This window comes from Piliocolobus tephrosceles, chromosome 9, assembly GCF_002776525.5.
Source record: "Piliocolobus tephrosceles isolate RC106 chromosome 9, ASM277652v3, whole genome shotgun sequence".
Classification (NCBI taxonomy): Eukaryota; Metazoa; Chordata; class Mammalia; order Primates; family Cercopithecidae; genus Piliocolobus; species Piliocolobus tephrosceles.
Window position 1 is genome coordinate 91,085,553 of NC_045442.1, and position 57,761 is coordinate 91,143,313.

At 40.9% G+C, this 57,761-nt stretch overlaps 1 protein-coding gene and 1 non-coding gene across 6 annotated transcripts; one reads left to right on the forward strand and one right to left on the reverse strand.

Moving 5' to 3' along the window:
- Positions 1–19,231: 19,231 nt before the first annotated feature.
- Positions 19,232–55,261, forward strand: LOC111523522 (zinc finger protein 33B-like). Of its 5 annotated transcripts, XM_026446760.1 has the most exons (6): positions 19,232–19,392; positions 20,880–20,932; positions 25,496–25,640; positions 25,916–26,011; positions 41,408–41,488; positions 41,853–41,886. In XM_026446760.1, the coding sequence occupies exons 2-6, from the start codon at positions 20,924–20,926 to the stop codon at positions 41,870–41,872; spliced, it is 351 nt and encodes a 116-aa protein (XP_026302545.1). In that variant the 5' UTR covers positions 19,232–19,392; positions 20,880–20,923; the 3' UTR covers positions 41,873–41,886. The 5 variants fall into 5 exon arrangements, with proteins under 5 accessions (XP_026302545.1, XP_026302547.1, XP_026302548.1 ...); XM_026446762.2 differs by lacking the exons at positions 41,408–41,488; positions 41,853–41,886 and adding an exon at positions 54,679–55,261; XM_026446763.2 differs by lacking the exons at positions 41,408–41,488; positions 41,853–41,886 and adding an exon at positions 54,682–55,260.
- Positions 50,182–50,287, reverse strand: LOC111523532. The gene has a single exon (XR_002725558.1). It is a non-coding gene; the product is annotated as a U6 spliceosomal RNA (small nuclear RNA).
- Positions 55,262–57,761: the final 2,500 nt, after the last annotated feature.

Consider the following 57,761-nt stretch of genomic DNA (forward strand, 5'->3'; position numbering starts at 1 on the left):
CTTTGGCTCCATGAGCCTCCAGTCTGTCTCTGCTGGTTCCAAAGGACGCTTTGAAGCCAGGCAGAGATCCACTTCCATTTCCATTGTGTCCATTGTGTAAGTAAAGAGGAAACAAACGGGAAACCCCCCAGTCCAAATTTCCAAAGAGCACCCCCTTAGGGTGCCTCCTAGCCAATTTAAAAACCTTATAGCTTGAACAAGAACTTAGGAGGAAGCGGTTAATGTTCCTTTCCACTGGGGCGTGATCGACCTCAGCAATTTCTGCCAGCGGCTAGGCAAGTGGTCCGAAATTTACATACAAGGCTTTTGGGCCTTAGGCTCTCGTCCCTATACTCCTTCTCTCCCTGCTCTCCCCACCCCCTCCCTTCCTGCCCAGACTCCTCCTCCTCCCCCCATCCTGACTCCTCCTTCCTCCTCCTTATCTACTAGTAATCCACTCGGTCCCATGCCTCCTTCGGGGCCCCCAACTGGCTGTCTTGAGTCCCCTATCTCTGCCCACACCCTCCTACAGTGTTAGCACCTTTGCGAGAGGTGGCTGGGGCGGAGGGGGTAGTCAGAGTACATGTCCCTTTTTCATTGGCCGATCTTTCCAAAATTGAGAAGCGTTTAGGTGATTTCTCAGCTAATCCTACCATATACATAAAGGAATTTAGATACCTTTGTCAGGCCTATGACTTAACTTGGCATGACCTCCAGGTTATCCTAACCTCTACCCTAAACTGACTGAGGTTCTAACCCAGTATACCCGGTTAGATCCGGCCTCCCCCACAGGGGCCATCATTTTGGCGTCTTATTTCTCAATCAGCTCCTGACATTCATAAAAAACTTCAAAAGGTAGAGGATGGTCCTGAGACACCAATACAAGACCTAGTTAAATTAGCCCTTAAGGTCTATAACTCCAGAGAGGAGACGGCAGGCTCGCCTTGAACAGAAGGCACAGCTCCTAGCAGCAGCTTTACAGCCCAGTCGTAACCCCAGACCAGAGAGCACATACCCCGCAGACTCCAAGGCTACAAAAGGAGCCTGCCTGCTATAAGTGCGGCAAGACAGGACACTATGCCAACAGGTGTCCGCAAGGTCCCCGAGCCCCAACGCAGCCTTGCTATAAGTGCAAGGCATCAGGACATTGGGCCAGTGAATGTCCTAACCCTCGTCCACCAGCAACCCCCTGCCCTGCTTGCCAGCAGGGAGGAAACTGGAAGTCTGATTGCCCCACCCTGAGAACAGGTGCCGCGCCTCCATGTGACCCCCTTTCCCAGGATCCTGGGAGCTCCTTCCAGCTCCTACATCTGGACAACGACAACTGAAGGTGCCAAGACTCAGGGACCCCCATCACCCTTGCCGAGCCGCGGGTAACTCTCCTGGTAGCCGGTAAGACAATTAATTTTTTAAACAACTGCGAGGCTACCTATTCTGTTTTGCCGTCCTTCTCTGGACCTAGCCTTCCATCCAATATCTCTGTAGTAGGAGTAAGTGGAAAGCCATCCACTCCACGAAAAACTCCAATCCTTAATTGCTGCCTGGCCAACAAGTACTTTGCGCACTCATTCCTCATTCCCAACTAAAAAGGGCCCCTACCGAAAGCAATCAGTGGAAATCAGTTTTTCCTTCCCCCACTTGCCTCAAACTTACTAAATTTTCTTAACTATCTCATACTCCCCAACCTTGCCAGGACCTTCCTTCTGGGTTTTGCCCATATTCCAACAAATGCTTCCATTCCTCATTCCTATACTAATACTGTGCCTTATTTTATTTTTCATCCGTGCGTCCAAATACCAACCATGGGCCCCGACTTTAATGACGCCCCTTAACAGCAGGAAGTAGCCAGACAGACCACGGCGCCCCTTTATCACTATTATCAATAAAAGGTTGGACTGTTTGGATGAACGGAGGCAAGATGGTGCACTTCCGGGTTCTTCATCCCCCCTCTCCCAACTTTTCCTGCGCCCGCGAAAATGCAGCCGGCGACCCGGGAAGGTGCAGACCAACTGGGCATGCACCAGGTGACGTCAATCCGAAGAGACCAAGATTTACCTGGTCGCACCTGCGGAACGCCCCGGACACACCCGTGCCCCGCCTATTGCCCTCCCACTCCTAGAAAAGCCGCTCTTGGCCATTGAGCCACGCGGCCTTCTCACAGCCCCACTCCTGTCGGGATGTCGGGACTGTGGGAAGTCCGTCCGAGAGCCCCACCGGGGGACTCTGCCGGCCTCTTTTGCCGGAGGCTGACAGACTTCTCCCCCACACCTTAGGTGACCAAAATAAATGTTCAGTTTTGCTCCTACACTTGCCTACTCGCTGGTTCTTTTGTGCCCTCTCTGGTGGTCTTAGAAAAAACAAATCAGTCTCTATCTCCTGACCTCGTGATCCGCCCACCTTGGCCTCCCAAAGTGCTGGGATTACAGGTGTGAGCCACCGCGCCCGGCTCAGCATTATTTTTTAACATTTAATATCATTCTAATTTTTTTTTTTTGAGATGGAGTTTTGCTCTTGTTGCCTAGGCTGGAGTACAATGGTGCAATCTCGGCTCATCGCAACCTCTGTCTCCCAGGTTCAAGTGACTCTCCTACCTCAGTCTCCCAAGTAACTATTAGCCACATATGGCTAATTTTGTATTTTTAGTAGGGATGGGGTTTCTCCATGTTGTTCAGGCTGGTCTCAAACTCCTGACCTAAGGTGATTCACTCTCATCGGCCTCCCAAAGTGCTGGGATTACAGGTGTGAGCCACCATGCCCAGCCTAATTTTTTTTTTTTTTTTTTGAAGCAGAGTTTTGTTGTGTTGCCCAGGTTAGATTGCAGTGGTGTGATTTCTGTTCACTGCACCCTCTGCCTCCCAGGTTCAAGCAATTCTCCCACCTCAGCTGCCTGAGTAGCTGGGATTCGAGGCACCTGCCACTACGCCTGGTTAATTTTTGTATTTTTAGTAGAGATGGGGTTTCACCAGGCTTGTCTTGAACACCTGACCCCAAGTGAGCTTCCCACCTCGACCTCCCACAGTGTTGAGAGTACAGGTGTGAGCCACCACACCTGGCCTAATTTTTAAATTTTATAATGATAACTGTAGGAAGGATAACAGATTAAGGACTTTCCTCCTTGCTGTTCGCAGTATGCTCTTGTTAATCTCATCCCAGGAACAGCCCTTTATCCATTAGTTCTAGTCCCCAGCTTCTTCTTTTAATAAAGTATTTGGGCCGGGCGCAGGGGCTCATGCCTGTAATCCCAGCACTTTGGGAGGCCAAGGTGGGTGGATCATAAGATCAGGAGATTGAGGCCATCCTGGCTAACATGGTGAAACCCCTTCTCTACTAAAAATACAAAAATTTGCTGGGTGCGGCAGTGCGTGTCTGTAATCCCTGCTACTCGGGAGGCTGAGGCAGGAGAATCACTTGAACCCGGGAGGTGGTGTTGCGGGACAATCAGAGATAGCAGAGACTAAAAAAATTCAAGAAAGCCTTTATTAAGTACGACTACTGTTAAGGAAAGTCTGAGCCCCAGACAAAGAAAGCAGCCACCTTTTAAGCAATCAGTGGCCGGGAGCTACGTGATGTAGGAAGTTTACTTACAGAAGTGAGAACAAAGGCAGTTGATCAGTCTTTTACATTTGTCTATACTACATTTTCCACATTCTTGGGAAACTACGTTTCTGTAACATGTGCTAATCAACCTTGTAACTTTGCAGCTGCGCTATGGAGGTGAAGCAGGAACTCACAGGAGGAATGTGAAACTGGTGAGTACAGATAAGGCTCGCCTAGCACAGAAGGAAAAACAGGCATTAGTATTCTTCTCTAACTTAGACTACGGTGGTGCGGGGGCTACATTACACTTACCTTTTGAAGTAAAAAGTAAAAATTTCTTGGTGGTCTTTGATTATACTTGTAAAATTCATGAATTCCTTCTTCATACCCCACCTTTGGTGCTCACCATAAATACAGATGATTAAAGAGCACCACAATCATTTATCTCTTCCTGTGTAGGCTCATATTCTTCCAGGGGGACTGGTTGATATTTTTGTAATGTCATTATTTTGGTGGTAGTTGTTCGGTCCACTATTGCTTCAATAGTAGACTGGATGCTTCTGATAAAGAGAGGTAAAAGACAAGGCGGTATTAGACATCCTCCTACTATAGCTTTAAAACTAATTATCAAGGTTTTAAAGCCCCCAAACCATGAGAACCATCTTCTAAAAAGTGAGTTTGAGCTCTACCCGGACCAAGTCTGGACTGGGACATGGGCTAACTATCACATTCTAGCAGTAATTTCCATACAGCTCTTCCATTATCATCGATTTGTAAGCAACAGTTGGTCAAATTAAACCTGCCACAAACTCTTCCTTCTGAGGCTAGGAGATAGTCTAATGCTAGCCTATTTTAGCATATAGCAGTCATTTGAGGGGCCTGTATGGCTAACAGATCCAAGGCTCAGGCTGTTTCATTGACTATGATTTCTAGTACTGCTTGCAATCTTATAAATCAGTTTAACATGTAAATAGGGGTGTGGTAGCCCCATGATCCATCTTGGGCCCATGTAGCTGGCCCACAGTATTTGATAATTCTTTCAGGAGGCCATTCTTTATCTTTCCAGCTACCTATCTCAATGTACTTCTTGTTTATCTTTTCTACATTACTTATCTGAGTAAAGACATTTCTTCTGGTCTTTTTTCTTTCTTCATTATAGACAGGGTAACTAAAATCTTCCCCTTGTTTCAGTGGGAGCAAGAAGAAGGATGGCCTTATTGTCCCTAAAACACAGGCTCCGGTACACTTCTTGGGCAATAGTTAACAGGCTTTTGTCCCGCAGATCCAATATAGTCCTGCTGGTGCTTTCCAAACATTTGGAGCATCTAGTTGATACCATGACTGATTTAACACTGGAAACTGAGAGAGAGGGTTAAAATATGATACAGAGGAATTGTCTATAAAGCTTCTCCACTGTGTCTTGTTCTTAGACTCTTCAAAATATTACTGACCTAAACAAGTCATATCTCCTACTTGAGTTTGAAAATCTTTCCCCCATTGTGCTATGTAGTATCTTCCAATGATAGGGGTTTTTAATAGCCAGACACCTGGTTTGAATTGAACCTTGTAACAAATTCCGGTATGGTAAAGTCATCTTTCCTTCTTGGCTGGTTAGCAGAGGTACTCTCCCTGCATAAAGGCATTGGCTGAACTCATGTGTGGTCCATTGAATGTTACACTCAGGACATTCTTCTTCTGGTTTTCCTGTAATGATCTTAGCAGCCTTGGTGCTGACTCTTTCTTGTCCGAAGTTCTTGCAGACTACACCTAGATTGTTTAGGTTGCTGAGGTGTGCAGCCTGACAGGCATCAAAATATATAGAAACAAATCATTTATGTGAATAAGGGAATACCTGTGTTTTGCTTATGAGTTTCCCAGTTCTAACATCTTTAGGATTGGCATATCATGGTAATAAAGGTTTCCCTATTTGAATTTCAAACTAGAAGTCATAGGGTAGGAGACCTGGGTGATAATATACTTGAGGTTGCCTATTTCCTGGGTTACAGACAGAGTAACTGGTTTGATTATAAACACATGTCCCCAGGGGAGTTCCTGTACACTTATAATAAGTTTGATATAACAGGGTTTTAGTTATACCTTTACCAGACCAACTTGCTACCATACAATGATGACAATTATTTTGGTTTCCTCCCATGCCTGTTAACATTATTGTCATTAGTGCAATTAAGTTTATACTATGCACGGGCATGCTCCTGGGCAACAAGTTTGATAGCAATTGCAAAGATACAATGACAACAAGACAATCAGTATAAGCAATGGTATAGCTACACTTGCAAATTCAGTCTACATTTACTTATCTAGTGCTGGCTTCCTCAGGCGTTGGCCGTGCATAAACTAGTCAGCTTCTGGTTGTGTGACTAGAGCAGGGCTTGACTTTTCCTTAAGCTTCAGCCATGTGTAGACTAGTCACCTTCCAGTTGTGTGACTAGAGCAGGGCTTGACTTTTCCTTAAGCTTCAGCCATGCATTGACAGACCAGCCTCTGGTGTGGTTGGAGCAGGGTGGTCATCTTTTCCTGCTGTGCCTTGGTTTCTCTGCAAGATCAGTTGAGTTCGATGATCTGGATCTTGCTGACTTGTCCACTGGTCTTGAATTGAGGCTGCAGGTTTCAGTCAGCTGTGATGGCTCCAAGGTGTAATACCTGCAACTTTAACAGCAGTAGGGGTAGACTTGATCACAATATGGGGGCCATCCCATAAGTGCCCGAGGGTGGTAGGATTCCAGTGTTCAACCCATTCAGAGTCCCCAGGTTGAAAGGGATGTATTGCATCTGTAAGGCCGACAGGGTATTCTTTGTCTTACCCACCCTTGTACTTCTTGCATTCACCTAATGCCTGCATTTGTCTTCTTAGGGTCAGTTCTCCAATTTCCCTTAAATCTCCTTTTATTTGAGATGTAAGTGGGGGTGGTGGACCATACACTATCTCATAGGGTGAATACCCAGTTAATTTAGTAGGGGTACACCTGACTCAGAGAAGGACCATGAACAATACCTGGTCCCCGCTTAAATGAGTCTCTTGGCTAAACTTCTTCAACAGTTGTTTCAGTTTCCGGTTCATCCTTTCAAACTTTGCAGAGCTTTGTAGGTGATAGCTACATGCAGTTTGCATTTAATTTTTAACATCTAAGTTAGTTGCTGTATTACTTCTGCCACAAAAGCTGGTCCATTGTCCCAGACTAAGGTTAGAGGAAGTCCAAATCTAGGAATAATGTCTTTTATCCTGGTTACTTCTCACGCCTTTTCTGTCCTGGTGGGGAATGCCTTGACCCACCCTGAAAAGGTGCAGATAAACACTAACATGTACTGATAGCCTCCAGCCTGAGGCAGTTCAGTAAAGTCTACAAGTAGGTTTTCACATGGCATCGCTCCTGTTTCCTGAATTCCTGGAAGCCAAATAGGTCCTTGCCATGGGTTATTCTGGGTGCAAGTAACACGCTGCTCGCAGACGGCTCGAGTGATGGCAGTTAAGCATGGCACATAGACATACTGCCCTATGAGAATCTCTAAAGCTGTCTTCCCCATGTGTGTTCCTTGGTGAAACTGCTTTATAAATCAGGGGGCAATGGATTCTGGAATGGCAAGCCTGCTGTCTGAAAACTTCCACCAGCCTCCTTTCTGATAACTCCCATTTTCCTGCGCAAACCGCGCCTTCTTGTTGGACGAGTAGTTAGGAGTGTCTACAAGGGAAGGCTCTAATAAGGGCATGGCATAATTCTCTTCTTTCTTTGTGTTTTCTATTATTGTAGCCCTTTTTGCTTCCTTGTCTGCTTTCCTGTTTCCTGTAGCCTTATCACTTCCTCCTGTTTGATGTCCTTTACAGTGGATGACTACTACCTCCGTTGGAGCCCACAAAGCCTCTAGGAGCTGCTCTATTTCCTTTGTGTTCTTTATTTCTTTTCCTTCAGCAGTTAACAGTCCTCTTTCATTGTAAATGGCTCCATGAGCGCGCAAGGTTGCAAAAGCATATCTTGAGTCAGTATAGATATTCACTGACTTTCCCTTCCCTAGAAATAGTGCTCTGGCGAGAGCTATTAGTTCTGCCTTCTGCGCTGAGGTTCCTACCAGTAGGGGGCAGGCTTCTGTCACTGAGCTTAATGTGATGACAGCATATCCGGCCTTTCTGATACCCTCAGATATGAAGCTGCTTCCATCAGTAAAATAGTCAACATCTGGGTTTTTTAAGGGTTGATCCTTTAAGTCTTTTCAGCTTGAAAAAACTTTATCTACTGTTTCTACACAGCAGTGGTACCCTGGGGCACATAACAGGGTCTTTCCATGTTCTGCACATTCTATTGGTAACAGTGTGGCCAGATTTAGGGTATTCACAGTCTCTAAGGTGATGTATGGATTCTTGCATGGGAGTCCTTGGTATCTTAGCATGCTAGGGTTAGAAAGCCAATGAAGTTTCTCTGTTCCGTCAAGGTGACAACTGTGTGGGGCACCTGAATTATCAGCTTCTGCCCAAATGTGAGCTTGTTAGCATCTTTGGCTAACAAGGCAGTGGCAGCCAGCACCTTGAAACAGGGTGGCCATCCCATAGCCACCAAGTCTAGTTGCTTGGACAAATATGCTACAGGCTGCTACTACGACCCTAGCATTGGCACTTAGACTCCTGTAGCCATTCCTTTTCTTTCATGAACATACAGGTAAAAGAGCTTTGTCATGTCTGGCAGTCCTAGTGCTGAGGCCTGGATTAAAGCTTTCTTGATTTCCTTGAAAGCCATGTCCTGTTCTTTTCCCCAAAGGAGGGGCTCCTTTTCCCCTCCGTTGGTTGCCTCATATAAAGGCTTTGCTAGGAGCGAGTAGTCAGGAATTCATATGTGGCAAAAACCAGCTGCCCCTAGGAATTCCTGCACTTGCTGCCTTGTGTCTGGCCAAGGAATGCTACAGACAGTCTCTTTTCACTCCTGCCCAACCTCACGCTGCCCTTGGGAGATGTAAAAGCCAGGATACCAAACTCCTTGGCCACAGATCTGTGCCTTTTCTTTAGACACTTTATAGCTAGCTTCCCACAGCACTCGAAGGAGACTCTCTGTTTCTTGGATATATTCTTTTCTTGTGAGTGTGGCTAACAGTAGATCATCTATATATTGCAGTAAGACACAGAGGTCGCTTAGTGGTGTGAAAGCCTCTAAGTGTGAGGCTAGTGCTTCTCCAAAGATGGTTGGGGAGTTTTTAAATCCTTGGGGAAGTCTAGTCCAGGTATACTGAGATGGGCCCTACTCAAAGGCAAAAATGTCTCGACTGACAGGGGTTAATCGGATGCAGAAGAATGCATCTTTAATGTCCAAGCATATGAACCAAGCAGCAATAGCAGGTATTTGTCCAAGCATAGTGTGCGAGTTAGGCACAATAGCATGCAGTGTAGCAGCTACCTTGTTGACTGCCCTTAAATCTTGTACAGGCTGGTAGTCACTGGAAGGTTTTAACACTGGCAATAGAGGAGTATTCCACGAGAAGACATATCTCTCTATTATTCCAAACTCAAGGAGCCATTTTAAGTGTTTTGCAATCCCTTGGTTAGCCTCTATGAGAATGGCATACTGATGGATCAACACTGCGTAGGTTCCTTGTACTATGACAGGTGCTTTATTTACTGCTAACCCTGGGGGATTGTGCTCAGCCCAGACTCCTGGTAACTTAAGGAGTAAGTCTGTGAACAGTTTTTCTTTCTCAGCTGTGCTGTACTCCTTTCCACACTCCTGGAAACTACTTTCACAAAGTCTTCACTCCTCTGCCTTGGGTACCGCAAGAGTTAGTATCATAGCCTTCTTTTGCCCTAGACTCAAGGTCATATCTCCACTCAGTGTGAAGGAAATTTGAGCCTGCAGCTTCTGCAACAAGTCTCTCCCCCACAAGGGCACTGGGCGGTTTGGCAAGTATAAGAACTTGTGTTGGACTTCTCAGTTTCCAATCATACATCTCTTTTATTTGAAAAAGGGTTTTTTTTTTCTGTGATACCTGTGGCCCTGATAATATTAGTATAGAGTTTTGATAACAGCCCAATTGTTTGAGTTACAACCGAGTGTTCAGCACCTGTATCTACCATAAAGTCTATTTTTTGGCCCCCTACTACCATCCCTACTGCCATTGAGACTGTGGGCTCCTCGGGGCCTAGTGAGATGAAGCCAGGCCTGTCTCAGTCTTCAAGGTGGTCACTGACTCCTTCCAGCCCAATTAGATCCACATCAGATCCCACTATGCCTTGCCCAGCAGTGGAAGGAGGCCTTGTTCAGCCATTCTGTCCCTGGTTGTTGCCTTTATCCTTTTCTTTCTCTGGACATTCATCTTTCCAGTGCCCTCTTTTCTTGCATCTCACACACTGATTTCTCTGTAGTCTAGACTAACCTTCCTGACCTGTCCTGGTCTCCTGACTTGGCCTAGCTTGTCCTTTACTGTGACTGCATCCATGACCACGTCCACATCCTCTTGTAAATCAAGCCTCTCTTTCAACCAGGGCTGCGGCCAAGAACTCTGCCTTTTCCTTCACTCTACACTTGGCCTCCCACTTTACTTCTTCATCTCGATTTACAAACACTTTGGTTGCCAACTGGATAAGCTGGGAAATGTTCATACCTTCAAATCCCTCCAGCTTCTGCAACTTTCACTTAACGTCATTTTGTGCCTCACGAATGCCAAATTAACCATGCACTGATTCCGTGCCACTTCTGGGTCAAAAGTTGTGTAGAGTCGGTAAGCCTCACAAAGTTTCTCATAGAACTCACTGGGGCTTTCATATGGTTTCTGATGGACTTCTGAAACCTTTCCAGTGTTTGTTTCCTTTTTCCCTTCAGCCTTTATTCCTTGTATCAGAGCCTCTTGGTATCTCAGCAAGTTCAGAAGCCCTTGGGCCTGATTTGGGTCCCAGCCTGGGTCAGTTTCTATTGGCAAAGCCTACTGAACATACTGTCTGACATCTCCTGTGCCTACTGGAGCATTGCTTTCTAGCCACTCTGTGGCATTCTTCTGTATTGAACAGTGACAGAAGGAGCTGCTTGCAGTCAGCCCAGGTTGGGTTGTGAGAAGATGGACTGCATCAGGTCGATAAGAGCCCGGGGTTTTTCCGTATAGGAGGGAGTATGCTGTTTCCAGTTGAAAATGTCTGTAGTAGAAAAGAGCTGATAAACATAAAGCTGTTCTCCTCCTTAAACCTCATTTTGTGCATCTAAATAGATCTGTACCCTAGTTTCTCTGAGGGGTATCTGCATGGCTCAGGTATGTCCTGACTGGAGATGGCCAACCTCATCCTGGAGTTCCTCCTTTGATTTATCAGGCAGTGGCCCTGGTTCTTCCCTATGTGGTGAAATTTGGGGGGGTACTATCCTCTGAGTCTGACCCTCCAGAGGCAGCTGCTGTAGTGACTTCCTGCCTAAGCTTTGCCCGAAGCTGGTAAATTGGAACATAAGGGGGTGGATTCTCTAGCTCTTCTGGCAGGGCCTGTAGGTTTTTCCTGTTTTCCTTGCTGCTTTTTCTCCTGGACCTACACTTTGTGGTCTTTTCTGTGCTTCGTTGTTTTGTACAAGCCACTAGAGTCTTAAAATAATTTTCAAAACAGGTCTGTAGCCATTTTGGATGGGTTTGAATCACATTCAGCTAGGAGTCTATGTATGGGAACTGATCAGGGTGCCCAGACTGTTCTCTGACCCCAGTGATCACCCGAGACACTTGGCTAATTATTTTCCTATCTGTGGTTCCCTCGGGTGGCACCCTACATTAAAGGAGGGGCAGTCAATTTCACAAAGTGTTCTTAGACTTTGCAGTGTTAACTTCATTCCATAATCACCATCAAAGCCTTTCTTAAAATTCTTCAACATACATTCTAATGGAGTTGGCTTCAAGACTTTTCCTCCTCTTTCCTCTCTCATGGCGCACTTTCACTCTCACTTTCGCTCTCAGATTCACCAGACGGGGTCCTATTACGGGAGGTTTGGATGCTGCTTGACCAGGTCACAGCCAACTACTGCTGTGAAGCTATGAAGTGAAGCTTGTCGGTTTTATGCAGTGACCTAGGTCTGGCTTGTCCCACACTCACCTTGGAGGACACAGTCTGCACTAAGATATCTGTACCTCCCCACTTCACTCCCTGTGTTGGCCTCTTCTGAGACCATCTCTTTCACACACTTTCACACACCTCCCCTGCCCCAGGACTCCTCATCAGATGAAATGAGCCTCTTTTGTGTCCTGGGTAAGCCTAGTTAGGCTTCCAAATTCACACACATGCACATACCACTCCTACCCCAAGACTCCTCATCAGATGAAAATAGCCTTTCTCATGTCCCAGGTAGGTTCACACACACCCACTCACTCCCAGTTTCTGTCTCCAGATCCAGTGAACTACTTTCACTTGTTAGTGGGGACACAAGGTTCATCCAAATTGGCCGGCCACTCCTGCCCCGCCAGCCACTCTGGGTTGGATAAGTAGTCGTGATCAAGCTCCCCTTCCGTCCTTACGGGATGGGCTTTTCCAGGGCCCAACCTTACTGAGGTTCAGCAGTCTGCCTGCACGTTGCTCCTGTGACTGTCCTGCAACTCCCGAGTCGGTTCCGTTTGCGCTGTCAGGGGAAGCTCCAATACACCGGAGAGCCGTTCTCCTTCTAGGCTAAGTCTTACCTAGTGGCACCAAGGGTCCCAAATCTCCTGCGTCCTGTGTCTCTAGCCCACAGGCAAAGGAGACAGAAACCTGCCATCTCCAATCCCAGAGAGGCCCCCAGATATGTTATGGGACAATCAGAGATGGGAGAGACCGAATAGAATTCAGGAAAGCCTTTATTAAGGTGATCACCTGGCTCAGTAGGACTAGCGTCCAGGAAAATCTGAGCCCAGACAAAGAATGCAGCCACCTTTTAAGCAGTCAGTGGCCGGGAGCTATGAGATGTGGGAAGTATACTTACAGAAGTGAGAACAAAGGCAGTTGACCAGTCTTTTACATTTATCTATACTACATTTTCCACATTCTTGGGAAACTATGTTTCTGTAACATGTGCTTACCAAGCTTGAAACTTTGCAGCTGCGCTAGGGAGGTGACGCAGGAACTCGCTGAGCCTCAAGGAATGTAAAACTGGTAAGTACAGATAAGGCTTGCTGAGCACAGAAGGAAAAACCAGGCAGTTAGTATTCTTCTCTAACTTAGACTACGGGGGTGGGTGCTACACTACACTTAACTTTTGAAGGAAAAAGTAAAAATTTCTTGGTGGTCTTTATACTTGTAAAATTCATGAATTCCTTCTTCAGTGGAGGTTGCAGGGAGTCAAGATCATGACACTGTGCTTCAGCCTAGTGACAGAGTTAGACTCCGTCTCAAAAAAAAAGTATTTGTAAAATTGGGATACAATTTACATACAAAATTTACTCTCTTAAAAGTGTGTAATTCAATAATAATTATAGTCACAAAGTTGCACAACCATCACCACTATCTAATTCCAGGACATTTTGATCAGCTTCTTTTAGCTCTCCCAGAACTTTCCACATTGATCCCACTCTGGCTACCAGCACCAGCTGGACAGTAAGGACTCTCAGAGGTCCTTAACGTGCCTCAACATGCCTTTCTAAAAGTCCAGGTAGGAACTGGACAGCACCCTTCTGAAGGTCTGAATTCCAGTTCTGCAAAACTCTTCTCTGAATACCTGAGGTACCAGTGTGATCCTGGCACTGCCCCTGCCTCCACTGTCTGTCTAATTCTAGCTCTCTAGGACCACTCTTGTGAGTTTCTGGGTTCTGAGGACCTTAATCTTTTCCATTGTTTCCCAGCCCTAGACAGGTAGCTGCTACCCGATATTGTTATCCTGTATTAGCTCAGTGTTCATTTTTACCATTAAAACACCTGCTTTAAATAATCTTCATCAAATTCTCTCAGTTGTAATACTTGAATGATCTCTCTTTTACCATTTGAACCTTGATTGATGTAAACATACTTGCACATATATCAACAATAATTTACTTTATTATTATAAAGTCATATAGGTGGAATTACAATATTATAAGTCCTTTAAAGTTTAATTAAAATAGGTTCTTGCCAAGAACATACATTGTGTAAAAGCCCCCCTGTTCAATAAATTGTGCTGGGAAAACTGGATATCCATTTGCAGAAAAACAAAACTTGATCCCTACCTGTCACCATATACAAAAATCAACTCAAAATGGATTAAAGACTTAAACATAAGACCAAAACTGTAAACATACTAGAAGAAAATCTAGAGAAAACTCTTCAGGGCATTGGTCTAGGCAAAAATTTTATGACTAAGACTCAAAAAGCACAGACAGGCTGGGCGCGGTGGCTCATGCCTGTAATCCCAGCACTTTGGGAGGCCAAGACGGGTGGATCACGAGGTCAAGAGATCGAGACCATCCTGGTTAACATGGTGAAACCCTGTCTCTACTAAAAATACAAAAAAATTAGCCAGGCGTAGTGGTGGGCACCTGTAGTCCCAGCTACTCAGGAGGGTGAAGCAGGAGAATGGAGTGAACCCAGGAGGCGCAGCTTGCAGTGAGCTGAGATTGGGCCTCTGCACTCCAGCCTGGGCGACTGAGCGAGGCTCCATTCTGACCCCACCCCCCCAAAGAAAAAGCACAGACAGGGCCAGGTGTGGTGACTCACTCCCAGCCCTTTGGGAGACCGAGGTGGGTGGATCATGAGGTCAGGAGATTCAGGCCAACATGGTGAAACCCTGTCTCTACTAAAAATACACACACACACACACACACAAATTAGCTGTGTGTGGTGGTGCATACCTGTAATCCCAGCTACTAGGGAGGCTGAGGCAGGAGAATTGATTGAACCTTGGAGGTGGAGATTGCAGTGAGCCGAGTTCGTGCCAATCCACTCCGACCTGGCAACAGAGCAAGATTCCATCTAAAAAAAAAAAAAAAAAAAAAAAAAAGCACAGACAGGCCAGGCACAGTGGCACACACTTGTAATCCTAGCACTTTGGGAGGATGAGGTGGGCAGATTGTTGAGTATAGCAGTTCGAGACAAGCCTGGGCAACATGGTGAAACCCCATTACTACTAAAGATATAAAATTTAGCCAGGCATGGTGGTGGGCGTCTGTAATCCCAGCTGCTTGGGAGGCTGAGGCAGAAGGATCACTTGAGCCCAGGAGGTAGAGGTTGCAGTGAGCTATAATCACACCACTGCACTCCAGCCTGTGCAGCAGGGTGAGACCCTATCTCAAAATAAATAAATGAATAAAATAAATAAATAAATAAATAAAAGCACAGACAACAACAACAAAAAGAAATGGGACTGTATTAAACTAAAAAGCTGCACAGCAAAGGAAACAATTATGAGAGTGAAGAGACAACCTGTAGAACGGTAGAGAATACTTGCAAACTATTTATCCAAAAGGGACTAATATCCAGAATATACAAATAACTCAAACAACTCGACAGCAAAAACAAAAATGAAAACAAATAATCTGATTAAAATGTGGGCAAAGGATCTGAATAGATATTTCTTAGAAGAATATATACAAATGGCTAACAAATGTATGAACAATGTCCAGCATCACTAATCATCAGGGAAACACCAATTAAAATCACAATGAGGCATTATCTTACCCTAGTTAGAAGGTCTATTATAAAAAATACAAAAAATAAGTGCTGGTAAGGATGCATAGAAAAGAGAACTCTTAGACATTGTTGGTGGGAATGAAAATTAGTACAACTATTATAGAAAACAATGTGGAGGTTTCTCAAAAAATAAAATAGAACTACCATACAATCCAGCAATCACACTGCTGAGCACATATCCAAAGGAAGGGAAATCCATATTTCAAAGGGATATCTGCACTCCTGCATTTATAGCAGCACTATTCACTATAGCCAAGATATAATATCAACCTAAACGTCTACCAACAGATGAACGGAAAAAGAAAATCTGGTATATAAACACAGTGGAATATTATTCTGCTATAAAGATGAAATCCTGTCATTTGCAACAACATGGATGGGCCTGGATGTCATTAAGTGAAATAAGTCAGACACAGAAAGATAATTACTGCACATTTTCATTTATACTTTGGAGCTAAAAAAATTGGGGCTCACAGAAGTAGTGAGTAGAATTATGGGCATTACAGGGTAAGGGGGTAGTGAGGAGGGAAGGATAGGGAAAAAGGTACAAAAACAGAAGAAGAAAGGAGAGGCAAAAAATCAGAGTTAATCAAATTCACAATAAAAATGAATAGCTGTGGCCAGGTGTGGTGACTTATGCCTGTAATCCCAGCACTTTGGCAAGCCGAGGCTGGTGGGTCATCTGAGGTGGGGAGTTCAAGACCAGCCTGAACAACATGGATAAACCCCATCTCTAGTAAAAATACAAAAAATTAGCCGGGCATGGTGGCACATGCCTGTAACCCCAGCTACTCAGGAGGTGGAGGCAGGAAACTCACTTGAACCCGGGAGGCAGAGGTTGCAGTGAGCCAAGATCATGACACTGCACTCCAGCCCAGGCAACAAGAGTGAAACTCTGTCTCAAAAAAAAAAAAAAATAAATAAATAAATTAAAGAAAAGAAAAGAAAAGAAAAAAAAAGAATAGCTGTGATGGTAAACTTGACTTGGTCATAGGGTGTCCAGATCAAACATTACTTATGGGTGCATCTATGAGGGTGTTTACAGATTAGATTAGCATTTGAATCAGTGGACTCAGTAAAGCAGATTGCTGTCCTCATGTGTATGGACATCATTCAATCCACTGAGGGCCTGGATAGAACACAAGGCAGAGGAAGGAGGAATTAACCCATATTTTCTGCCTCATTATTGAGTTGAGACATTTCATTTCATCCTCTCCTGTCCTTGGACTGGAATTTACACCATTGGCTTCCCTGGTTCTCAGGCCTTTGGACTCATACAAGAATTACACCACCAGCGTTCCTGGATGTCCAGCTTGCAAATGACAGATTGTGAGACTTCTTAGCCTCCATAATCATGTTAACCAATTTCTCATCATCAATGTGTCTTTCCCCCTTACTCCCTGATACTGGTTCTGTTTCTCTGGAGAATCCTAATACACTGGGAATAAACATTTCCCCAAGCCCATACTATAGATGTATATTAGTGTTTTTTTTTTCAATCTTTTCAAATCTTAAACTTAAAAACATTTTATTTATTTACGATTTCCCCCAATTGGAAACAACTTGCATATCCCTGGGCTGGGGAATGGATAAGGAAACTGGTAAATCCATACCAAGAAATAGGAGTCAGCAATGTCAGAGGTGATACACTCCTCTTCAAAAAGTTTTAGTTCCCTGTTCTTTGTTGCTTAAGACCAACTTCCTTGTACTTCCTTGTCTCCTAGCTACCTGTTCTGTAAACAACCTTCCTGCCTTTGCCGTGCCCAGACAAGTCCAGATATGCCTTCCTGCCTAGTAATGGACAGTCCTCCTTCCTTCCTGCCTAATAGACCCTATTCAATTTTAAACCTTAGCCAATCGAGTTAGCTTAGATTGTGAGGTCCAACCCCAGCCAATGGAGAAGGGACACAGAAGTGCTAGGAACTGTATCAGGGATAACATCCCCTGCCCTAGCCCTCTCGGTGTACTCTTGTGATCGTGACTGGCACAAGCTGCACCATTCTGCAGAAGTAAATTTGCCCTGCTGAGGAATTTTCTGCCTATGCACTGGTTTTCTCTGTGGTACCAGGCACTTGTTTCTAATAGCAGGAAAATCAAACAGAGGTATTGGTACACAAAACAACACAGAAGGATTTCAATTGCATTGTATTAAGAGATACCAGATTCAAAGACTACATAGTGTATGATTCCATTTATATAATATTCTAAACAAGGCAAACATATAGGCCCAAAGAATAGTGGTTGCAAGAGGCTAAGAGTGGTGAGGGAATCTGACTTAAAAAGGTAGTATGGAGGAATTTTATTGACAGATGAAACAATTTTGTATCTTGCGTGTGGTGGTGGTTACACAAATCTATGCATTTTCAAAACTCATAAAATTATGCACCAAATAAAGAACTTTTCAGTATATAAAGCATAAATTTAAAAATGTAAATTTCAATAAATGTTTCACATACTTTTACTCAAATATTTGCACTTTTTTTTTTTTTTTTTGAGATGCAGTCTCATTCTGTCACCATGCTGGAGTGCAGTAGTGCGATTTTGGCTCACTGCAACCTCCACCTCCCAGGTTCAAGCAATTCTCCTGCCTCAGCCTCCCGAGTAGCTGGGACTACAGGTGCATACCACCACGCCTTACCTAATTTTTGTATTTTTAGTACAGAAGGGGTTTCACCATGTTGCACAGGATAGTCTCGATCTTTTGACCTCATGATCTGCCCGCCTCAGCCTCCCAAAGTGCTGGGATTACAAGTGTGAGCCACCACGTCCAGCCACATTTGCGTTTCTTTCAATTCTCATAATAGACTTAAAAAGTTTTGCTGGAATGGAGTTGCTCATTTTTCTGTGTTATAAAAGATAACGGATATTAAATTTATAGTTTCTGTCTTTGGCATCACATCCCTTTTTGTTTTTTTTTGGGACAAGGTCTCACTTTGACACCCAGGCTGTAGCACAGTGGTGCCATGATGGCTTACTGCAGCCCAGGGCTCAAGTGATCATCCAACTTCAGCTTCTTGAATAGCTGGGATCACAGGCGCCTGCCTACATGCCCGGCTGTTATTTTTAATTTTTTGTAGAGATAGGGGTCCCACTATAGTGCCCAGGCTGGTCTTGAACTCCAAGGATCAAGTGGTCCTCTTGCCTCTGCTTCCCAAATTGCTGGGATTACAGGTGTGGGCCACTGTGCCTGGCCCACTTGTCAATTTTCAAAAATTTATATTCGTTTAGTGGTTTAAATGTTTAAGTATTGTATACATGTGAGAGTTTATTATGTGTGATCTATGTATACCTCTATATTCCAAATTGCTCGGAATGACATGCTCTTTGGAATACTCCATTCTTTCTCTCATTGTTTTGAGATGCTGTATTTACTACACATTAAAGCACACTCTTAATCATGGTGTCTTATTTCCACGGAGCAGGTGCCAAACTACGTTGAATAGAGCAATATTATATAGACAGATATAGATATTTCTTAGCCATTTTTTCCTGCTTTTTAAAACGTATACTGGGTGTTATTTAGGTTTTTACTTATTCCAGATAAAGTTGAGAATGCTTTTGTAAAGTACACAATACACTAAAGATCAAAGAGAAAAAATACACTCAAAAATTTGTTGATATTCTTTTAGGGATTTTGTCTTCCTAAGAAAGGTACAGATGGACTAAATGTATTTCCATTTAGTCAAGCAATTTTAATGTCACAGAGGAAATAATATGTGACATTTATTTTCTTCTTTCGGATTATTGTAGCTCAGTCAGAAAATCGTTACTGCTTTAACGATTTTGATGAAGTAGCTTTCCTGTGGCACCTCCCCTTTTTCCCGCTCCCAAAGAATCGCAGTGTCCAAGTCTTTTTGTATCGATGAGATCTACTTCCTAAAATTTAAAGTGCAACTGACACGCAGCTGAACTTTTCTTGACGCCTCTGTGTCTAAACTGCACACACGCTGCACACAGACGTCCCCTGCAGTGCACTCCTTTGGGGAGCCCTGGGAGCCAGGGCTGCAGGAAGCTCCTGCACCAACACCAACCGCATCTGCCCACTGCCTAGGGGGGCACCTATCAGCCAATCCCGAAGGGCTGCTCGCTGGGCCTCACGGGAAAGATAGTTTTCAGGTTGGGCGCCAACACCGTCAGGCTTTGCGCGCGAGCTGCGCGCATGCCTTGTCCACGGTCTACCTGTGCGTTTCCGCCTTTCCTTTTGTTTTTCTCAGGTTTTGCGTGGGAGGCGGTCGCGCGATTTCAAGGGTCTACCAGCTCTTCTACGGCGAATGCAACCGGATGAGAGAGTGAGATAAGCCTGGGCGGGTTGGGCAGGGAGGGGGAGGGGGCCCTGCGCGACTCCGCGGGCGGGCGGCAGGGGGCCGGTGCCAGGTGACGGGGAGGAGCCCCAGGGACCTCACAGGGGAAGCCGGGGACGGCAGGGCTGCAGCACGTCTGTCAGGACGCTAGGCCTGTTCCTTAAAGGCGCAGTCTCTGTCCAGAGCGGGCTACACCGCGTGTGTCGCCCCCGTTTGTAGGGGCTGCAGAGGAGGGCATGTGCGCTTGCGTGGTCAGTGCGCTGAGCGTTGCGGGAGGGGCAGTTCTTTGGTCAAGCGGGTGTGGGTGTGCTAGGGTGCGACCGTACCTGAGCGGGGCAGGGCGAGTGCAGTGGCCCGCCCCACCGACCGACTCCGTTCCACGTTCTGCATTCATCCTCTTTAGATTCCGAACTGCCCTCCAGTCAGGTCTGTCACTGCATCTTGGTATTTGCTGTTCCTCTGTCCTGACTTGGTCTTGCACTCAGGAAAGATCTTCAAGAATTACCTAATTTTGGCTTGGCGCTGTGGCTCTCGCCTGTAATCCCAGCACTTTGGGAGGCCGAGGCGGGTGGATGACCTGAGGTCAGAAATTCGAGACCATCCTGACCAACATGGTGAAAGCCTGTCTCTACGAAAAATACAAAAAGTAGTGGTGCGTGGTAACGCATACCTGTAATCCCAGCTAGTGAGGCGGAGAATTGCTTGAACCCGGAGGCGGAGATTGCAGGTAGCCGAGAACGCACCATTGCACTCCAGACTGGGCACCAAGAGCGAAACGCTGTCTTGGAAAAAAAAAACAAACAAAACCTAATTTTGCCTCATTTGTTAGAAGAAAAATAATTTTTTTTTGTTTTTTTTTTTTTTGTTTGTCAAGGTTATTGACTTGTTCAGGATCACAGTTAGTAGGGAAGACTAAGTCACATCTGACCCCTAAGCCAGTAGTCTACTTTTCCATACACGTCAAAGCAAGTTTAAAATATCCCTTTGAGAAATAGCAACAAAGTTAGATGAAGAAATTAAAATTTTTTCTTTGAAGCACTGCTGCTTATGGCTTTCTGTGGAGTCACTCACCAGAGGTTAACATTACTGGGAAAATCAATAGCTTAGTCCTATTTTTTTACAATGGTTTTAGTGTTAATGTTCCTTCATTAAATATATTGTTAACTTGTTTGGCCAATATTATCATTATACATTTTTTGTGAACACCGAGGGAGATTGAAATCCTTAGGAAGCAAATATTTACTTTCACCCAGTGAAAAATCTTGTGCCCAAGAGCTGAATAATTATGTTGGAGTTATATTAGGGTGATCTTTCACCATTTCTACCGCCTATTCCAGAGTGTCAGAGGACACTGATATTCTCCCAGAGGGAGCATTTTACCTAGTGGGTGTGTATGGCTTCTTAGGGCAGAAGAATCAGGGGGTTGCCAGGCGGGCCAAATCTTTCATGATCCCATTCCTCTTTTTCTGACTTAGCTGTATCTTCAGAGTTGTCTCCGTCTTTCCAAGAACAGAACAAAATGAACAAGGTAAGTTGTTTATTTAATTCCCTACTTTATTTTGCAGTGGACTTTGTGAAATTTGTAAGAGTCAATATGGTGATTTTTTTTGTTTTTTTTGTTTTTTTTTTTTGTGTGAGATGGAGTCTCGCTCTGTTACCCAGGGTGGAGTACAGTGTCTCCATCTAGATTCACTGCAACCTCTGCCTCCTGCGTTCAAGCAATTCTCCTGCCTCAGCCTCCCGAATAGTTGGAGCTGCCGGCTCATGCCGCCACAGGTGGCTAATTTTTGCACTTTAATAGAGACGGGGTTTCACCATGTTGTCCAGGCTGGTCGCGAACTCCTGAGCTCAGTCAGTCTGCCCGCCTTGGCCTCCCAAAGTGCTGGGATTACAAGCGTGAGCCACTGTGCCTGGCCAAGAGTCAGTATGTTAAGATGAGAAATTAGTAATAGATAAAAATTAAAGAAAATGTGGCACATATACACCATGGAATACTATGCAGCCATAAAAAAGGATGAGTTTGCGTCCTTTGTAGGGACATGGATGCAGCTGGAAACCATCATTCTTAGCAAATTATCACAAGAAGAGAAAACCAAACACCGCATGTTCTCACTCATAGGTGGGAACTGAACAATGAGCTCACTTGGACTCGGGAAGGGGAACATCACACACTGGGGCCTATCATGGGGAGGGGGGAGGGGGGAGGGATTGCATTGGGGAGTTATACCTGATATAAATGATGAATTGATGGGTGCTGACGAGTTGATGGGTGCAGCACACCAACATGGCACATGTATACATATGTAACCTGCACGTTATGCACATGTACCCTAGAACTTAAAGTATAATAAAAAAAAAAAAAAAAAAAACAAAAACAAAAAAAAAAATTAAACTTCCCAGAAAATATAAAGTAACAGATCAATAGCAGGGCCAAGTTCGAGTCAATAAGTTGAGCTTCATATGTTTCTTATGTTTTCAACAACCATGGCAGAAAGGAAGACACTGGATACAGACAGACTGACTCCTCTAAAGACACAAAGACTTCCTGGCAGATACCTTTTTTTGGTTATAACATAGGAACCTATAGTGAATAACCTTCCAGTGATAACCCTGAAATGAGTGCAGCCTATTGAGTCAAACTGTTTTCTTAATTTTTATTTTACACAGGTTCCAATTTTCTTTTCGATGTAGTTCAATTTTTTTGATCAATAAATTAAAATGTATTTTAATTTTTATTTATTTATTTATTTATGTTTTTGAGACAGAGTCTCACTCTATTGCCAGGCTAGAGTACAGTGGTGCAATCTTGACTCACTGGAACTTCTGCCTCCAGGTTCAAGCGATTCTCTTGCCTCAGCTTCCCGAGTAGCTGGGATTATAGGCACGCGCCACCATGCCCAGCTAATTTTTGTATTTTTAGTAGAGACGGGGTTTCACCGTGTTGGCCAGGCTGGTCTCAGTCTGCTGACCTCGTGATCCACCCACCTCGGCCTCCCAAAGTGCTAGGATTACGTATTTTAATTTTTAATGAATCTTATTTCTACATGTGTAGCAGATAGATAGAAAACCCCTTAAATTTTAAATATAGAACTTAATAAATTATTACAAATCCATGGTGCAAATAATGAATACATAGGTCAAAACAAACATTGCCAGCACTCCTGAAGCTGCCGTCTTGTCCCCCTCACAATCCCGACACCTCCCTGCTCATTCACTCATTTGCATTTAATCTGTGGCTTCAGTGGGAGAGTTGAGTAGTTGTGACAGGAACCTTTTGGCCTGCAAAGCCCCAAATTTAATGATGTCTGATTTTTTTTTTTTGGAGAGAATCTCACTCTGTCACCCAGGCTAGAGTGCAGTGATGTGATCTTGGCTCACTGTAGCCTCTGCCTTCAGGGCCCAAGGGATTCTCCTGGCTAAGTCTCCCAAGTAGCTGAAATTACAGGCACGTGCCATCACACCTGGCTAATTTTGTATGTTAGTAGAAACGGGGTTTCACTTCGCCAGGCTGGTCTTGAACTCCTGTCCTCGTGATCCACCTGCCTTGGCCTCGCAAAGTGCTGGGATTACAGGTGTGAGCCACGGTGACTGGCCAAATATTTAATGTCTGAGTTTTTACAGAAGAAGTTTACCAATCTCTAGATTAGTTTATTAAGTTTATTTGTTGGTGTTGTGTACTATTTCAGATGACTTTTCCTGCTTTGAGGTCATGAAGATAATCTCTTTTGTTATCTTTTAAAATATTTATTGTTTTGGCATTCACATTTACGTCTCTTTCATTGGAATGAGTGTCTACTTTTGTATGAGATAGATGTCAGATTCCTTTTTTCATACGGTTAATGTAGAATTATTTTTGAAAACACCATCCTTTCCCCACCGTTTTACATTGTGATATTTGTCATCAATTATGTGTTCATATATGTCTGTGTGTTTTTTGGACTATGTTCTGTTGGTTGGTTGTGCCAGTACCACACTTGGTGAAATATCTTAGCGTCTACTAGCAGGTTTAACACATTTTTTTCTTCAGCAATATCCTGGCTCTTCCTAGTTCCTTGCATTTCCATACAAATGTTGTTAGTATTCATAAAATAACTTGCTGAGACATTCTTTGGGGTTGAATTGAACCTATATATAAATTTGGGAAGAATTACTCACCTTTTTTTTTGAGACAGTGTCGCCCAGGCTGGAGTGCAGTGGTGTGATCTCAACTCACTGCAACCTCCACCTCCTGGGTTCAAGTGATTCTCCTGCCTTAGCCTCCCGAGGAACTGAGATTACAGGCACCCACCACCACGCCTGGCTAGTGTTTTTGTATTTTTAGTAGCGACGGGGTTTCACCATGTTGGCCAGGCTGGTTTTGAACTCCTGACCTCAAGTGAGCCGCCTGCCTTGACGTACTAGAATTACAGATGCGAGCCACCGTGCCTGGCCTCCAGTTCCATTCTTGATTATTTTCTTTCTTCAGTTTTCTGAAAACCATCTGATTTTCTATTGATGTCTTTGAACACCATATTATAAATGTCTCTGTAGTCCTTGTTTCATTCTTGATTTTCATATTATGCTTCATTATTTTTTTTGAGTTGGAGTTTTGCTCTTGTTACCCAGGCTAGAGTGCAATGGCGCCGACCTTAGCTCACTGCAACATCTGCCTCCCAGGTTAAAGGGTTTCTCCTGTCTCAGCCTTCTAAGTAGCTGGGATTACAGGTGCCGGCCACCACACCTGGTTAATGTTTTGTGTTTTTAGTAGAGATGGGGACTCCTGACCTCAGGTGATCCACCTGCCTCAGCCTCCCAAAGTGCGGAGATTATAGGCGTGGGCCACGGCACTAAGCCTATGCTTCAAATTTAATATATTTAGGACATTTCTTGCTAGAGTACTGTGTCCCACTTATTTTTCCCTAACTTTTCCTGGTTTACATGGTGGCCCTAGTATCTGGGCAGCTGTTCATGGGGATAGGCAGAGGAAACATTTTTTTTCTTAATGAATTGGTGACCACATTTTGTTGCTTTGTCTCCTATTATCTGTGCCCTATTTGCATCCTGGTTTCTTCTACAGTAGTTTATGTAAATGTTGTTTTATCCTTTGCCGTTCTCAATAGAATTGGTTCTGTAAACAAAACCTGGTCACGTAATTTCAGTATATGCTCACTTCTCATCTTTGGCTCTCCCTTTTTCACAGCAGTGATCCCTAAAAGATGCACCCTAGAGGATATCCAGAACAATCCTATTGGATGTCTTCTCCTATGTACTCCACAGATGTTTCAAGTATAATACTTCCAAAATCTTTCCATTTTCTCTACATCCTTATTATTGTCTCTGAATTAAAGGATTAGAACCCAGAATGTGTATTGTGATGAAGAAAATGTCAGGCTCTTTTTCTACATTTTTAAATCCAAAGGAGAATTAAATTGGAATTCATAATAAATGTACTGACAGTTTATTTCTGTGATTTGTAAATATAAATCTGTAGTTCTCAGTAATATTCTTGAAAATGGTAAATGATCAAATACTTTGGAGACCATTGGTCTAAAATTACTCTATAACCCATTTCCTTGACTTTTTTTCTCAAGATAGCACCAGGCCATCTCCTGTGCTGTCTGCCCTTTTGTTGATGTCTGCATTGTGTTGGAGGCCCTCACCTTTGCTTGTATCATGGCCCCATGCTTATGAAGAACGTAACAGAGTGTTCTTCATAATTTAACCAAGAGCTGTGCTTCCTCAGTTAAGCTCAAAACAGAGCTAACTTTGCTCCTAATATTAGTCTATTGTATTTGTACTTTCACCTTAGTACTTGTAACATGTTACCACATATATTTTCTTATCACTCTGTGTGTGCGTTGAACACAGGAAGATTTTTATTAATCTTAGTATTTCCAGCAGTGATGATAGTTCCAGGTACATTGTAGGAACTTGATGTTTCTTTTGCATGAATTAATATCTTAATGCATTAATGGCAGAATATTTCTGTTACGATTTCTTTTTTTTTTTTTCCCTAAAAGTACAAAGCAAAACAAATATTCTGTGAATAATAATCATGGTAAGGATTAGCCCATACTTCTTTTTTCATGCCACCTAATTCTGAACATTTCAGGTAGAACAGAAGTTCCAGGGGTCAGTATCATTTAAAGATGTGACTGTGGGCTTCACCCAGGAGGAGTGGCAGCACCTGAACCCTAGTCAGAGGGCTCTGTATAGAGATGTGATGCTGGAGAACTACAGCAACCTTGTCTCAGTGGGTAAGGTCTGTTCACTGTATCATTCTAAATAGCATTTGTTTATTCTTTTGATTATGAAGCATATGGGCAGTCTGTATAGTTTAGTGATATTTAAGGTTAGGCTTCAGGAGTCAAAGTTGATTGATCACCTTTGAGCACCAGAAGATACTTGTGTTCACCTCTCCAGTGAAAATGTTCCCCTGGTAACTTGAAGCAGCCCCAGAAGCTTCTTCCTGCTTCAAAGGCCTGAGGTCTAGACTGCTTGGTCCAAATCCTAAATTATTTCCTGTTAACAGGGTATTGTGTTCACAAACCAGAGGTGACCTTCAGGCTGGAACAAGGAGAAGAGCCATGGAGACTGGAGGAAGAATTCCCAAGCCAGAGGTTTCCAGGTGAGTTAATATGTACTGCACAGATTCACATCAGGGGATTTGTTGTTTCCAAGTAGTTTCCAATTCAGGGATTGGCAACTTTGGGACATTTTTCAAGAACATCTCCATAGGGGTCCTAACCTGTGGAAGTGATGGAGAATACCTAAATCAAACCTCCAGACACTACTCACAAAATTCCTCCTTTTTGAATCATTTTTTTGAATGTTTACTATTCTTACACCTGTCAATAGTTGAGTCTTTGCCCACCTCAACTTTACTGTTGTTTTTCTTGGTTATCATTTTTCTTAAAGCACTTTCAGTGTCCCACCTTACCTCCATTGTTTTGTGTTTATTCTGTTGTCAGAATTTTTTATACACTCACTTTTAAACTCAACAAATAATTTTTGAGTACTTGCTGTGTGCTGAGAATATAATGATGAAAAACATTAGGCTGGGCGTGGTAGTTCACACCTGTAATCCCAGCGCAGGTCAAGGCAGGCAGATCACTTGAGGTCAGGAGTTCGAGAACAGCCTGGCCAACACGGAGAAACCCTGTCTCTACTAAAAATACACAATTAGCTGGACGTGATGGCAGGTGCCTGTAATCCCAGCTACTTGGGAGGCTGAGGCAGGAGAATCACTTGAACCCGGGAGGCAGAGGTTGCAGTGAGCTGATATTGCGCCACTGCACTCCAGCCTGGGAGACAGAGCGAGACTGTCTCTCAAAAATAAGTACATAAATATAAAAAAAAATAAAATATTATGTCTCTAAGTATATTATGTATACTTATATGTATATGTATATTAAATGTTCTGTGGTTTTGAAGACACTGATAGAAATTAAAGGAAGTTAGATTGGCTGAATGTGGTACTTTAAGAAACAGTCAGGGGAAGCCTTAATGAGGTCAACATTAGAGCAGAAACTTGAATGAAATGGCTATGTGAGACATGAGGATTCTGCCGCTTTTCAGCAGGGGTAGTTGCAGCTTCTAGCCTTGGACACGAATGTGCTTGGTGGTTTTCAGGAATAACTAAAAAGTCACAGTGGCTGAAGGGAGGGGTTGATTGGAGGCAGCTGGAGTCCAAAGGTGAGCCTATCATAAGCCTTACTCAGTTAATTTTATTTTTAATTTAGTGGTGGATTTTCAGCAGATGAGCAACATCTGATTTATATTTCTATAAGATCTTTCTCACCTCCTTAGAGGAAATATTGGGCATGGCATAGGGCATAGAGAGCGCATTAAAGGCCTGTGGTAATTTTTCTTATGAATGATTGTGGTAGCTTAGACAAAGCCAGAAGGCAGGAGGGAATGGGATGAGGTTTGATTCTCAGTATTTGGAAAGTGGGGCAATAACAAAAGAACTAACATTTGCAACATCAGAAGGAAGGGAAAGAGGTGTTTAAAGTATTTGAAGAAGTAATGGCTGGACCTTCTCAAATTTAGCAAAAGATATAAAACTACACATTCCCGAGTCTGAAGTAACATCAAATAAGTTAAGTCCATGGCAAAATCACACTGTAATTAAATTTTTGAAAACTAAAGACAAAAATTTTCAAAGTAACCAGAGAGAAACAGCACATTCTCTACAGGGAATGACGGTGGGTTTCTCTTCTGAAACTGTGATGGCTGGAAGGAAGTAGTATATTTTCTCAAGTACTGAGAGGAAAGCACTATCAAATAAAAAATCTGTATCTTTTGAAACTATATTCATGAATAAAGGGGAACTAGAGGCATCATTAGATAGCGAAGCTAAGAGAAAATGTTGCTAGCAAACCTACCTTTAAAAATTGACTAGCAGTTCTCTAAATAGAACAGAAATAACACAAGAAGGCTTGGAATGCAGGAAAGAAAGAAGATTGGAGGTTGGCAAAAATAGGGATAAATATATTTTTCTTATGAGTTTCTAGAATCATTTTTGATGGTTGCAGCAAAATGCTCTGTATGTAGGGGAAACACTTAAGACAATTACATTTTACAAGTGGGGAGGGTAAAGGGGCCTAAGTAGAATGAAACTTGATATATTTAACTTGAAGTGGTAAAATGCCTGATAGAGTGTGATAAGTTACATATGTACATTTTTATACCTAGAACAACTACTGAGAAAACTATAAAATGTGGTACACTTAGAAATACTGTAAATAAACCAACATGGAATCTAAAGGAATATTTAGATAACTAATAGGAAAATAAGGAAAAAGGAACAGATGAATGGAAAACAGAAAACAAATAGCAGCCTAGCAGAGCAATATTTACCTTAAATGTAAATGAGCAAAGTACACTAATTAAAATATAAATTGGCAGAGTGGAAAAAACATAAAACATGATTCTAAAATTTTTAATTTTTGTGAGTACATAGTAGGTGTATATATTTTTGGAGTATAGGAGATGTTTTGATACAAGCACTCAATGTCTGGTAATCACATTAGGGTAAATTGGGTGTCTATTCCCACGAGTATTTATCTTCTGTGTTCTAAACAATCCAGTTATACTCTTTTAGTCATTTTAAAATGTACAATTAAATTTGACTATAGTCACCCTGTTGTGCTAGCAAATATTAGGTCTTATTCATTCTTTCTAACTTTTTTTGTATCCTTTAACCATCCTCACCTTACCCCCACCCTACCCCACTACCTTTCCCAGCCTCTGGTAACTGTCCTTTTACTTTCTACCTCACTTCCACGAGTTCAGTTGTGTTGATTTTTAGCTTTTACAAATAAATGAGGTCATACAGAATTAACATTCTGTGCCTCCATTTCCATCTACTTTGTTGCATATGACAGGATCTCTCATTCTTTTTTATGGCTTAATGGTACTCCATTGTGTATATGTACCACATTTTCTTTATCTGTTTATCTGTGAATGGACACTTAGCTGCTGTGGACACTTAGCAGATCTTAGCTGTTGTGAACAGTGCTGCAGTAAACATAGGAGCGGAGATATCTCATTGATGTACTGATTTCTTTTCTTTTGGGTATATACCTAGGAGTGGGATTGCTGGATCATATGATAGCTCTATTTTTAGTTTTTTCAGGAACTTCCAAACTGTTCTGTTTCAGCCATATGAAGTGAAAACCATACTCTGTAAGTGCTCACGTGACTCTTCCTGTGAAACTGCTTCTTTTGTGTAGACAGTTGTCAATTTTAGTCTTCCTGCAGGGGAGTGGGTATGATTGGTGGTGCTCTCTATTCCACCATCTTGTTCCACCCATCGTAAAAATGTTTTCTTAGGAAACTCATAACATAGTGAACAACATAGGTTGATAAAGTATATAAAAAGATAAACTGTATGAACATTAATCAAAACAAAGAGTGACACTATTAATATCAAATACAGTAGACTCCAGAACAAAGAAAATTATTAGACAGAAAGAACATTATGTAATGATAAAAGGATCAATCCAACAAAAATGTAACGATCCTAAATGTGTCTCTAGCAAACCTCAAAGTACACAAAACAAAACTGAGCTGAAAAGAGAAAAGCACAGTTTAAATTGTAGTTGGAAAATTCATTCTTAGCAATTGGTAGAATTACTAGCCATGATTACTGGCAGATACAGAAGAACAGGACAGCAACATCAGCCAACAGGACTGAAGCAACATTGTAGAATAGTGCTCAGCAAGGCCTGGTGCGGTGGCCCACACCTGTAATCCCAGCACTTTGGGAAGCTGAGGTGGGTGGATTGCTTGAGGTCAGGAGTTCAAGAGTAGTCTGGATAACATGGTGAAACCCTGTCTCTACTAAAAATACAAAAATTAGCCAGGCATAGTGGCGCATGCCTGTAGTCCCAGCTACTTAGGAAGCCAAGGCAGGAGAATTGCTTGAACCGGGAGGCGAAGGTTGCAGTGAGCCAAGATTGTGTTACAAAGCTTAGGTTACAGAATGAGAATATGTCTCAAAAAAAAAAAAAAAAAAAAAATATTGCCCAACAACAGCAAAATACAATTTTTTTTCTCAAGTGTCCATGGAATATTCAGAAAGATAGACCAATCCTGGGCCATAGATAAGCCTTGGCAGATTTAAAAGAATTGAAATCATTCTGAGTATGTATGTTTTCTGGCCATAATGAAACCAAACTACAAATCAGTAATAGAATGACAATAGGAAAATATTTAATCATTTAGAAATTAAACATCAGAGTTTAAATAAATAAAGTCTGGAGTGAAGAAGAGGCCTCAAATTCAATAGTAGAAGCGCATAGACTTAATGAAAATGAGACCATACCATATCAATATTTGTGGGAGGTAGCTAAAGCAGTGCTGGTAGAGAAATGTATAGCACTAAATGCTGACATTAAAGAGAATAGGTCGCAAACCCATAATTGACTTTCTATGTTAAGGAACTAGCAAAAAGCAAAATAAAACCTCTGTTCAGTAGAAGAAAGAAAATAATACTGGAAGCAGAAATCAGTAAAATTGAAAATATGAAAAAGTAGAGAAAACTAATGAAACTTAGGGTTTTTTTTGGAAAAAATCAATAAAATTGATAAACGTCTAGCAATATTGATTAAAAATATAAAATGAGATGACAAATCATCAATATCTGGAATGAAGCAGGGAATATCAATCCGCCATCCATTTAACAGTATAATAAAGGAATCTTGTCAACAACTTTATGCTCATAAATATGACAACATAGGCCAGGTGTGGTGGCTCATGCCTGTTACCCAGCACTTGGGGAGGCCAAGGCGGGTGGATCACCTGAGGTCAAGAGTTCGCGACCACCCTGGCCAACGTGGTGAAACTCTGTCTCTACTAAAAATACAAAAATTAGCCTGGTGTGGTGGTGCATGCATGTAGTCCCAGCTACTCAGGAGGCTGAGGTAGGAGAATGGCTTGAACCCAGGGAGTGGGAGGTGGCAGTGAGCTGAGATTGTGCCATTGCACTCTAGCCTGGGCAGCAGAGCAAAACTCTGCCGCTGTGCCCCCCCAAAAAAATGACAACATAGAAGAAATGTACCAGTTCTTCAGAAACTACAAACTATTACAACTCAATCAGGGTGATACAGATAATTTGAATGACCCATAGGTTTTCATAAAAGTTGACATAATTTGAATCAAAGAATTTAAATTTTAAATAAAAACCTCCAAAAAACCAATTTCCGAATACAAGAGAGTTGTAGTCCTTACTAGAGAATTCTACCCAACATTTACACAAGAATTAATGGTGATTTTACACAATATTCTCAGAAAATAGAAGCGGGAATATTTATTTATTTACTTACTTGAGATGGAGTCTTGCTCAGTCACCCAGGCTAGAGTACAGTGGTGTAATCTCGGCTCACTGCAACCTCTGGCTCCCGGGTTCAAGTGATTCTCCTGCCTTAGCCTCCTGAGTAGCTGGGACTACAGGCACATGCCACCATGCTCGGCTAATTTTTGTATTTTTACTAGAGACGGGGTTTCACCGTATTGGCCAGGCTCAAACTCCTGACCTCGTGATTCACCCACCTCGGCCTCCCAAAGTGCTGGGATTACAGGTGTGAGCCACCGCGCCCAGCCAAGAGGGAACACTTCTTAATACATTTAAAAAATTATTTTGATGCCAAAACCATACAGACAGTACAAAAATTATAAAACTACAGACCTATGCCTCCCATAAATTTTGTAGCAAAAATCTTTAACAAAATACTAGCAAATAGAAAAGAGTCATGTAAAAAGTATACACCATAACCAAGTGAGATTTACTTGAGTTATGCAAGCAAGGCTGGTTTGACATTCAGAAATCAATCAGTGTGATTAACCCACCATAGGCTAAAGAAGAAAAATTATGTAACATCAGTTAATATAGAGAAAGCATTTGACAAAATGCAATATCCATCCATGATAAAAACTCTCCATACTAGACATTGAGAGGATCTTCCTCAATTTGATAAATGAACATGCACAAAATATCTATAGCAAATATATTTGCTGGTAAGATGAATGCTTTCCCTGTAAAACTGGGAACAAGGCAAGGATGTTTGCTCTTGCCACTCTTACTCATTATAGTACTGTAACTTCTATCAAGCACAATGAAGCAGGAAAATGAAATAGAAGTCATACACATAGAGAAGAAATAAAACTGTTTATATTTACATATGACATGATTGTATATGTAGAATATAAGGAATCTTAGAAAATAAAAACTTCAGGCCAGGCACAGTGGGTCATGCCAGTAATCCCAGCACTTTGGGAGGCCGAGGTGGGTGGATCATCTGAGGTCAGGAGTTGAAGAGCAGCCTGACCAATATGAAGAAACCTTGTCTCTGTTAAAAATACAAAATTAGCTGGGTGTGGTGGTGCATACCTGTAATCCCAGCTACTCAAGAGGCAGGAGAATCGCTTGAACCTGGGAGGCGGAGGTTGCGGTGAGCTGAGATCATGCCATTGCACGCCAGCCTGGGCAACAGGAGCGAAACTCTGTCTCAAAAACAACAACAACAACAAAAAATGAAAACCTCCCAGAATGAATGAATGATTTCCAAAAAGTTTCAGGGTCCAAGATGAACACATATAATCAATTTCTCTCCACTAACAACGAACATATGGAAATCTAAATTAAAAACATAATACCACTTATTCCATAGGAAATTAAATACTTTGGTATAAATTGAACAAAATATGTGTAGGACTTTTGTGTCGAAAATTACAAAATGCTGATGAAAGAAATGAAAGAAATGGAGACACATAGTCTCTTGATAGGTTGGAAAACTCAACTTAGTAAGTATGCCATTTCTTTCCAAATTGATCTGTAGGTTTAATGGCATTCCTGTCAAGATTCCAGTAAGGTTTTTCTCAGCTTTAAATAAACTTATTCCAAAATTTTTATAAACAGTCAAAGTCATAAACAGTTGAAACAATTTTGAGAAAATTTTTCTCAAAAGTTTTGAGAAAAAGAATAGTAGGAATTACTGTATCCAGTGTTAAGGCTTATTACATTAGTCTCCCCTTTTCTGTGGTTTTCCTTTCTGCAGTTTCAGTTACCTGAGGCCAACTGTGGTTCAAAAATATTAAATAGGAAACTTCAGAAATAAATAATTCCTAAGTTTAAATTGCATACTACTGTGAGTAGCATGATGAAATTTTGCACTGTCCTGTCCCAGGACATGAGTCAACCCTGTGTCCAGCATACTCAGGCTGTATATGCTACCCATGAGTTAATTACTTAGTAACTGTCTTGATTATTTACTGTCACGATATGTGTTCAGGTAACCCTTATTTTACTTAATAATGGCCCTAAAGAGCAAGACTAGTGATGCTAGCATATTGTTACAACTTTCCTCTTTTATGATGTTGTTAATTTCTCCCTGTCCCTAATTTGTAAGTTAAACTTTATCATAGGTTGGTATATTTAGGAAAAAACACACAGTATTTATAGGGCTCAATACTATCTGAGGTTTCAGGCTTCCACTGGGTGTCTTGGAATGTATCCCCCTTGGATAAGGAGTGACTACTGTATGTATATATTAATGGCTATAATAATAAAGAGGACAGGATGTTGGTAGAATATACACATTAGTAGAACATACACATAAAACAATGGAAAATAATAGAAAACCTCAATATTGATTATGCTGTTATAGCCTACATGTTCACATCTCCCCAAAATTCATATGTTGGAGCCCTCACCCCCAGTGTGGTGGTGTTTGGAGATATGGAGCCCTTGGGAGGTAATTAGGGTTACAGTAGGTCATGAGGGTGGGGCCCTCAAGATGAGGTTAGTGCCTTATAGGAAGAGTAAGTGAGCTTGCTCACTCTCCATGTGCGTAGAGGAAAGGCGATGTGAACATACTGTGGCCATCTGTAAGCTGGGAAGAGGCCCTCACCAGGCCCTGGCCATACTGGCATCCTGATCTCAGACTTCCAGCATTCGGAACCGCGAGGAAATAAACTTCTGTTGTTTAAGCCACACAGTCTGTGGTATTTTGTTATGGCAGCCAAAGCTAAGACATTTGACAAACTGTTGACACAAATGCAAAAGAAATTCAGTCAGTTATTCAGCAAATGATGCTGGAGCATTTTAACATTATCTTGTTTTGTGTGTGGCAAAATATATGTAACATGAAATTTTCCATTTTAACAGGTTTTAAGTGGCATTGCGCTCACAATGTTGTATAGCCATTACCACAATTTCTAAAACATTTTCATTATTTCAAACAGAAACTCTATTGCCATTAAGCAGTAACTACTCATTCCCCCCTCCCACCAGTCTATGGTAACCTCTTATCTAGTTTGTCTCTGTGAGTTTTGACTGTTGTAAATATTTCATGTCAGTAGTGTGACAACATTTGGCCTTACATGTCTGCCTTATTTCACTTAGCATGATGCTTTCAGCTTTCATCTGTATTGTCTGTATTGTAACAAGTATCAAGACTTTCTTTTCTGGCTGTTTAATCCATTCATCTGTTGATGTACACTTGGGTCGTATACCTTTTGGCTGTTGTGAATAATGCTTCCGTGAACACTGGCATATCATCTGCTCAAGTTCCTGTTTTCAGTTCTTTTGGATATAAACCTAGGAGTAGAATTGTTTTATCGAAGTGTATTTCTTTTAGCATTTTGGGGTACCACTGAATTATTTTTAATGTGTGTGTATGTATATAGATAGATAGATAGATAGATAGATAGATAGATAGATATTTGTTTTTGAGACAGTCTTACCCTGTTGCCCAGGCTGGAGTGCAGTGGCGCGATCTCAGCTCACCACAACCTCCGCCTCTTGGGTTCAAGTGATTCTCCTGCCTCAGCTTCCCGAGTAGCTGGGACTACAGGCTCGTGCTGCGGTGTCTGGCTAATTTTTGTGGTTTTAGTAGAGATGGGGTTTCACCATGTTGGCCAGGCATGTCTTGAACACCTGACCTCAGGTGATCCACCCGCCTTGACCTCCCAAAGTGCTGGGATTACAGGCCTGAACCACTGCACCCGGCCTTACTTACTTTTTCTTTTGTTGTTCATGCATTTTATGTCATAGGTGAGAATCCATCAACAAAACCAAAGTTTTCCTTTAAACATTTTATTGTTTTAGCTCTTATATTCAGTTCATTTTTGTATATAGTCAAAGTAGGGATCTAACTTTATTTTCTAAGTTTATTTTCATGTGGAAATCCAGTTGACCCAGCATCATTTTTTGGTCATTTGTCATCATTCCAAGCAGAAACTCTATCGCCATTAAGCAGTAACTACTCATTCCCTCTTCCCACCAGTCTGTGGCAACCTCTAATCTGTTTTGTCTCTGTGCATATGACTGTTGTGAATATTTCATGTCGGTAACGTGACAATATTTGGCCTGCACCAACTGAAAGAAAAGGCTTTTCTTTCTCCCAGTGAATAGAATTGACACCCTTGTCAAAAATCAGTTGGCCACAGGTAGTGTATTTTTGGGCTGTCACTTGTATTCCATTTGTCTGTATGTCTATACCTATGCCATGACCACACTGTTTGGATTACTGTAGCTTTCTAATAAGTTGTGAAATTGGACATTTTGAGTCCTCTGACATTGTTCTTGTTTTTAAAAATCGTTTTGGCTATTCAGGGCCCTTGTAATTCCATGTTACTTTAAGGATCAGCTGTTTATTTTGGTAAAAATGCTGATGGAATTTTGATAGGGATTGTGTTAAATCTGTAGATCATTTTGAATGGTATTATCCTTTTAACAATACGACATCTCTCAAACTATGACCATGAGATACTGTTTCCTTTATTTATGCCCTCTTTAATATTTTTCATCAGTATTTCGTAGTTTTCAGTGTACAAGTCTTGCACTTTCTTGGTTAACTTTGTTTCTAGATAGTATTTTATTCTTTTAGATGGTGCTATAGATAGAATTGTTTTCTTAATTTTCTTTTCAGATTGTTCTTTGCATGTGTGTAGCAACACAACTGATTTTTGTGTGTTGATGTATCCTGCAGCTTTACAGAATTCATTCATTAGCTATAGTGTCTTTCTTGTAGATAGTAATCTATCTTTAGGATAATGTCACCTGTGAGTAGACATAGTTTTATATCTTCCTTTGCAGTGGATGCCTTTCTTTTTCTTGCTTGGCTGGAACTTCTACTGCAGTGTTAAATAATACTGGCAAAAGTGGGTATTTTTGTCTTCTTCCTGATGTTAAGAGGAAAGCTTTCTTTCATCAGTGAATATGATGTAAAGCTGTGAATTTTCCATAAATGTGCTTTACCATGTTGAAGAAGTTCTATTCTGTTTTGTGTTTTCTGAATGTATTTATCCTGAAAGGGGGTTGGATTTTGTCATCTGCCTTTCCTGCATCAACTGACATAATCATGTCCTTTTTTTACTTACTTTATTAACGAAGTGTATTACATTGATTTCCTTCCTTCCTTCCTTCCTTCCTTCCTTCCTTCCTTCCTTCCTTCCTTCCTTCCTTTCTTTCTTTTTTTTCATTGATTTTATTATGTTGAACCACACAAACATTTCCAGGATAAGTCCCCCTTGGTCACTTGGTCATGGTATATAATCTTCTTAATATACCATTAAATATATTTTACTGGTATGTGTGTGTGTGTGTGTGTAGCTTTGTATCTGTATTCATATGCATCATTCATTCATTCATTTATTCATTTGCATTTTTTTTTTTTTTATTTTTTTAAGAGACAGAGCCTCACTCTTGCCCGGGCTATAGTGCAGTGGCACAAGTATGGCTCACTGCAGCCTTAAACTCCCAGGCTCAAGTGATCCTCCCCATTTAGCCTCCTGAGGGTACTACAGCTGTATACCACCATGCCCACTATGCCCAGCTTTTTTTTTTTTTTTTTTTTTTTGTGGAAACAGGGTCTCACTATGTTGCTCATGCTGGTCTTGGACTCCTGGCATCAAGTGATCCACCTTGGCCTACCAAACCCCTGGGATTACAGGTACTATCCACCATGCCCAGCCTCAGTCTAAAACTATTAACTGTAAGAAGTGTCAGTTTCTCCCTTGCATTCTGTCAGTGTTTGCTTTACATGTTTCAGGATGCTGCTTGGTACATATATAGTTATAATTTTTATAGTTTACTGATGGAACGACCCTTTATTCATATATAGTATCTTTCTTTTTTTTTTTTTATTATACTTTAAGTTCTAGGGTACATGTGCATAACGTGCAGGTTTGTTACATATGTATACATGTGCCATGTTGGTGTGCTGCACCCATCAACTCGTCATAGTATCCTTCTTTATCTCTTGTAACAGCTTATGTCTTAATCTATTTTGGGTGAAATTAGTATAGCCACTCCAGTTCTCTTTTGGTGGCTGTTTTCATGGAATATCTTTTATCAGCCTTTCAGTTTTAATTTATTTGTGTCTTTGGATCTAAAGTCAGTTTGTTTTGGACAATGTGTAGTTAGATCATGTTTTTAAAAAATCTATTCTGAAGCTGGGTGGTTCACACCTGTAATCCCAGCAGTTTGGGAGGATCTCTTGAGCCCAGGAGTTGGAGACCAGCCTGGTCTACAAAGTGAGACTCCATTTCTACAAAAAAATAAAAATAAAAATAGTTGGGTGTGGTGGTATGCGCTTGTGGTTCCAGCTACTTGGGAGGCTGAGGCAGGAGGATCCCTTGAGCCCAGGAAGTCAAGGCTGCAGTGAGTCATGTTTGTGCCACTGCACTCCAGCCTAGGTGACAGAGCAAGACCCTGTCTAAAATAAATAAATAAATAAATACATACATACATACATACATAAATAAAATAAAAAATAAAATCCATCCCGCCAGCCTCTGCCTTCTGATTGATGAGTTCAGTCCATTTTCAATTAACGTAATCACCGACAATACTGCATTTTGTTTTCTGTATGTTGTATACCTTCTTTGGTCCCATATTCCCTTTATTACTGTCTTCTTTGTTTTTTGTTGATTTTTTTTTTTTTTTTCCCGAGACGAAAGTCTTGCTCTGTTGCCCAGGCCAGAGTGCAGTGACACGATCTTGGCTCACTGCAACCTCCTCCTCCTGGGTTCAAGTGATTCTCATGCCTCAGCCTCCCAAGTAGCTGGGACTACAGGTACATGCCACCACACCCACCTGATTTTTGTGTCTTTAGTGGAGATGGAGTTTTGCCATGTTGGCCAGGCTGGTCTTGAATTGCTGACCTCAAGTGATTCACCCGTCTCGGCCTTCCAAAGCACTGAGATTACAGGCCTGAGCCCACTGTTCCCGGCCTGATTTTTATAGTGAATCATTTTTATTCCCTTCTCATTTCCTTCTGTGTATACTTGGTAGTTAACCATGGGGATTACTTTCACATTCTAAATTCATGACAAACTAGTTTAAATTGATTCCCTTGTAACTTCCATAACATGTGAAAACTTTGCTTCTACCTAGCACCTTACTCATCCCCTTTATGTTGTTGTCACAGGTTACGTCTTTATACATTGTATGCTCATAATGTAAATTGATGTTTAGTTCTTATCCATTTATCTTTTAAGTCCCGCAGAAAGTAAAAAAATGGAGTTACAAAGCAAACATGCAATGACCCTGGCTTTTATATTTGTCTATATAGTTACCTTAATTGGAAATCTTTTTTTTTTCCTCCAGATTTGAGTCTAGTTTCTTTTTATTTCATCTTGAGAGACACCCTTTAGTGCCTGCTGTATAGCAAGCCTGGTAGTAACAAACTCAGCATTTGTTTTTCTGAGATTATCTTCATTTCTCTTTCATTTTGAAGGTCAGTTTTACCAGCTAGAGAATTCTCAGATGATAGTTTTTTCTTTCAGGAATTTATATGTGTCATCCGTCTGTCTTCAGGCCTTCAATTGATTTCTAAGGAGATATCAACTCCTAATATTAATGAGGATCTCTTGTAAAAATGCCACAAAACTTTCCCACCATTTGAAGTTGCCTTTTTCCTAATTTAGCATTTACTTGGTTACTGTAAACCTTTCATTGTTTTCCAGAGTTCAACAAGTTTGATTTTTATAGTTCTTGTTTTTTGGTGTTTCTGTGGGGAGACAATTTGGAGCTGTGTACTCCACCATTTGGTTATGTCACTCAACACTGTTAACTGAATGGACCTGTTGTCAGTTAATGAGAGCAGACAGAATGACAGCAACATGAGATATGCAAAGAAACAGGAACAATGTGATCCATGCACAGGACTAACAACAGGCAACACAGTAATATGGTTTCTGCCATTTAAGTTGGCAGAAAATGGGTTGTCTGGTGCAGATCAATGTATATTGTGTAATTTGAGGAAGAGCCAGTAAAATAATGAAAAATGAACAAAACCTTGGGAAACGGATATCATTAGTTGCACCAGCATATACAAATGGGAGTATCAATATGAGAGAACAGAAAGGGAAAGAAAAATTTTTTTAGGAATTCACAGAAACACCCACAATTGGTTGAAGAACACTAATATATTCATCCAAGAAGCTCAACAAACTCATAGGAGGATAAATGCAGAGAGACTTATACCCAGACGTGTCATAATGAAAGATGCTTTTATCATGCTCTTATTTAACCTGCCTTATAAAAGTGATAATACAAGTGCAGGTGAGGATTTAGAGGAACTGAATTGTTCATACATTTTTGATGGCATGTGAAATGCTCCAGTCATTCTAGAAAATAGTTTGTCAGTTCGATTTAAAACTAAAAACAGCATACATCTGTGGGGGCGTGCCCAAGATGGCCAAATAGGAACAGCTCCAGCCTCCAGCTCCCAGCGTGAGCGACACAGAAGATGGGCGATTTCTGCATTTTCAACTGAGGTACTGGGTTCATCTCACTGGGGCATGTTGGACTGTTGGCGCTGGTCCACGGGTGCAGCCCGACCAGTGAGAGCTGAAGCAGGGCGAGGCATCACCTCACCTAGGAAGCGCAAGGGGGAAGCAAATTCCTTTTCCTAGCCAAAGGAAATTGAAACACACAACACCTGGAAAATCAGGTAACTCCCACCCTAATACTGCGCTTTACTAAGGGTCTTAGCAAACGACACACCAGGAGATTATATCCCACACCTGGCCCAGCAAGTCCCACGCCCACGGAGCCTCCCTCATTGCTAGCACAGCAGTCTGAGATCTAACTGCAAGGTGGCAGCGAGGGTGGGGGAGGGACGCCCGCCTTTGCTGAGGCTTAAGTGGGTAAACAAAGCCACTGGGAAGCTCGAATTGGGTGGAGCCCACCACAACTCAAGGAGGCTGGCCTGCCTCTGTAGACTCCTTCTCTGGGGACAGGGCATAGCTAAACATAAAGCAGCAGAAACCTCGGCAGAGGTAAATGTCCCTGTCTGATAGGTTTGAAGAGATCAGTGGCTCTCCCAGCATGGAGTTTGAGATCTGAGAATGGACAGACTGCCTGCTCAAGTGGGTCCCTGACCCCTGAGTAGCCTAACTGGGAGACATCCCCCACTAGGTGCAGACTGACACCTCACACTTCACATGGCAGGGTACACCCCTGAGACGAAGCTTCCAGAGCAAGAATCAGACAGCAGCCTGAGGTGTCACAAAACATCTTCTTTTTTTTTCTTTCTGAGATGGAGTTTCGCTCTGTCACCCAGGCTGGAGTGCAGTGGTGCAATCTCAGCTCACTGCACCCTCTGCCTCATGGGTTCAAGCAGTTCTCTGCTTCAGCCTCCCGAGTACCTGGGATTACAGGTGCCCACCACCACGCCCAGCTAATTTTTGTATTTTTGGTAGAGACGGGGTTTCACCATCTTGGCCAGGCTGGACTTGAACTCCTGACCTCATGATCCACCCGCCTCGGCCTCCTGAAATGCTGGAAGTACAGGCGTGAGCCACTGCTCACGGCCTGATGTTGAACATCTTTTTATGCATTCATTGGCTATTTACGTGTCTCCTTTGTCGATTTCAAGCATTCACTTTATTTCATGACTTATAGAAAAATCGGGTAGATAGTAGAATTACCCAGTTCCTGCTCTTGTTGACATATTAGGATGGTACATTTGCAACAGCTGTTGAATCAACATGGATACATGATTATTGACTAAAGTCCATATTTTTATTTAGGGTCTGCTGATTTTTACTTAATGTCCTTCTTTGTTCCAGGATCCCTTCCAGGGCACCATATTTCATTTTAGTTGTCATGTCTCTTTAGACTCCTTTGGCTATGGTGGTTCCCAGACTTTCCTTGTTTTGGATGACCATGACAGTTTAGAGGAGTCCTGGTGAGGTATATATAAATCCTGTTTATTGGAATGTGTCTGATGTTTTTCTCAAGATGAGACTGGGATTATAGGTTTTGGGGAAAAAGGCCACAGTGGTAAAGTACCTTTTTTGTCACATTATATCAAGCATGCATACTGTCACCATGTTTTACAACTTTTGATGTTGGCCTTAAATGTCTTGGCAAACATAATGAGTTTGTCCACTATAAAGTTACATCTTTTTCCTATTTTTCATATTATACACATTGGAACAATGTTACTCTGCACAACTCACGTGTCAGAAGTGAAGATTTATGAATTTTGTTGCTGTTGTTTTTTAGAGCACTTTCTTTCTGTCACTACAAGATGGTCCAGTCTCATCTTGTGTATTTCCTTTCTGAAACCAGCCATCATTTCTTCAGGTAATCCTGGTTCCTTTTATTTGAGAATGATATTAGAAACCAAGATAGGGGCTAAGGGTGTGCTTGCAGCAGTAGGGTGTGGCCATCTCAGCTGACAGAACAGGGAAATATACATGTGTATAAACCATGTAATATACTTGTAAATAGTTCTACATGTAACCATCTGTATCTCTCTTAAGCTAAACATGTGTTTATACTTATACCTTCAACTCTTCATTACCATATGGATCATTCTAGCTTTCTTCCATTGCTTCCCTGTAAATTACCATACCCAACAGTAAGAAATCTGGCTCTAACCATCCATCATCCGTTTACTTTCTTGTTTTTTTTTTTTTCTGAGACGGAGTCTTGCTCTGTCACCCAGGTTGCAGTGCAGTGGCGTGATCTCAGCTCATGGCAACCTCCGCCTCCTGGATTCAAGTATTTCTCCTGCTTCTGCTTCCCAAGTAGCTGGGGCTACAGGTGCGTACCATAACGCTCAGCCAATTTTTGTGTTTTTAGAAGAGATGGAGTTTCGCCATGTTGGACAGGCTGGTCTTGAACTCCTGATCTTAGGTGATCCACCTGCCTCGGCCTCCCAAAGTGCTAGGATTAAAGGTGTGAGCCACTGCGCCTGGCCTTCCATTTACTTTCATTATTCTTTTCCTGTATACATGCATGGCACTGTCAGAATTATTAACCATGCCCATGTGGAAAATAGTTTTATAATGTTATCAACTAAAATACAGTACTTATGTGCAGATTTTCCTTTAGTCTCACAGACTTCTGTCTCTTTCCAAAGTAATTAAGGTTAGGATTTCCTCCTGCATTGAAGGGGGTCCTTCATTGATGCTGTTTTTTGCATTTGTAATGCAACTAGATGGTTTTGGTACAGGATGGCTTTATTACTGGCTCCTCCTGAACCCATGACTTCGGTGAAATGGGTAATTCCTTGAAATTCAGAGATTACCAAGAGTTACACAGAAGAAATAAGCCATTCAAACAGATCAATATCAGTTAAAGAAATAGAATCCATAAAGCTTTCCTAAAAGAAAAGAAAAAGAAAGAAAGAAAGAAAATAAATTATCAGACTTTCTTGGTTTCATTGGTGATTTCTGTGCAACATTTAAGGAAGAAATATACCAGTTCTCTACAGTGTCTTTCAGAAAAGAGATGCAAAGGGAACCTTCCTAACACTTTTTTAAAAGGCTGTTTTTTCTCTAATCCTAAAAACATATGAAGACCTTGCAAAGAAGAAAAACTCACACTAATATTCCTCATGAATATAGATGCAAAAATCCAAATAGAATCCAACATTGCATGAAAATAATTAGATGCCATGACCACTCAAGGCTGGTCAGAGTTTGAAAAGCAATTAATGTGGCCGGGTGTGTGTGTTGGCTTATGCCTGTAATCCCAGCACTTTGGGATGCTGATGCAGATGGATCACCTGAGGTCAGGAGTTCGAGACCAGCCTGGCCAATGTGGTAAAACCCTGTCTCTACTAAAAATACTAAATAAGCTGGGTGTGGTGGAGCGTGCCTGTAATCCCAGCTCCTGAAGGCTGAGGCAGGAGAATCGCTTACAACCTGGAATGCGGAGGTTGCAGTGAGCTGAGATTGCGCCATTGCACTTCAGCCTGGGTGACAGAGCAAGACTCTGTCTCAGAAAGAAAAAAAAAAAAAAATCAATGTCTGTAACCCGCCACATCAACAGGCTACAGAAGAATACTATATCATGTCAATTGATGGACAAAAAGCATTTAATAAAATCCAACACCCATTCATGATAAAACTGAACAAACTAAGAATAGAGAGGAACTTCCTCAACTTGATTACAAAAATCTACAAGAAGCCTACTGCTAAGATCATACTGAGTGGTGAGACACTGGATACTTTCTCCCTCAGATAAGGAAACAGGATGTCCTGTCTCTTCACTCTTACTCTGCATCTCATTGGAAATTGTGGGTAATGCCATAAGACAACAAAATAAGAGGCATACAGATGGGAAAAGAAGAAATAAAACTTTCTTTGTTCATACAGGCATGATTGCCTAAGGAGAAAATTCTAAAGAACTCCCAAAACTATTAAGTATTTGTAGCAAAGTTGGAGGATAGAAGCTTAAATAGAATAATGAATTCGTTTTTTCATTATGTAGTTGTGTTATTTGTCCTTTTATTGTTGAGTTGTAAGAGTTTTTTACATATTCTGTGTAGCAGTCCCTAATTACGTGTATTATTAGCCAATATTTTTCTCCCATTTGTGGGTTGTCATTTTATTGTCTTTACTTTGTACTTGGTAGCAAAAGAGTTTTTCATTCTATGAAGTCTAATTTGTTTTTTCTTTTGTTGCTGGTATTTTTGGTACTTTATCTAAAAGGGCTTTGTCTATCTCCAGGGCATGAAGATCCACTCTTGTATTTTCTTTAAGTAATGGCTTTTAAATGTAGACCTGTGATCCATTTTCAATTAGTTTTTGTATATGGTGTGAGGAAAGGAATAATTTTGATTGCTTTGCATACAGATATTCAGTTGTCTCAGCATCGTTTCTTGAAAAGGTGATTTTTCTTTTTTCTTTTCTTTTTTTTTAAGAGGGAGTCTCACTCTGTCACCCAGGCTGGAGGGCAGTAGTGCGATCTTGGCTCACTGCAACCTCTGCCCCCTGGGTTCAAGCTAGTCTCCTGCCTAAGCCTCCCAAGTAGCTGGGATTACAGGCATGCACCACCACACTCAGCTACCTTTTTTGTATTTTTAATAGAGACGAGGTTTCATCATATTGGCCAGGCTGGTCTTGAACTCCTGACCTTGTGATCTGCCTGCCTCAACCTCCCAAAGTGCTAGGATTACAGGCGTGAGCTACTGCACCCAGCTGAAAAGGTGGTTTTTCAACATTAAATTGTCTTGGCATCATTGTTGAAAATTAACTGAACATAATATATAGTAGTGTTTATTTGTGAACTCTCAATTTTATTTCATATGTTTACCTCTATGCCAGTATCATACCATCTTGATTATTACAATTTTGTAGCACATTTTCAAATTGAGACATGTATGTCTTCTAACTTTCTACTTCTTTTTTTAAGATTGTTTTGATTATATTCAGTTCCCTAAATTTCCACATGAAATTTTAGACCAGCTTATTAGTTTCTTCAAAAAGGCAGATGGGATTTTGGTAGGGATTGTGTTGAATTTAGATATTAATTTGGCAGTTATTGCCATCTTAACCGTATGAATGCTATTCAGTGCCTTTCCATTTATTTAGGCTGTCTTTAATTTCTTCCATCATTGTTTTGTGGTTTTCAGACTATAAGCTCTGTATTTCCTGAAAGTTATAAGTATTTTGTTCTTTTTGATGCTATTGTAAATGGAATTTATTTGTTTATTTGAGACACAGTTTTGCTCTTAACTGCCCAGGGTGGAGTGCAATGGTGCGATCTTGGCTCACTGCAACCTCTGCTTCTGGGATTCAAGTGATACTGCTCTCTCATCCTCTCAAGTAGCTGGGACTATAGGCACATGCCACCACGACTGGCTAACTTTTTTGTATTTTTAGTAGAGACTGGGTTTCACCATGTTGTCCAGGCTGATCTCAACCTCCTGACATCAGGTGATCCACCCACCTCGGCATCCCAAAGTGCTGGGATTACAAGTTTGAGCCATTGTGCCTGGTTGGAATTCTTTTTAAATTTTCATTTATGATTGTTTGTTGTTAGTGAACTTGCACCCTGCAACATTGTTGAACTCTTTTATTAGTTTTAATAGTGTTTTAGCAGATTCTTTAAGATTTTCTATATGCATGAGCAGTCAACTGCAAATATAGTTTCACTTTTTTTTTTAATGTGAATTCCCCTTCCCCTTGCTTTTCTTGTCTAGAATCTCCTGTGTGATGTGTAACCAGCAAGAGGACATTCTTGTCTTCTTTTTGTTCTTAGAGTAAAATCATTGTACCTTTCTTTATTTAGTGTGATGTTAGTGGTGGACTTTTTTAGATGCCTTTAATCAGGCTGAAGAAGTTTAACTCTTTTCCTGGTTTGCTGATTGTTTTTATAGAGAAGATGGGCATTGGATTGTGTTAAATACTTTTTCTTTATATACTTATAGAGATGATCACGTGGTTATTTCTTTTCTACTTAACGTGGTGTATTAATTGATTTTCAAATGATAAACCAAACTTGGATTACTAGGATAAATCCCACTTGATCATTGTATGTAATCCTTTGTATATACTACTGGATGAAATTTGCTAGTATTTTGTTGAGGATTTGTAGGTCGTGACTCATGGATCTGTAGTTTTTTTCATGTCTGATTTTGGTACCAGGGTAGTATTGGGATCAAAGAATGAACTGGCAAGTGTTTCTTATTTTTCTGGAGTTTTTGAGTCATTGATAATTCTTTTTAAATGTTTGATAAAATTCTCCAGTGAACACATACGGACCTGGGTCTTGTTTTTGTTTTTGTAATGGGAAGTTTTCTTGTCTGTTTTTTGTCTTTTTTGAGACAGGGCCTCACTATATTTCCCAGGCTGGAGTGCAGTGGTGCCTCACTGTATTGCCCAGGCTGGAGTGCAGTGGTGCAGTCATGGCTCACTGCAGCCTAACTTTCCAGGCTCAGGCAATTTTCCCACCTCAGCCTCCCAAGTAGCTGGGAATACAGGCGTATGCCACCACACCCAGCTAATTTTTTGTATTTTTTTTTTTGTAGAGATGGGGTTTCACCATGTTGTCTGGGCTGGTCTCAAACTCCTGAGTTGAAGTGATCTGCCTGCCTTGGCCTCCCAAAGTGGTAGGATTACATGCATGAGCCACTGCATCCCACCTGTAATGGGGAGTTTTAAATTTACAACTTCAATCTTTTTACTTGTATAGGTCTTTTCAGATTTTTCTTTTTCTTGTTGAGTTGGTTTTAGTTGTTTTTGTTTTATGGATTTTTCCATTTTGTTGAAGTTAAATAATTTGTTGGCATACATTGTTCATGACATTCTTTGTAATTATTTTTTTATTTCTGTAAGAGTACTAGTAATACATCTTTAATCTCTACATTTGGTAATTTGAATATTCTCTTTTTTTTTTTTTCAATGTCAATCTAGTTAGAGGTTTGTATATTTTGTTGATATTTTCCAGGAATGAGCTATTGTTTTTCTGTTCTCTAGTTCATTAATTTTTCTCTATAATCTTTCTGCTTTCCTGCCTTCTGCTTGCTTTGGGTTTATATTGCTGCTCCTGTCCAAGTGTTTTAAAGTGGAAAATTAGTTTATTGATTTGAGATCTTTTTTAATATGGTTATTACAACTACAAATGTCTCTCTAAGGATTGCTTTATCTGTGTTCCATAAGTTTGAGTATGTCTTCATTTTTATCTCAAAGCATTTTTTTCTGATTTCCCTTCTTATTGCTTCTTTGCCTTTTTTTTTTTTTTTTAACTTTGGAATGTGTTATATCATTTGTGCATTCTCAAAATTCCTTTGTCTTACTGATTTGTAATTTCCACTGTGGTCAGAGAATCGTTTTAAATTTATTCTGGGGAATGTTTCATGTGTACTTTTGAAGAATACCTATTCCACTGTTTTCGAGTGGAATGTTTTCACTGTTTTCAAGTGGAATGTTCTGTCCATATCTCTTAGATCTGGTTGCTTTAGAATGTCATCTATATCTTCTGTTTCCATGTTTACATTGTGCCCAGTTGTCCTAACCATTATTGAAAATGGGATATTACAGTTTGCAGTAAGTATTGTAAACTTGTATATTTTTTATTTTAATTCTGTCAGTTTTTGCTAGACATACTTTGAGGCTCTGTTAGTAGTACATATGCTTAGAATTGTTATATCTTCCTTATTGATTGACCCTTTTATTGTTATATTAATAAAATTCCTGTGTTTATCCTTGGTAAAATTTTTGTATTAAAGTGTATTTTATGTGATATTGCTATAGCTACTCCAGCCTTAAGCTGTCATGTGCCGGATCTGTCTTTTTCTGTTTTCAAATTTTCAACCTGTTTGTATCTATCTCTTATAGACAACAGATGTTTGGATTTTCACACTTTCGACAACCTGAGAATTGTTACTTTTTGACTGGATTTTCAAATCATTCCCTTTTTCCTGTTGTTATTGCTATACAGATGGTTCCTGACTTACAGTGGTTTGACTTATGATTTTTTTAATGTTTCAAGTTGAAAAATTTAACTTTTTTTTATTGGGTTTATTGGGTTGAAACCCCTTTGTATGTTCAGGATTTATAAAGGTTCAACTGACTATTTTTTCTGACTTTACTGGAATGTATTCCCATTTTAAGTGGAAAAACAGTATTTTCAACTAATTTGACTATTATCAGGATGTAACTTGATCTTAAGTCAAGAAGCATCTGTGGTTGGATTTACCTCTGCCATTTTTGTTTTTGGTCTCCTGCTTTTTTGGTGCTCTATTCCTTTTACTTCTGCTTTCTTTTACATGACATGAATGTATTTTATTTTATTATTTTTATAGGTTTTGAGGGTAGAATTGTGGTTTTGTTACCCAGACGTAGTGCATAGAGGTGAAGTCTGGGCTTTTAGTGTGGCCATCAGCAGAATAATATACATTGTACCCATCAAGTAATTTCTTATCCTTCACCCTCCTCCTCACCCCTCCAAGTCTCCATTGTCTCTCATTCTACTATGTTATGTGTGCCCAATATGAAATGAATATGTTTTAGTATAACATTTTTTTAAAATTACTATGTCCCTTTGAAAATTTATTTACTTAGTGGTTGCTCTAGAACTTACCTAATAAGTCTTACCTTATCAAAATCTACTTCAGATTTCTACTCCTTAACTCTAGCAAAATACAGAAACATTACTTGTATATAGCTCTATTTCCTCTTCTCCATTTGTTATTTTTATATGTATTACATATATATTTAAAACCTAACAATACATTGTTATACAGGCTGAGCATCCCAAATCCGAAAATCTCAAATGCTCCAAAATCTGAAACTGAGTGCCAACATGCTCAAAATGCTCAAAGGAAATGCTTGTTGGAGTAATTCAGGTTTTAGATTTCTGGATTTGGGAAGCTCAACCAGTAAGTATAATGTAAACATTCCAAAATTTGGAAAAAATCTGAAGTCAGAAACACTTTTGATGACAAACATTTCAGGTAAGGGATACTCAATCTGTAATTGTTACTATATGTCATTTGATGTCTTTTTTTTTTTTTTTTTTTAAAGTTCTGTGATACATGTGCAGAAAGTGGGGGTTTGTTATATAGGTATATGTGTGCCATGGTGGTTGATCCATCCTAAGTTTCCTCCCCTCGCCCCCAACCCCTCAACAGGCCCTAGTGTGTGTTGTTCTCTTCCCTGTGTTCATGTGTTGATGCCTTTTAAAGAAGCTGAAAGATAGGAAGTATCTATTCATAGAGTTTGTTATACTAACCTTCTTATTCATCATTTCTGCTTCAATTTATTTGTTCGTGTGGATTCAGAGTTACTATCTAGTGTAATTTACTTACTCCAGCACAGATTTGTTCCTCTGTCTTTTTTTTTGCCCCCGAGATGGAGTCTCACTTTGTTGTCCAGGCTGGAGTGCAGTGGCACGATCTGGGCTCAGTGTAACCTCCAGCCTCCTAGGTTCAAGCAATTCTCCTGTCTCAGCCTCCCGAGTAGCTGGGATTACAGGCATACACCACCACACCCAGATAATTTTTGTGTTTTTAGTAGAGACGGGGTTTTGCCATGTTAGCCAGGCTGGTCTCAAACTGCTGACCACAGGTAATCTGCCTACCTTGGCCTCCCAAAGTGCTGGGATTACAGGCGTGAGCCACCACACCCAGCCACTCTATTTTTTTGCTTTATTCTTTTTTTTTTTTTTTTTTTTTGCTTTATTATTTGTTTACTTGTTTATCAGTATATTTATTTTTTTGAAACAGGGTCTCTGAGTCATTGAGGCTGGAGTGCAGTGGTAGGATCGCACCTCATTGCAGCCTCAACCTCCTGGACTCAAACAATACTCCCACCTCAGCCTCCTGAGTAGCTGAGACTATAGGTGTACACCACTATGCCCAGCTGCTTAAACAAAATTTTTTTTTAGAGATGGGGTCTCAGTGTGTTGCCTAAGCTGATCTTGAACTCCTAGGCTTAAGTGATTCTCCTGCTTCAGCCTCCCAAAGTGTTGGTATTACTGGCGTGAGCCACCGTGCCTGGCCTGCCTTATTTGTTAAATATATTGCTTTTCTATATGTTATAGGTTCAACAATACAGTTATAAACATTGACTTATACATATTTGCATATTAAATTGGGTAGGAAAAGAAAGGAGAGAAAATGTGCCTTTTTTACTCTCTCGTATCACTGCCTTTTCCCACAATAATTGTGGATTTGAACTAGTGTTTGGAATCTCTTGTTTTCACCCTAAAGAACTTCTTTTCTTTCTTTTATGGTTAGTCTACTGGCAATGGATTCTCAAGTTTTTTTGGTTTCTATTTGTTTTTTAATTTGAGGATTTTTAATTTTCACCCTCTGTTTTGCAAATAGTTCTGCTATTTTAGGTGACCGGTGATTTAAAAAATTTTTTTTTCAGTACGCTGAATATGTCACCCTGCCTCCTCCTCGCCTCTACTGTCTCTGATGAGAAGCCATATGTTAATCTTAGGACATTCCCTTGCATGTGAGGAATTATATTTCTCTTGATGCTTTTAAGATTTTCTCTTCATCAACAGATTTGCAAGTTTTTAGCCTCTTTTTTTTTTTTTTAATGGAACACTTCATGAACTTGCATGTCATTCTTGTGTAGCTACTGTGCTAATCTTCTTGGTATTGTCCCAGTTTTAGTATATGTGTTGCAAAGTGAGCATAGCCATTCATTTGTTTGAATATTTTTTCTGCTGCTTGATATTTCTCCACTTGTTCTGGTACTTCTGTTATGAATATATTGGTGTAGTTAATGGTGTTCCTCATTTTTTTGAGGGTTTCTTCATTTTTCATCACTCTTATTTCTCTCTGTTCTTTACTCATTATTTTGCCAGCTACAACCTTTCTTTTCTTTTCTTTTTTTTTTTTTTTTTAGATGGAGTTTCGCTCTTGTTGCCCAGGCTGGAGTGCAATGGCACTATCTCGGCTCACTGCAACCTCTGCCTCCCGGGTTCAAGTGATTCTCTTGCCTCAGCCTCCAGAGTAGCTGGGATTACAGATGCGTGCACTACCACGCTCAGCTAATTTTTTTGTATTTTTAGTAGAGACGGGGTTTCACCGTGTTGGTCATGCTGGTCTTGAACTCCTGACCTTAGGTGATTCGCCTCCCTTGGCCTCCCAAAGTGCTGGGATTTCGGGCATGAGCCACCCTACCCAGCCCAATCTTTTGTTGAGTCATTCAAGTGAGTTTTCCATTGCATTTATAATTTTTGAATCCAGAATTTTCATTGTATTCTTTTCTGTCTTCTTACTGATATTTTTCTGTTTGATGAGGTGTCATCATACTTCCCTTTTCTAAGTAGTGTTTCCTTATGAACGTATTTATTTTTATTTTTTATTTTGATACAGTCTCACTCTGTCACCCAGGCTGGAGTTCAGAGGCATGATCTCAGTTCACTGCAACCTCCGCCTCCCAAGTTCAAGCCATTCTCTTGCTTCAACTTCCAGAGTAGCTGGGATTACAAGTGCCTGCCATCATGCTCAGCTAATTTTTGTGTTTTCAGTAGAGACGGGGCTTCACCATGCTGGCCAGGTTGGTCTTGAACTCCTGACCTCAGGTGATCCATCTGCCTCGACATCCCAAAGTACTGGGATTACGGGTGTGAGCCACCGTGCCCAGTATGAACATATTTATAATATCTGCTTTGAGGTCAGCTAAGTCTGATATCTGGATCTTCCCAAGGGCAGTTGCTGTAGCCTGCTGTTTTTCCTGTATATAGGTGACAGTCTCCTGTTTCTTTGTATGTCTTATAATTTTTTAATTGAAGAGTAGACATTTTAGAGAATACTTTGTGCTTTCTTTAGATACTGGTTCCTCTGTTCTCTCTAGGCTTGTTGTTTCTTATTTAGGTGACTTGACTGTACTATTTGAGAGAAGCTTTTTCACTCCCATTGAGTTCTCACTGATGTTGCTTGTCAGGGGGCTCCGCCTTGGAAATGCACACTGTCTTTAGGATGGCAGTGGTGTTAATAGTGCTGTCTTTGAATGTCTCTTTCTGTGATTGCTGTGTTAGCCTGTCTGCCTCTGTTGGTGTTACACTTTGCTGATAGCCACTACTGATTGTTGATGTGTTGCTCTATTGTTTTCAACACTGTCCTGGACCATATGTTGCTCTTAGATTGCTCTTGTTAAATTTGGGTTCCTTCTAGAGGGTTGCCTTTGAGGCTTTGAGTTTCCTTTTTATGTTGCCATTCTGAAAGTCACCTCCTAGAAAATATAAATTTAAAAATCATTACTATAGAAAACCTGTGTATGTATTTGTATGAGCGTTTCTGGTAGACAAGAACACATCTAATTGCCCTGGATGTCTCTTCTTAGCCATCTCTTTCCCTTGCTCTCTCCAGTAAACTTTCATTTGGTCTGTGGTTTAGCTTGTTGCTGTCATAGAACTAACACCCTCTTCTTAATTGGTTATCATTGAATTTCCATTCTTTTTGAGGGTGACCTCAGGCTTGCACTCACCCACACTCTGTTCTGAACAAAGTGAGTTTTCTGGAGGAGAGTTTTGGAACTCTCTGTCCTTATAGCTGGCCCTAGGTGAGAGTCCTGCTCCATTATTCTGGATCTGGAGGCTACAGCAGTGTTTTGCATTTCTTTGGGTGGGTGATACTGTGCTTTATGATCAAAGATCTGGGTTGGGGCAGTAGTCTCTGGTCTTCTTGGTTTATTTTGGAATCTGTTCTCAATGAGCTAGGTGGGCATTGTACTCTACTATTCTCAGACTGCCATGACTGGGCTGGATATTTTAATTGGGGTGGTAGAGGAAGCTGGCTTAAGGCCTTTTGGCAATTCTTTCCTAGAACTTGAAGCTAAGGGGGTTGAGGAGTGCTGGTGGCTTGCAGAAGATAGATGCACACACAGAGAGGTCTGGAGATCTGTAAAGGGGCCTCCATGAATGTTCAGCAAAGTATTAATCAGCTCATGTATGTGAGGAAATGAGTGAAATAAGTTTTGAAAAGAATCAAAGTACATAGTACTCACATAGGGCCTGGAAAAAGACTGATCCTGCCAGCCAGAGTGGAAAAATTTGTAATTCAGGGTACTGGGTAGAGTGTTTAGAAAGGTCTTTTCTCTGTGGTGAGGAGTAATGTGCCCCAACCTGAGCATTCCTCCAGATTTGCCTAACAAACAATAAAAGCAAGACCTGAAAGTATCACATTGTTTCCAAGTGACTTAGTGTATCCTAGAACAAAGCACAAAAATACTTATAGGAAGTCAAAAGTACCCAGCATCCAACCAAGTAAAACTCTCAGTCTCCCATCCATTGAAATATTACCAGACTTACAGACATATGGGAAAACATGAGCTTTCTCAAAGAGACTAACCAGAAAATTGAAGTGGACTCAGAATTGCCATAGATAGTAGAATTAACTGACAAGTTCTTTGAAAACAGTATTAAAATTGGGTTCTATATGTTCTAAAACTTAAGTAGAGACACGAAAGATTAAAAAAAAAGAAAAAAACCCACACCAAAATTCAGTATAATAGAAAAGATAGAAATCAGATTTCTTTTTTTTTTTTTTTTTGAGACGGAGTCTCGCTCTGTCACCCAGGCTGGAGGGCAGTGGCCGGATCTCAGCTCACTGCAAGCTCCGCCTCCCGGGCTTACGCCATTCTCCTGCCTCAGCCTCCCGAGTAGCTGGGACTACAGGCGCCCGCCACGTCGCCCGGCTAGTTTTTTGTATTTTTTAGTAGAGACAGGGTTTCACTGTGTTAGCCAGGATGGTCTCGATCTCCTGACCTCATGATCCACCCGTCTCGGCCTCCCAAAGTGCTGGGATTACAGGCTTGAGCCACCGCGCCCGGCCAGAAATCAGATTTCTAGAAATGAAAACTGTAATGCTTGAGATGAAAAATACATGGCCAGCCATTGGTGTCTCACATCTGTGATCCCTGCACTTTGGGAGGCCAAGGTAGGTGGATCTCCTGAGCTCAGGAGTTTGAGACCAGTCTGGGCAACATGGTGAAACCTCATCTGTAGCAAAAATGCAACAACAAAAAAATTAGCTGGGTGTGTTGGTGCATGCCTGTAGTCCTAGCTACTTGGGAGGCTGAGGTGGGAGGATCACTTGAGCCTGGGAGGTGGATGTTTCAGTGAGCCGAGATTGCCCCTCTGCACTGCCCCTGGGTGACGGAGTGAGACCCTATCTCCTCTCCCGCCCCGAAAAAACACATAGGGCAAGAACTGATGGCAGTTTAAACATTGCAGAAGAAAAAGATGAGCGAACTTAAACACATAGTAATAGAAGCCATCCAAATAAAACAGAGAAAAAGCATATTTGAAAAATAAGCAAGACCTTGGGCTGAGTGCGGTGACTCACGCCTGTAATCCCAGCACTTTGGGAGGCCAAGGCAGGTGGGTCACGAGGTCAAGAGATCGAGACTATCTTGGCCAACATGGTGAAACCCTGTCTCTGCTAAAAATACAAAATTAGCCGGGCATGGTGGCAGGCGCCTGTAGTCCCAGCTACTCGGGAGGCTGAGGCAGGAGAATCACTTGAACATGGGAGGCAGAGGTTACAGCGAGCTGAGATGGCACCACTGCCCTCTAGCCTGGCGACAGAGTGAGACTGTGTCTCAAAAAAAGAAAAAAAAAAACAAGCCCCTGTGAGCTTTAGGGGAACTTCCAGTAGTCTCTAACACACATGGAATTGGAGTCTGTAAAAGGAAAGTGGGAAAAGAACAGAAAACATTATTTTGAGAATGATGAAAAATTTTCCAAATGTAATGGGAACCTACTGATCATCAAACCCTGAGCACAAGAGGCATGAAGAAAACTACACCAAGCCTCATGAATCATAACCAGAATGCTCTAAATCAGTGTTAAAATGAAATCCTCAAAGCAGCCAGAGATAAAGGACATGTTTTATGGAGGAACAAAGGTAAGGGTGATAACAGATTTCTCCTTAAATGAGGCAACAGAGAAAATAGTAGAACATTATTTTTAGTTTTAAAAGCAAAAGAATTTAATGTAGAGTTGTATACGCCGTAAAAAGAAACAGTGAAGAAATAAGGACGTTCCAGATAAATAAAGCTGAAAGATTTCCTCTCTAGCAGACCTGCACTACAAGAGGTGTTCTGATGTCTGATGGAAATCTGGATCTACCTAGGGGGATGAAGGACAGGAAATGTTGACTACTTGGGTATGTATACAAGATATTTTTCTTTATGTAAATCTAAAAAGGATACTGACTTTTTACAAAAATAACATCAAATGTATTATGGGGTTTATAACATATGTTTAAAATATATGACAATCATAGCCTAAAAAGGCTATGAAAAAGAAGTTAAGTATATACTATTAGAAGATCCATGTATGTACTATTACTGAAAAGTACACTGATTAAAGCTTTTATAAACATTGATGATCACAGAAAATATAAATGGTCTAAGACACCCCGTTTAAAGGCAGAGATTTCTGGATAAGATAAATAAAAATAAGATCCAATCATGCTGCCTATGAAGGAAACATGTTAGATTCAAAGACAAATAGATAAAAAGAATGGGAAAATCTGACAGCCCGATGAAGTAGCTTTCAGAACCAGGAATACCGGTGATGAAGATTTTTTTCATATTGATAGAGATCAGTTCATCAAGAGGATTTAACAATCCTCAACTTTAGGTTAATAACAGATTTACAAAATATTTGAGGCAAAATCTGATAGACCTGGAAGGATAAATAGATCCACAGTTATAATCAGAGGTTTTAGCATCCTTTTAATAATTGATAAAACAGGAAATGGAAAAGGAGCAAAGGTATAATAGACTTAACCCTAAATAACTTCATTGACGTTTATAAAATATTCTTCTGCACCCTCCTCCCCACATAAAACAGTGGAATATACATTCTTTTCAAGGACAGATGAATGAATATATTAACAAAGGTAAATCACATTCTTGATTATAAAGCAAATCTTAATAAATGCAAAAGGATTGAAGTCGTATATTTTCTCCCACGATAAGGGCTTTAAGTTTAGTTAAATTAAAAATCAATAACAGAAGTATCTATAAAATCCCTAATAGTTGGAAACTGAATATGCTTCTACATAATTGATGCTTCAAAGAAGAGTTTAAAGGCGGAATTAGGAAGTATTTTGAACTTTGGGTTAATGAAAACAGAATTTATGGGAAATTTACATATAGGAAATTTAAATATAGGAAATATAAAATACATATAATACTCATTGATTTCATTGTTTTCCATTTTGATCCTTACTCCTTTTTTCTACTTGCTTTTGGGTTTAATTTGCTTTTTTCTAGCTTTTTAAGGTGGAAGCACCTGAAGTCATTGATTTGAGATCTTTCTTATGCAACACAAATAAGCATTGTATTTGTATTATGTACGTATATATCTACCATATGTAAATGCATATATGAAGTTTCTCATATATGGGATATAATGTATTATGTGTAATATATATCAATGTGTAAATTTCACATGTAGGGAATTTCATATGTGTATGTATTTATGCATATGTATATATATCTACTATACATATGTATGAAGTTTAACTTGGATAAGAAGAAACATCTAAATCAATGGTCTTAGCTATTTCCACTTTGAGAATGTAGAAGACTCCATATAACAGTAGAAGAAAGGAAATAACAAAAAGCAAAACGGAGAACAATATAATCTGTAAAAACAGAAAAACAGTTGAGAAACTCAGTGAAACCAAAAGCTGTTTCATTGAGAAGATGATAAAATGGATAAACTTCTAGGTGGAACAGATTATCAATATCAAAAATAAGAATGATGAATCACTGAAGATTCTATAGATACTATGAAGGAAGTGAGGAAATATTATACCTGTAAGTTATCAATTTGACAATTTTGATGAAGTTTCTTTCAGATAAACAGCTACTACCGCTTACTCCAAAACAAATAGATAACCTTTCCACAAAGAAAAACCCAGGTCCCGAGATGCTTTAGTAGTGAATTCCAGCAAATGATTAATAGTACCACTTCTACATAAACTTTTCCAGAAAATTCAAGAAGAGGGAATACTTCCTAAATCATTCTTTGAGTCCAGCATTGCCCTAATAATAAAACCAGACAAAGACATTGCAAGGAAAGAAAGCTATAGACCAGTGTCCTTCATGAATGTAAATTTGAAAAAACTAGGGATTAGAAACCAGTGGTGTATAACAAGGTTATTAATACCTCATGACCAAGTGTGGTTAATCCCTGGCAGGCTTTTTCAACATTTGGAAAGCAGTCAGTGTAATTCCCTGTGCCTAGGCCAACTTCATGGCTAGGTGACCTGTGCAGTCACATGTTGCTGCACTCTTGTAAGAAGGGATCCTGTACTTGGCTTAATGCCCTGTTGTTGCCATCTTTAAGTTCTTCACAGTTTGATCTTTGAACTTGTGATTTGTGTATGAAGTCTGATGGACACTGGACTATGTGTGCAAGTAGACAGGATACTTGAGAGGCAGTGCCCTACTAAGCTGTTGGTCACTCCTAGTATGACTTGGGAGTGTCCTGGAATTGTGTGTGGGTGGCCAAGGCTATGATCTTTGTCTGCATTGGTTGCAGCAACAGTAAACTCACGAACAGTTGCACCCTGGAGAGGACTCACAGTGTGAGACTGGCTTGCTGTGTCTCCCCTAAGCCTGTCCGTCTGACATTCTTAGGAAATACTAATTTTCTGGGCTGAATACTGGGACAGCAACCTCCAACTTTCAGGCAGTCATCATTGTCAGTAAAGTATGAGAATATAAAAGCATACTTGTGCACATTGTGTTAAGGCACACTAGGCAGTTACTAGAATTCTTTGGAGTGTAGATTCTCTGGTCTTAAGAACTGCTGCAACACTGCAAAGCAAATATCCACAGGCTTAGAAACAGGAATTTCATTTGATGGGAGAGAACATGATTTTCATATAAAATTTTGGATGAATAAAGTATTAACAAAGAAGTCAATTTTTTTTTATTATTATTATACTTTTAAGTTCTAGGATACATGTGCATAACGTGCAGGTTTGTTATATATGTATACTTGTGCCATGTTGGTGTGCTGCACCCATCAACTCGTCAGCACCCATCAACTCGTCATTTACATCAGGTATAACTCCCAATGCCATCCGTCCCCCCTCCCCCCTCCCCATGATAGGCCCCGGTATGTGATATTCCCCTTC

Bases quoted from the DNA above. Each gene is read 5' to 3' on its own strand.
- LOC111523522 (XM_026446759.1), top strand. The intron at 25,641-25,915 runs GTAAGGTCTGTT...TCCTGTTAACAG, and splicing joins CAGCAACCTTGTCTCAGTGG to GGTATTGTGTTCACAAACCA. The intron at 26,012-41,407 runs GTGAGTTAATAT...GTTGTTTTTTAG, and splicing joins CCCAAGCCAGAGGTTTCCAG to AGCACTTTCTTTCTGTCACT.